This window comes from Rhincodon typus, chromosome 24 (genome assembly GCF_021869965.1).
Source record: "Rhincodon typus isolate 14 chromosome 24, sRhiTyp1.1, whole genome shotgun sequence".
Classification (NCBI taxonomy): domain Eukaryota; kingdom Metazoa; phylum Chordata; class Chondrichthyes; order Orectolobiformes; family Rhincodontidae; genus Rhincodon; species Rhincodon typus.
In genome coordinates this window covers 6,625,563-6,682,996 of record NC_063355.1, presented here as the reverse complement: position 1 = coordinate 6,682,996, position 57,434 = coordinate 6,625,563, and the positions used below count along the sequence as shown (strand labels likewise).

General features: G+C 40.5%; 1 protein-coding gene across 1 annotated transcript; it reads left to right on the top strand.

Moving 5' to 3' along the window:
• Window positions 1–40,231: 40,231 nt before the first annotated feature.
• On the top strand, window positions 40,232–41,878 carry LOC109923415 (transcription factor HES-5-like). Its single transcript, XM_020523439.2, has 4 exons — window positions 40,232–40,340; window positions 40,450–40,630; window positions 40,937–41,186; window positions 41,565–41,878. The coding sequence occupies exons 1-4, from the start codon at window positions 40,266–40,268 to the stop codon at window positions 41,689–41,691; spliced, it is 633 nt and encodes a 210-aa protein (XP_020379028.2). The 5' UTR covers window positions 40,232–40,265; the 3' UTR covers window positions 41,692–41,878.
• The last annotated feature ends 15,556 nt before the right edge of the window (window positions 41,879–57,434 follow it).

Genomic DNA, 57,434 nt, shown 5'->3' with positions numbered 1-57,434 from the left:
AGGCCCGAAACGTCAGCCTCTCTGCTCCTATGATGCTGCTTGGCCTGCTGTGTTCATCCAGCCCTGCACCTTGTTGTCTCGGATTCTCCAGCATCTGCAGTTCCTACTATCTCTAAATGTGAAGTATTCACTTGTTAACATTAATAGCAAAGCAGAATATTTATAACCGTTGTGAAAAATCGAAATATTGATGTCCAGAGAGGCTTTGGTGTAATAGAGGAATACATAAAGTTAGTAAACAGGCACAGGAAACAATTTGCTAAGTAAGGTGATTAGAGAGTAAGAATAAATCAATCTCAGTCCAATTCTGAGAGTGGCCTGTGGGATTGGGGGAGGGATGCGGGGTGATGATTCCTGCACACTTGAAATATGGTGCGCAGTTTAGGCTTCATATTTAAGGAAGGATATACTTGCATTGCAGTTGGCGCAGGGAAGGGTCATTTGATAATTTCCGGGGGGCACAGAGTTGTCCTGTAATGTGAGCCTGAGTATATTGCGACCATATTCCCTAGAGTTCTATAGAATGAAAATCAATTTCGTTGTAACATAGAATATTCTGAAGGGCGTTGAGCGGCTAGACACTGAAAAGGCGAAGTGCCTCATCCTTCAAAGTGTTTGTTCAAAGTGAAACAAGTGACTTAATTTGTCATCAAAATCGCCTTGTAAAGAATGAAGATTAAATCGCTACCAAGCATTTGCAAGAAAGTGGTGCTGATTTGTTGCATTTTAAAATATTAAACTTGTACTACTTCATTGATTGTTTGCACGGTAATATAGAATTGTGGACAATTGACAAATGATAGCAGTTTATGTGCAACAGGAGTGGGATTATATTCTAAAATGTAGGAAAGCCCTCAGAATCCGGTCTGGGATGTGGGACTGTGGTTTCAGTATCTCTGCATTGGGAATTCGCACCCCAGCTGTGTGAATACAATCAAATGAAGAGCGCGCTGTCGGTTAAAGCTCTGCTCATTGTTTTCCAGCTAATCAATAGAAAAACAAACCTGCGGGAATATTCGCAGTAAACCTTCAGAGCAAGTCGCTGGCCCGATTAGAAGTGAAATGATCCGGAACTCACGCTGGCGCCCCAGAATTGGATGAATGCTTCGCTTCACTCAAAATGGAATTCAAAGGCCACCAATTCCATGTCAACCCGCCAAAATCCCAGCCAATCGGAGTCCTCTTGGTATTTCGTTTCAGTTTCAAGGAGCTCTGAATGTTATTGTACAGTGCTGAGTGTGAAGTCACGTGAGAGATGCCTCTTGGGAATGGGAACAGTTACTTGCCACTCGGTTACTGGTGACCAATTACCAAACTGATGTGTTTAAAAGTCTTGGATTCAGTTCCAAGCTTCTAAAAAAAAGCCAGCATATGCCACCTACATTCCCCACCCCAACCCCCAATCAGCTAAGTATCCACTCCCAAACCGTGCCATCCTGGCTGAGTACCTGGTTTGCCGAGTGGAACACGAGACATTCTGTGCCAGTGACCATCCGGAGACAACAAAATGAAGATAAAAATCTTGATGACTGCTCATATTTTATTAAAAATAAACATTTAAACATGAACATTTAAACATTCAACTCTTAAGTATAGAATCATTGAATTATATCATACCGAAGAGGCCATTCGGCCCATCAAGTTTCTACCGCCATATTTGGAGTCTGTTGAAAACAGACCATAGATTCATATACAAACCCTGTCAAAATACCATTGTCATTGAGTGACAGTATTGAACACGTCAGCAGGAGTTCTTCTGTGCAGTGAAACTGTCGTAGAATCATAGAATCCCAACATTGCAGAAAGAGATGATTTCGCTCATCGAATGTACATCCACCTTCAGAAGAGCACCCACCCAAACCAGACTAGAGAAGATAGTGGGGTACTTATCTAAGAAATGAAACAAATATCAGAAGAAGCACTTTTCAGTGGAAGAGTTATTATTATTCACTCTTCAACACTTTGAAGTCCATGCCAATCCCTTTTGCAGAAAAAGAAACATTAAAATGCAGCAACTATTATCGCTTAGCTTTAATAGGGAAAGCTAAGACTCAAAATTCCAGATGTTACTGATGGATCTCATTAACTCAACCATTTAATGCACAGAAAAAGTCACATTGCTGGAAAGATCACAAGCCTGATGATATGAATTATTAAAAATGTGTTTATCCTTGAACAGTTTGAGAATTTACAGGAAAATGACAAAAACATGTTTGAATCATGAATAAGGAATGAGTGAGGGTAGTTAAATATAATTTTCTGCTGTTCTATTTTATAGCTCATACTTGATGATGAAATACATTTAACAACGATGGTTCATTTCAATGATGGAGGCATGTAAGGATCCACATATTTTTCCTTTTTGCACTATGTACTGGAATTGAAGTCAGGCTCTGTCTTATAACTGACTTACAAATAAGAACTTTGCAATTGGAAAGGCCAGGTGATGCAGGCTGTTTTGTTTTGGCTGTGCAAGATAATGTTGCTCTTGGAGGTGGAGATTGTGACATTATTGTTCTAGGGTAACACAGGAGATTTTTGATGTATGGTATGACTCACTGATGACATTACTTGGATTGACTGAGCTGCAGTTTGCTCCAGACTGATCGGATCAGTGCAGCGAGAATCATCCAAAGCGAACAAGCAGAAAACATAGTGAAGAGATTAAAAAAGAGAAAGCATCCCGACACACCTGATCAAATTGAACATGACCTGAACATCACCATGACTGTTTGTCATCATTGCTACAATCGGAGGGCCTGTGAGAGAGGACTTAGCCAACTCTTGTCAACTGAAATATTATTCTTCGGAATTTTGTTTTTCCTGACTATATTTTTCCACCCATAATGTTTGTGTCAATACATGTTTTGTTTTGTCTGTTTTATTCGTGAATGCATGTGTCTGTACGTGTGTGTAGTAGGCTTTTAATCGGGTAGAGTTTAACTACTTTTGCCCTGCCATCTGTTAAACAATAAGTGTGTTCCAATAGAGTAATATTTCTGTTAGTGAAAGAAAAATTTGAATTGCTTTGGTCGTGAATAACAGTCAATTAGAACATTGATCAGCTTGGTGGTTTGAAGGGTTAATCCTCTGTCTCAATTTTAAAACATTGGAGTTCGATTATCGGCACATTCTTCCCACTTTGGTCATAAATGAATCATGGCAAACAGAAATATGTGCAACATTCCAAGTGCGGATTTCCCATGTTTTTTTTTTAATGGCAAGAGTATTACATTATTTTTGTCCAATATGTTTCTACTATTTCATAGTAAATTCCCTTTTGCACTCACTAGTACCAAATAATAATGGTATCGATTCCACTTAATGTCGAACAGATGACGAACTCTCTTTCATTATCTGCATATTCTCTTATCGCTCATTAACTAGTAGCCACTTCCTGATTTATTTTCCCCACTTTAAATTTCCCTGTATTGAATTTCATCTGGTGTACGACTACGCAATTACAAGATACATTCAAATTCACCGCTGGATTAATCTACTCAACTTTGGAATCTACCTTCTAGCGTTCAGTTACAAATATCACCATCTTTTTCTTGAATCCTTGCTACAAATCATGAAAGATATTAAATAAAATTTGTCCTCAAGAGAACTTCATTGGACACCTAAAGGAGGTTGGTTTGCTCAGTTAGCTTGCGATGCAGACTGATGCTAATATTTCAATTTCCGCACAGGCTGAGGTTACCTCAAAGTCCCAACTTCTTAACCTCTCCCCTCGGTGCCTCGGGAAAACAGCCAACATAATCAATGATCCATCCCACCCCGGTTACACTCACTTCCATCCTCTTCCGTCGGGCAATAGGTACAAATATGTGAAAACACTACCAACAGATTCAAGAAGTTTCTTCCCCGCTGGAAAGGACCTCTCAGATATTAGAGTTGATGTTTCTCTGCACCTTCTCTGTAGTTGTAACACTATATTCCACATTCTGTTCTATAACCGTGATGTACTTATGTAAGGTATGATTTGTCTGGTTAGCACTAAAAACAATACTTTACACTATATATTGGTACATGTGAAAATAATAAATCAAATCAAATTAAATCAAATATGGATTGTAAATAGCTGGAGCCCAAAGCTGCAGTAGTCCTGCTCTTTCATTAGAGAGATAGGACTGGTTGAGGTTTATCCTGATCCTTATGGACAATGGTACAAGTCACAGCCAATCAATGTTAGAATGATCCATTTAGTGCTGCTCTCCGCCAATTCTCAATCCATATCAGTGTGTTACCTCCAATGCAATGTAATCTAATTTTGTTTACTAACGTTTCTTCTGAAGTTCAAATACATCATGTATATTACCCTTCTCTTTTATCTCTTGATTTCCAAGAATCTTTGGGAAGATCTTTGTGTCTTCTGCAATGAAGACAGACATAAAATACATGCTCAATGCTTCTGCTATTTCTTTATTTCCCATTCTTAATTCAGCATACTCACATTTTAAGGGGCCAATTGACTCCCATTGTAGTTCTTCTCATTTAAAATACTTGTAGGAACACTTACATTTTAATCTTTCTAACTGGCTAACTCTCATATACTAATTTATCCCTTTGGCCAATGTTGCAGGTAAATCACCACAAGCTATCTTTAATTTAGCTACTTATTAAGAAATCTCATGGACATTCAAGTACTGAAACAATGATTTAAACTTTATTGCATGTAGCAACGAAAATAAGACACCTCAAGCAAGCAAGTTAAGCCTCACAACCCAACTTGGCTATTTTCCGATTAATGGTGGCATTTAGCTATGATTCCAACCAGAAGTGTTTGTCTCTGGCGTCCAGAGTTTGATCCTTGTGCAGTGTTGTTCTTCAAAGTTCTGCTATTGAAGGATTCTGGTAGTGGATTCTTATACAAATTTTCATCCTTCAGGTCTATGATGTGATATTATTGATAATTCTTTGGATTCTTTCATCCAAATTATTGCCAGTCTGCAGCATGCCTTCTTATCAGAAGTAGCTTCTTTGCTACATTTGGCCTTGACTGTTGGAAAATATTGTTTTCCTATGATAAACTCCTTAAATTCTTCAGCAGGACTCTCCTTATCTTTGTGGCATGAGCCATCCAGTTATCAGGAAGGTGCCAAAGCAATTTTGTTTATGTAGCCTCAACTTCTTCTTTTCTCAGGCATGGCTAATTGTTTTCAATCTGCTATGTAACCACTTGTCTTTGTCCGTTAATAGATTATTCCAGACAGAGTTATTGCTGATCCTTTTGTGTGTAACAGTTTATCTTTGTTGATTCTTTCAATCCATGAGTAGTTATTAAAGTTCTGAAGCTTATAATATCACACCATTCATCTTCACTTATTTCTAAGATCTGTCCAAGCTTCAAACTTCCTGTTAATCTTCATAGTATATTACGCTTTTTCTTAGTTTAATACTTTCTTTAACTTCCTTAGTTAGCCACAGATGGGCATCCTTCCTTCTCAGTGGAATATATCTTACTTGACACTTGTGAAATACTTCCTTAAATGTCTGCCACCGTTTTTCTACTTTATTTTCCCAGTTCACTTTTGCCAACTCTGTCCTCATTTCAACGTAATTGCCATTATTTAGGTTTAAGATACCAGTCTTAAGCCCAGGGCATCCAATGGTTGGCCTGTGATTTGCTATGTTGTATTATACACTGATAAGATAGTGGATGACCATAAAAAGAAGGAATCAGAACAACTGTTAAGATAACGAGCATCCGTCTGCTCAATACACCTTATCAGTTTCCACACATTATCATCTCGTGCAAAATAAACTTTCAGTTAATCAAAATGACTGAATTCACATGAAGAGATTATATGGTGTTGTGAAACTGAGTATAGCATCCTGCACCACAGAAATGCCTGCAAGGCATGCACATGCTTGTACGCACTCAGTTAGCTCAGTTATGGCTACTAGCACTGAGATGTGGTTTTCTATTACTAAGAATCTATTCTTAATGAAGTCTTAACAATGCATTTGGAAGAGCATAGTATGATTAGAACAATTTTAAAAGTGATACCAGCTCAGAGTCAGAAGGATAGAGGTTCAAATCCCACCAATCCCAGAGGTGTTATAGCTTGTCCATATAGTTTGAGTGTAAAAATTTTTAGGGCAAATTACCAGGTAAATGAAATGGTGCAGTCGCCCCTCAACCCTGTTGAGCTGACTCTCTTGAGTTAAAATGCCAGTACACAAGCTTAAACCAACTGATTTATGGTTAATTTAAAGAGGTGATCACTGTTTTCATCACTACATATTGATGTATTTGACTTCAGAAGGTATTTTAGTTTGAACCAGTTTTAAAAATAGCTATTTATTGGGAGAGTGGACAAATATTTCTAGTGTTATTTGCCCATGTATCTTTATTCCATCGGTGAGTGATCCAACCTTTTTATTTGAAATGCATCATTTATCAATCGGTAAGCAACTTAGCAAAATATATTTTGTTTTGATACTGAAATGAAAAGTGTACTCTAGCTTTAATGAATGCTCCTGCCATTAGTTATTTGATGTCCTTTCTGTGTGAAGTAAGAATACATAAATATGAAGATACTTCCAGCATTTGTTTTGTGTACAGCTAGATTCACTACTTTTAAGCAACAACTTGCATTTATATAGATTTTAACATATTAAAAGGAATGTTATCAATCAAATTCGATACCAAGTTCCATGAAATATATGAGCAGATGATTGAAGACTTAGTAACTGATATTGGATTATAGTTTCTATTGTTTTTTGAGCATTTGCCTATGTTCCCTTGAAGCTTTAGATTGAATGTATTGTGCTTTTCACATAGAGTCATAGAGCTGTACAGCATGGAAACAGACCTTTCAGTCCAACTCATCCATGCTGAACAGATATCATAAATTAATCTAGTGCCATTTGGTGGCATTTAAACCCTACCTATTCATATACGAATCCAGATGCCTTATTAATGTCATTATTGTACCAGCCTCCACCACTTCCTCTTGCAGCTCATTCCATACATGCACCACCAACTGTGTGAAAAAAATTGCCCCTTGGCTCCTTTTTAAATCTTTCCCCTCTCACCTTAAACCTATGCTCTCTAGTTTTGGATTCTCCCACCCCAGGGGAACAGACTTTGATTATTCACTCTTCCATGCCCCTCATGATTTTATAAACCTCTATAAGGTCAACCTTCTGCCTCTGATGGTCCAGGGACAATAGCCCCAGCCTATTCAGACACTTCATATAGCTCAAGCCCTCAAGCCTGGTAACATCCTTGTAAATCTTTTCTGAACCCTTTAAAGTTTCGCAACATCCTTCCTATATCAGGGAGACCAGAATTGCATGCAGTATTCCAGAAGTGGCCTGACCAATGTCCTGTACAACCACAACATGACCTCCCAACTCCTATACTCAATATACTGACCAATAAATGCTAGCATACCAGATTACCAAAAGTTATTTCATATTAGAAAACAACAATGTCATTTTGCTGAATACATTGTAAGTTCTAAAGAAGCATAACTTCTCAAAGTATTATCTAATCTGGAGTGCTTCAAACAATGTGGAAATATTTCAAATACAACAAGTTTTCACCATTAACATTAATGAATTTATTTTGCAATTAGCAATCATGATAGAAGTGTTCCAAAGATTGATCATGCCTGTTATGTGGTTGTTTAATAACCAACTGTTTATCTCTTCTGCAGGCTCTGAAGACTCCCATTGTTTAAGTAAAATTTAATGTTGAAGCCTGATATAATGGACTGTTTTACATGCAATAATATGCTTAATTTCTTCTAAAGAAACATGGATAGGCTATATATGTAATAGATGAATCTGCAGCCTTACAAGGGGAACAGTAGTGAAAAGGTTTATTTTTCACAATGCTAGCTATTGTAATTATTAACATTAAAGGAACTTGAGTATGAACTTTGTGTCTGTACAGCAGTCAAAATTCCAATGTACACAAATATTTTAGAATAACATCTGGATTAGAGAGTTTGAGGTATAGGGAGAGACTGGATATGCTGGGACATTTTTCCCTGAGGTTCAGGAGGTTGAGGGATGACCTTATAGAGGTTTATAAAATCATGAGGGGCATAGATAAGGTGAATAGCAAAGGTCTTTTTCCTAGCAGAGGGAAATTCAAAATTAGAGTGCATAGTTTTAAGGTGAGAAGGGTAAGTTTTAAAAGGGACCTGAGGGCAACTTTCCACCCACAGGGTAGTGCAAATATGGAATGAACTTCCACTGGAAATAAATGCAAGTATAGTTACAACATTTAAAAGGTACATGAACAGGGCTAGTCAGAAATCACATGACACCAGGTTATGGTCCAACAGGTTTATTTCTCACAGGCTTTCAGAGCGCTGGTCCTTCATCAGGTGAAGTGGAGGGAAGCACACAGGCACATAATATATAGGCAGAGAGATAATGGCAAGGTAATTACAGATAATTAAGAGTGTCAAGAAATAAGTACAAATAATGTGATTGGAGAGTCGACAGGTTGAATAATAAGTCTTTGGAAGTGATCAAAAATGTCAAACAGTGTTATTAAAGTGTCAACAGCTGAATAACAAGTAAAGGGATGACCTATGAAACGATTAATTAAGGTAGAGAGATAATTACAAATAATCAAAAGTAAGATGGTGCTAGGGACAAACCAAATGGCTGGAATAACATGAGAAGGTATGTGTCACCATTTGGTCTATCCCTAGCACCATCTTATTTTGATTATTTGTAATTATCTTAGCAGGTCAGGCATCATCTGTGGAGAGAAAGCAAAGTTAATGTTTTGGGTCCAGGGACCATTCTTCAGAACTGATTGTAGCTGGGAAAAGGTTGATATTTATGCTAACAATGGTGTGGCAGAAAGGAGTGGAGTAAACGATAGTTGGAGCTGAGGGAGAGTGAAAAACCATTGGGTACTCAAAGGAATTGGTAAAGGTCCACCTGAGAGAATGAATAGCTGCTAATGGGGATTATTAATGACTGGTAATGGATTGTTTGTGGTAGTAACCCATTTGATCACAAGGCCTAGCGTATAGTGGTTGGGGTAGGGATATGGGAGAAGGTCCTGAAGCCGTAAAATTATTGAACTCAATATTGAGTCCAGAAGGTTACAGAGAAACCAAGTGGAAAATGAAATGCTGTTCTTCCAAATTTTGCTGAGTTTCACTGGAGTACTGTAGCAAGCCCGAGACAGAGATTTTGGTTAGAGAACCAGAGCTCAGGGACCTTTTTGCAGACAGAATGTAGATGTTCTGTAAAGCAGTCACCCAGTCTGTGATTCTCCTCCCCAGTGTAGAGGAGACCACATTGTGAGCAGTGAATGCAGTAGACTTGTTTGAGTGAAGTGCAGGTAAATTGCTGCTTTACCTGGAACATGTGTCTGGGGCCTTGGATATTGAGGAGGGAGGATGTAAATAGGCAGGTGTTATGCCTGCGATTGCAAGGGAAAGTGCCATAAGACTGTGGGGACATGTTGGGAATGGAGGAGGAGAGGACCAAGGTGTCCTGAAGGGAATAGTCGATATTTCAGAGGCCTACTTGTCAAAGTTGCATCACTGGAAAAGACAGAGAAACTGGGAGAATGGAACAGAGTCTTTACAGGAAGCAGGGTGTGAGGATGTATGATTAAGACAACTGTGGGAGTCGCTGGGTTTGTAGTGGATATTGGTGGCCAGCCTATCCCCAGAAATACAAATAGAGATATCAAGAAAAGGAAGGAAGAAGTCAGAGATGAAGCAAGTGAAATTGAGAGTGGAATAAAAGTTGAAGCAAAATAGACAAACTATTCCAATACCCTACCCCATACCTTACTTCCTGCAAACATGTGATGTCCCCCTGTATAGGATGGGCTGAAAGGCTAAAAGTTAATGATGATACTCGACAGCTGCATGAGAATAATCAATTGTACAGGATGGTCTGAAGGGCTAAAATTGTTGATGATACTTAACAAACTGCATGACCTTGAATGAGTTCTGTGAACATTCATTTACAAGCCAAAGATGACACTTGCAGCTTGTTTACCCATCCTGTGTTTTCTGTACTAGCCAGCAGTTTAGTCTTCTGTATCTGCTTTCTTTGTGCTGGCTGTTTGTTACACTGGGTAAGAGAGAGAGAGAGAGAGTTTCATTCCAAGGCACAAGACTTCACCTCAGACCGGGATCGTGAATGGTGCCAGGGGCAAGCTCAGCCTCCAGGCCAGCCATTGATCAAGGGGTCCCGATGGCCAGAAGGGCGTAAGGCTGACTGTGTTTTTCCTCTCTTTTTTATTCTTTTTATTTACTTAATAAATGTTACATTCTTTTTTCATCATTTATCATTACTTAATAAATGTTGGTATTTAAGCAAATTGCTGTTGTTGCGCCTTCTCTTAACTACATTTAACCGAATCTGAAAAGAACTGTTTGGATACATTCTGTGATCCAAGACACTCTTGGTGATGAGGATGCGATTCAGGAAAATGTGTAAAAGAGGAGAAAAGCAACCTGATGCTCTGATGATCTTCCATATTCCAGGGTGGAATGTGGCAGACTCTGGATTCAGGTCTGTAGCCAACACAATAGCAGAATTAGGACTCATGAAAGGATATTAGCACAGTTAGAACTCACGAAAGGATGGGGGACAGTTATAACTTGAAAAAGAGATAACCTCAGGCCAAGTTTCTGCACTGTACATGTGCACTGAATCTTGTAGAAGTGTTAACTCTTTGTGGTCTGGCTTGATTGTACCTTGTTTGTTGGTTGCTAAATGTCATCTTGTACAATTTGTGTCTTTTTGTTCCCTGGAGCTTGAGATCTGGGAATACTTTGAAATTTTAGTTTGCATTTTAGGAATGTCTGGTGATTTGAAAGTGTGTTGTGTGCCTGTATCAATGTGGGACATGTATTTAATGTAATATCCTTTTAAGAAACCATCAGTGGTTGTGTAAAGCATAAATCTGCGAAATGTTGAGTCAAGAATTTGGTTTGTAAAGCTTGGTAAAAAATTGCCATTTGGAATTGGCTCTGTGTTGTCTTTGGACTTGGGTAAATTTTAATTCCAGAAATTATCATGTTTGGAATTTCATTTTCAGGTCAAATTAAACTTCCAAATACAGTTTTAATAAGAGTGAATCTTTAATTCCCAATGATAAGGTTGACTTATTGTTAATATCCAAGTGATAGGGACATTGGAATGTTGAAAATGCAACTCTCTGTGGGTGAGGAGTTTAGGAAAAGCAAATTTGACAGAGGGGTGGGCTTTTCCTTCCTTCAAGGAGGAGGAGAGACAGATGACATAATTATGTGCAGTAGCTTATACCCCACCCCCTTTTTGAATCCATAGCAAATTAATACTAATTAACCCATTCTGCTTGACGTGGAATGAATGGAGCTTGTTTTTTTGTAGAAATTGGAGACATTGAAGGCTGAACCCATTTGAACGACTTCAACGTTGCAATACAATGATGGTTGAGACACCCTCAACACAAAAAGTGGAAGTACTGTGGAAATATTAATTGTAGTGAGTGTCGGGAATCTCAAAACCATTGATCCTGGGTACACTTAAGCACATCATGACAAAAACTATGTTAACATTCACATGCCTGGTTTTCTAAAACATATAAATGGAATAGTTACCTAAAAATTTAAAGGGATTTTGGGAAATGATAAAGTGCATGCACACATTCTCAATGGTTTCAATGCATTAAAATGGTTGGTAATTTCAAGAGAGTAAACAGAATATTGAATTAAGATAAATTTACAGAGATATGTCAAGTGTCTAGAATGAGTCATCAAGTAACTCTAAAAAAAGTGGTAACGTGTGGAGCTGGAGGAACACAGCAGGCCAGGCAGCATCAGAGGAGCAGGAATGTTGACGTTTTGCATCTGGACCCTTCTTCAGAAATGGGGCCTGCCTGGCCTGCTGTGTTCCTCCAGCTCCATATTGTGCTATCTCTGACTCCGGCATCTGCAGTTCTTACTAACACTTTAAAAAAGTGGGACATCTTAGAGAGAGAACAAACAAAGAACGTTGTGCCTGAATCAAACAGAAATATTTAACTTTTGTTTTAAAATATTATAAGATTATGTTCCATGGACTACAAATCTCTGGAATTAGATATGGTGATAATAGGTAAGTTGTAAAATTGGATGAGATAAAGTAATTAAGGGTGGAGACTGGTGGCAGAAGGCAAAAAAAGTAGATAATGGGTTGAAGCGGCAATTCAGGTTACAGCAGTGAAAAGGAGGTTTAGATGAGAGCATGAAACTGATAGCTTTGTCTTGGTGATATTTGTGTCCTTGTCTTTCCTTTTTAGAGAACTGATTTGGTGGTCAAGCCAGTACCCATGGCATTGGGACCATACGTGGAGAGATATGTAAAACTCCAGAGATCATTTGACAAGATCATGTGGGAGTCAAGAATGCATGACATGGTCTTGGGACACTCATGTAAATGTGCAAAACTGACTGTTACCTCAAAGGTAACAAACATGAGAAGGTAAAAAGCATGCACTGAAGAACGGGTCTCAGACATGTACACCTACTTGACAAATGGATTAGTGTGGCTTGGAAGATCTCAAAAACATAGTTTAAACAATAAGACACTGACACAAAATCCGTAGAGTAACTGATTTCAAAATAATGAAAATAGTATTAGTGAAAGGGATGTAAAAAGGATTACAATCAAAATAAAAAGTGTGATTGGTTGTTATGGCAAAATGTTACAGAAATGAAAGAATACAGATTCTGGGAGGAGTAATGGTGGGCTGAGTTAAAGGGCCCATTGGATGATATACAGATATCCCATCTTGAGCATTTGTATGACTAACCCAGTCGGTGAAACTATAATGTGTTAGGGCAGTTAGTGTATGTGAAAAAAGGCTGAGCTAAGACTCATGTGGTGTAGGAGTCTGTGGTAAGGGAACCCTGGGAAAAATAAAAAGCGGGAAGCATAAGTTGAAGGTAAAGCCTGATGAACTTTAGGGCTGTATTGTTTGATACCATGTATATTGTAGCTCAAAAGGGGACACCTGCATTTGAAGGTAGTTACCACTCAATGACACAACCATTTATAAAATTGGCAAGGAGAGAAACATATTGAAGAAGCATTCTCAAGACAGATACAGATGAAGAGAGCTGAAGAAATTTTGAGTCCATGTATGATGTTATTTTACAGTTGTTGAGTAAGTGATCTGTGGCTTGGGGAACTGGAGGATAAAAAAAAACAAATTAAGGAAACTGAATCTGGAATATACTGAATTTTAGAGCAAATTATACAAATGGATTAACTGAAAAAAATGTAGGCAATATTCTGGTCGCCTCAGTCAGGTGGCACAAATTGTTGGTTCCACCACAGCCTTGACTGTACGTCAGGGGTGGGATATATATTTAAGAGTTGGTCCCCAAAGGCCACTGCAATCATTACTTTGATGATATATTCTATTGTTGTATTCTTAGAATTAAAGCTAGTTATTTCGTTGTAGTTTTAATCTTCTAGTGTAGGTTACATACTCATATCATATGTTCTTGTGCGTTTGTCACTGATTTGTGTCTGCATATGCCATTGTAACATGTGCTGTCAAATATCATCAGCAGTGGAATGTATAGGATGGGCCGAAGGGCTAAAAGTTAAAGATGACATTTGACAGCTGCATGAGAATATAAATCGTATGGGATGGGCTGAAGGGCTAAAATTGCTGATGACACTCGACAAGCTGCATGACCTTGAATGCGTCCTGTGAACATTAGTTTATGAGCCAAAGATGACACCTGCAGCTTGTTTTCCCATCCTGTGTTTTCAGTGCCAGCCAGCAGTTTTGTCTTTGAGATAGTAGGAACTGCAGATGCTGGAGAATCTGAGATAACAAGGTATAGAGCTGGATAAACACAGCAGGCCAAGCAGCATCAGAGGAGCAGGAAGGCTGATGTTTCGGGCCTAGACCCTTCTTCAGAAAGTGTGCTGGCTGTTTGTTACACTGCATTAGAGAGAGAGAGCGTTTCATTCCAAGGCGCGGGTCTTTACCTCAGACCGGGATCGTGAACTGTGCCAGAAACAAGCTCAGCCTCCAGGACAGCTGTTGATCGAGGTGTCCCCAATGGCCAGAAGGGTGTGTGGCTTATCGTTTTTCTTCCCTCTTCTTCGTTCCTTTCATTTACTTTATAAATATTCCTTTTTTTTTCATCTTTTATTATCACTCAATAAATGTTGGTACTTAAGCAAATTGCTATTTTCGAGCTTTCTCATAAAAACATTTATCTGAATCTGAAAAGAACCGCTTGGATACACTCTGTGATCCAAAACACCCACAAGAATCAGTTCTAGAACCTTTTCTTTTAATCTGATTTGGATATTGGATATTGAATACAGAATGAAATAAAAGAGGATATTTACTAGAATGGCTCCTGAGATGGGAGCTGGGGGAAAACAGAGGAAGTGAGTTCCAAGGTTAGGTTGGAGAAGGTGAGACTGTTCTGTTTGGAGCATGATAGCCTGGGGATATTTTATACAGATGTACAATATTAAGACGGCTTTAGAGAGGATAGGCAGAGGAATGTTGCTCCCATTTAACTATTTAAGAATATTAAGATGGCTTTAGAGAGGATAGGCAGAGGAATGTTGCTCCCATTTAACTATTTAAGAACTTAGGAATAAAGATTTAAGGTTTTGCGCAATAGATGCGGGCAAGTAAAGATGAACCTTTATCTGGACAACAACAAGTTATCACCTGGAACCTGTGAGGGTGATGGAAGCAGGGGCAATGAGTTTTTGAAATGAAATTGGATGGCCACTTGAAAGAAATATGCTTGCTAAGAGGTTAGAATGGGAAAATAGCACCAACTGGACTTTTCTGTTGAAAGCCGACTGGCTGAATGAACACCTTCCATGCATTAATGATGCTGTGAATTTGACACTGGTGAGTTGGCTGCTGAAGATTATACAAAAAATATAATGCTCTGACAAACAAAAGTACAAAATTTGCCCCGACCCTAAAAATGTAAGACTTCAAAAAATGATCAAACTCCTTCATGTACGTGCCATTTCCCCATAGAAACAACGTGTGGAAATACTAAAGTTGCAATCTGCCACTAAGTGCTCCACAATGGACAACATTGTGAACATCACCCAACTTCAGACCATCACATGACATTGTCTCTTCCTCAGTTTATCTGTTTCTGTACTGTCAATGCTTTTGTTGCAAGTAGACAACCTTCTGCATTCTACCCTTTGATAAACTGAGGCATTTCTGAAGAAGGGTCTAGGCCCAAAACGTCAGCTTTCCTGCTCCTCTGATGCTGCTTGGCCTGCTGTGTTCATCCAGCTCTACACCTTGTTATCTCAATCAAAAAGGCTACTGCCTGTGTCTTCAATCACATCAAATCTGGTTCAATCATCCATCCTGTGGCTTGACAATTTCCTTTGGCTCCTGGTTAGGCAATACCTCAAACTCATAACTCCTGTCCTTGTTTTCAAATCCTTCCAGGGCTTAAACATGCCTCTGACCTAACTGCTCTCTTTCAAAACAGTACCTTAAATATTTCCAAATTGACTACTCCACCATTGGCAGTCATTCCTTCAGCTTCAGAGGCCCTGCTCTCTAAAATGTTCTCCCTAAGCCTCTCTCCATCTCCACCTTAGACCAAGCATTTGTCCACCTGTTCCAATATCCCATTGTATGTGTCAATAGCAACATTTGTTTAAGAATAATCTATGAAGCATCCTTGGGTCATTCTGCTATATTAAAGGGCATATTAAATTGCAAGTTGTTTTTGTTAAAATAAAAAGAATGTTAGCTGTTGCATTTATATTATGTTTACTACTAGAAAATGTAAAAATAATGTCTAATATTTTGTAATTCAATTGGCTAATATCTTGACATAGGTAAAAAGGTTTTACTGATCTTTCATGAGATGTCAATGTTGCTGGCATGTTCAGCATTTATTGTCAATTCCAAAGTGCCTTTGAGAAAGTGGTTGTGAGCCACTTTCTTCAACCATTGCAGTCTATGTGGTCCAGGTATTCAATCAGGAAGTGAATTTAGGATGTCGTTGAAGGAACAATGTAGGAATGACAATATTGCATCAAATCAAGATGGTGTGTGGTTTTGAGGAAATCTTGCAAGTTGTGGCATTCCTATGCATCTGCATCTTTACAGCTATCAGAGATCATGCATTAGAAGCATGCTGTCAAAGGAGCCTTGACGTGGTGTACATGGCACTCACTGCTGCTACTGAAATGGGTGAATGATAATATGGTTGACAGGGTGCCAATCAAGTGGGCTGCCTTGTCCTAAATGATGTCAAGTGTTACTGGAGCTACACTCATCCAGGCAAGGGCAAAGTATCCCATCACATGCCTGACTTGTGCATTGTAAATGGCGTACAGGATCTGGGGGTTCAGGAGATGAGTCACTCACTGCAAATGTTACAGTCTATGACCAGTTCTTCTAGACATAGTATTTATATCATAGGTCCAGTTCAGTTTCCATTAATGTTAACCACCAGAATATTGATACAGAGATAATCAGTGATGGTAATACCTTTGAACAGCAAGGGAAGACGGTTTGACTTTCTCATTGCCCGGAACTTGTTTAACACATATGTTATGTTCACTTATCAGCCCCAGTCTGAAAATAGCAATGAACGTTGTATCATTATCAACGATCATCCAACACTCTGACTTTACGTTGGAGGGAAGATCATTGATGAAGCAGGTGAAGATGGTTGGGCCTAGGACACTACCTTGATGAACTGCCAGAGAGGTATCGTGAGATTGTGATGATTGACATCCAACAACTACAATCCTCTCCTTTTGTGCTTGGTATTGACTCCAACAAATAGAAGGTGATTACCAATATTCTTTGACCTCAATTTTGTAAGCTGCATTATTCTACTATGCTCAGTTCTCAGAGAGGACTTTGACATGAACCGATGTCTAAAAATAACTTCTTTCAGAGCAGTTTTTAAATCAATGATAAAGTATGACAACACTATCCATGTTACTCCAATTAGAATATTCAGACTTGAGACAAGTATTGGAAAGCACCTAAAATATGTATAACTGCACCAGCCACAGAAAAGATTCAGCAACAACTCTGCAAGTATTTCCTATGGCATTAAATATCACTGGTCCGATTCTCCAAACTGTTTGACGGTTCAAGGTGAAATGAGGCCCTGGACTGAACTGTGACATTCCAACATGACAACACTGGTGTCAAATCAATACTCACACAGAATGATAGCATAGTCTGTCTCCTTTGCATGTTTCCAGCATGTTATTAACTGCACAAAACCTCCCTATCAAGATCCCTTCCAGTGTGTTTCTCATCGTGAATGCGTGTATGCATCTAAGGCCCTATTCTGAGCATTAAAAGGTTACATTGACATAGAAATGGTGCTACATTGTTTAGTCTCTCCTATTATTCCTCACTGATGTCCATAGAGTTGAACATTGGGTGCATTGTATAATAGGTAAAAAATTCTATTCTGTGTGCTTTGCACTTTTGCCATGTTCTACTTAACATTTTGACTCTGGGTACCATAAGTCAAACTTGCCCAGGTGCTAAACCAGGCTAAGGCTGGTTTCTGGACTAATTCTATGACAGCTCTCTATTATGGTCTTATGACCAACATATGTAGACTCATTGCACTCATATCCACAGCAAGTGTGCCATGTACTTGCTGGATATGGCAGCAGGTCTCACAATGACTTAAAAACCAAGGGAGAGAACACACAGGATCATGGATATTACACAGGAGACCCCAGCGGAAGAGGCCCAGAAGAAGGACATCCTACATCAATGAGAAGAAAAAATACCAACTCGGATTCAAAGTTACATCCAACTCATTAACAAGAAACCAGATGATTTGATTTGATTTCTTTATGTCACATGTGCCTAGGTACAGAGAAATGTTTTGTTTTGCATGTAGGACAGGAAGTTCATAGCATGATTGAACAGAGCAAGGAATAAAAAGTTACAGATGCAACGAAGATGCACAAGGAGCGAGATCAACATTAGATTTGGAATTTGAGAAGTCCATTTAGAAGTCTAATAATAGCGGGGAAGAAGCTGTTCTTGAACCTGTTGGTGCATGTGTTTAAGCTTTTGTATCTTCTCCCTGACGGAAGAGGTGGGAAGAGACTATACCAGGGTGGGACGAGTCTTTGATGATGTTGGCTGCCTTTCCATGGCATTGAGAAGTGTAGATGGAGTCTGAGCTGTGTTCACAACTTTCTGTAGTTTCTTATGGTCCTGGGTAAAGCAGTTGCCATACCAAACCATGATGATCCAGATAGAATACTCTCTATGGTCCATCTGTAAAAGTTGGGGAGGGTCATTATGGACATGCTAAATTTCCTTAGCCTACTGAGGAAGAAGAGATGTTGCGTGCCTTCTTGACTGTCGCATCAACAACGATAGGACAGATTGTTGATGATCATCCCTCCTAGGAACTTGACACCTACGACCACCTCCACCTCAGCTCCATTGATGTAGATAGGGGTGTGCCCTCCCCCTTGCTTCCTGAGGTTGATGATTAGCTCTTCAGTTCTGCCGACATTGAGGGACAGATTTGCACCACGTCAACAAGCACTTGTTCTCTTTGTATTTGGCCACACAATCATGAGCATACAGGGAATACAGCAGGGGGCTGAGTACGCATCCTTGTGGGGTATTGGTGTTGGGGATTGTCATGTAGGAGGTGCTGTTGCCTATCTTCACTGATTACTGACTATTCCTGACAAAGGCTTCAGCTGCTTTAACAAGGTTATGAGCTGAGTCTACCCACCTATTTAGCTAAATCTCACTTTAAGGAAGTTTACGAAAGGAAATAAGATATTAAACAATGATGAGGAATGTACATGTATTTCTTACATTTGTATGAAATGAGATCGTAATTTGGATAATGAGATGCTTACATGATGAAATTGATAATTAAGCTACTGAGTTTTTCTATCTTTTTCAGAAATATTTTACCTAATGTAGAGCATACTCTCCTTGTATTCATTTGAATAAATGATTTTAAACCTTTGCTCAGACTCCTTGACCGATAATCAGAAGTTATGACAATAAACCATAGCTAGCTGAAACGTATGCTGCCTGAACCCTATTATTTGACCATAAATGCTTCCACGCTTTTAAGCACCATTTAATAATGCTCCCAATCTGCAGGTGTGCGTTCTGTTATCATTGAATCTTCCCGAGTGTGGATTACCTGTGACCCTAACCCACTCTATATCTGCTACTGGCTGAACATCAGCTGTACTTGTGCTATGGGCTCTGACTGATCTTTCTTCATCAACGTCTTCAGCCTCAAAAGTAATCACTTAGTCTGCTGCAGGTATGGGAATTTCATTTTGAACCTGGTTGAAGCAAGTATTTGAATCTGCTGAAGATATTTTCTAATCAACCTGTTATAAACCGGAGGTTGAATCCCCTTCTGAGAACTAAAACTGAAACACCCAAAGAGGAGCACCTTGCCCCATAATCTGTAAAAAGAGTGTGTAAAGTGGTGTAACCTGCGTTTCAGCAACTTCTAGTAGTTAAATAAAATAAATCCCTGACACTCACTTTAAAATCAACAAGTAACGATTTATGTATTTAACTCTAACAGTGAAGAAATTAACTAAACTATTAACAAACTGAATAAATTGTTTCTAACTACTAACTATTCCCGAATAAAGCAAGTTTCTAATTGTATGCTGTTCCAATAAATACAGTACCACTTATATATAAAAAAGATTTTAGTCTCTTGTAATTACACTTAGGTTATATGTCTTCTGGAATGTTCTGTGCCTTCTCTGTCAATTCTTCTGTGAGGAATATTAACTAGTTGTGCCATTGATACCATTTTTATTTAGATGGTACTTTCTCTAAGACATGGAGGAGGCTGTGAAAGCCAGCGATTCTCTCTTGAGAGCTGAGGGCCATTAGCTCTGGTGGATGGCAGCTAGCTCTGGGGTCTTTGTCCAACTGCCCCATTCTTTTTATATCCTTGATGACATATCAATATTTCTTACAATAGGATTGGCCCAATGTTGTCAAAACCGTCAGAATTAAATTTATTAGATTTTTGGTATCTAGTTATCTGTTTCAAATTGATTGGCTAAATTCAAAAGCCTGTTGTCTTGGTAAAAACTGCTGCTTGGCCTGCTAACTGTATGGCCCTTACATACAAATGTTTCAATTCAGGTGCTCTCTGTGTACTTACGAACTTTCAAGCTGCTGTTCACAGACATCCATTTTAAATCTCTAAGCACAGAAAAAGCACATGATGTTTATAAGGACCACACAATCCGTTACCCCCTAGTGTTTTACAAACACCAAATTCTAACTTCCTGCCTCCCGATCCACAAGTACTCTGCCCAACTTCACAGCTATGCAATGACACATCACTGGAGAAGGCAGGACTTGAACCCAGGCCTTCTGACTCAGAGGTAGGAACAATACCACTGCATCAGTGGAGCTCCTCAATCACAATGCAATAGTGATGAAATTTCTGATTTAAGCTGGAGAAGTCTTGATGCTTACTATTCTGGAGACCCAATTCTGGGTCGTCATACCACTGTGTGTAAGCACTTTTTCTCAACTTACTCGAAAACAAATTCAAAAATAAGTGCAGATTCTATATCAAAGCTAAAACACACGAAATTGGGTGGTAGTTTTGGTGTTTTACAATCATTACCCCTGAGGGGATGTGTACCCAATAAGTAATTCCCCTCTCCTCAATGACCCCTAGGGGGAGACAGACTCCAGAAAATGGAATCCACTTTGATCTCTAGCTAAAGGAGGAAGATCAGGCAAGAACGTCTTCTTCTTCTCAATTGTCTAAATCCTTTTTTTTTGTATAGCTAGGTTGTAATTTCTGGAGGTATAAAGATCCCGGAGAATCTTCTCAGGAAATATTACCCCCACCATGAGGTGAAGTGGAGTTGTGTTCACTGAGTGTTTGATCCAAAAGATTAAATGAAACTAATAAAGTTTTTAAGACTGCATCAATTTGTTTTAAACTAGCAAGCAATCTGATGGTTACACAGAGTATAAATCATAGGGCTAAATAAATCCTGCAAAGAATGAGTAATTAGTTCTTACTTCTCAGAGAGAATTCTGGCATTTCAGGGGTGGGAGAGAATTACCTGGACATTATGTTTCAGGAGGCAGTCACACCCTTTAGATTAAGTACAGTAGTCAGGACAGGATGGTGTGACTATGAGAGAGGCAGGTAGAGGGTTCCAGAAGATGGTGCTCATGGAGCCTCAGCCTTTGAGATTTTCTAACAGGTTTGAGATTCTTGCTCCCGATGTGGATGAGAGTGGGAGCTGCAAGGAGGATGAGAAAACTGACCATAGCACAGCGGTACAGGGAGCCATTCAAGAGGGAGAGAAGAGAAATGTAGATGTAATTGGGAATATTATAGTTGGGGAATAGACACTGTTCTCTATGATCAGGATTGAGAGTCTTGAAGGCTGTGTTACCTGGCTGGTGCCATGGTTCGGAATATCTCATGGTGTGAGAGGAGAAAAATCCAGTTATCATGGTCTACGTAGGTACTAATGGTATAGGTAGAAAGAGGACTCAGGTTCTACTGAGGTAATATGAGCAGCTAGGGGATAAATTATAAAGCAGAGCCACAAATCTCCAAATTATTACCTGAGCCATGAGCTAATTGGCACAAGGTCAACAAGATTAAAGAGGTAAGTGTGTGGCTCAAAGATTGGTGTGGGAGAAACAGGTTCAAATTCATGAAACATTGCCACCAGTACTGGGCAAGAAGAGACCTGTTCCGATAGAATGGGCTCCACTGCAATCACACTGGGTCCAGGATGCTGGTGAGTTGCATAACTAGGGCTGTGAATAGGGCTTCAAATTAATTTGTGCAGTGTGGAAGGTTCAAATATATGGAAAATTATGGAATAAATTAAATGGGGGAGGGCTCAACAGAGGTTATTCATTTTTACAGAACCTGTAATAGGACAGAGAGTATGGAAAGGCTGAGGAATCTAAATTTCAGGCACAGCAAATAAGGGGCCAACTGTGAGTGGGGTGGCAGTCAATGCAGGACTCAGGGTGTTGCACTTAAATACACTAAGTAAATGGAACAAGGTAAATGAACGTGTGTCGCAGATTGAAATCACCAGGTATGATGTTGTGGGTATCACAGAGGCATGGCTGCAAAGGGATCAGGGCTGGGAACTGAATTGATTGAATTGTGCATTTATTGTCACATGTATTTGTTAAATGTATTTGTTACAAATACAGTGAAAAATGTTGTATAATGTCACCACTCTCCAGCACCAAATTAAAACAGAAATAAACCAGACATAGAGTGCAAAAGTAGAAAAATAAAGAAATGAAAGTTCAACATTAAAGTCCTTCTTAAGTACATAGCCTTGGGATTGGATTTGGTCTCTTCCACTCTACATGGAGCATTTGTCCAGCCTTCACCATGCTGCTGCTGCAGTACAGTCACCATTCTTTGGTGCTATCTTGCCACTACCAATACCACTGATGCCATGAATCTGCGCTGGGCTGATCTTGGAAATACAGACACTGCTAAAGCTGGCGGATCCTGCACGGGGCACTGGGCCGAAACTCGCCTCCCTCTGCTGCCACTGAGGACACAAACCCAACTCCCTCTGCTGCCACTGCAAACACAAACTCAACTCCCTCTGCTGCCACTGCGAACAGAAACTCAACTTCCTCTACCACCCCAGGGAAAACAATTTTGCCTCCAATGCGTTGGACACCCTGATGCCATCCAAGCTCTCTTGTTTAGGTCTGAAGACATTCTGGTCTCCTTTAAATCTTCAATGGGTTCAGACTGCATTCATACAGTGACCACCGTTTCCCCACCAAAGGATGTACATTCCTATTGAAAAGACAAGTTGATGGGCAGAGGGAGCAGGGTTGCCTTGTTCGTGAGAAATGAAATTAAATCAATAGCAAGAAGTGATATACAGTCAGAAGGTGTAGAATCCGTGTGGGTAGAATTGAGAAACCGCAAAGGAGAAAAGACCCAAATAGGAGTTGTATACCAGCCCCCTGGCAGTAGTCAGGATGTAGGGCAGAAAATAAATCAGAACATTGAAAAGACATGTAAGAAAGGCACGATTACAATAATCATGGGGGACTTCAATATGGATTGGGAAAATCAGGTTGGTAGCAGATCCCAAGAAAAATAATTTGTGGAATGCCTACAAAATGTTCTTGGGCAGCTTGTGTTCAAACACAATAGGGAATAAGAAATTCTGGATTTGCTGATGTGTAATGATGTAGACTTGATTAGGGAAATTCAATTAAGGTGAAGGAACCCCGGGGTGGGTGGAACTGAGGTGTGCAGCATTGACCATAATATGATAGAATTCTCCCTGCAGTTTGAGAGGAAGAAGCTGGAATCAGATGTAATGGTATTACAATTGTAGAAAGGTAACTATAAAAACATGAGGAGGAAGTGGCCAGAGTTGATTGGAAGGGGAGTCTTACAGGCAAGATGGTGGAGCAGCATCCTAAGGAAGAAGAAGCATACTAAGGGGTGGACAAGGCAACCGTGGCTGACAAAGGGAGTTAGGGAGAGCATTATAGCAAAAGAAAAAATATACCATGTGGTGAAGATTAGTGGGAAGCCTTTAAATACTAGCCATGGACAACTGAAAAAGCAATAAAGGAGAAGAAGATGAAATATAAGGGTAAGCTGGCTAATAATTTAAGATTGCAAGAACTTGTTTAAATATATAAAAGGTAAGAGAGAGAGAGGCAAGAAAGGACTTTGGACCACTGGAAAATGAGGCTGGAGATGTAGTAATGGGGAACAAAGAAATGGCGAAGGAACTGAATAGGCACTATGCATGAGTCTTCACAAGGGAAGACCCCAGTAGAATACCAGAACTTCAAGAGAGTCAGGGGCAGAGGTGACTGTAGTGGCAGCCATCAAAGAGAAGGTGCTGGAGAAGTGTAAGGTCTGAAAATGGATAAATCACCCAGACTGGATGGACTACACCCCAGGTTTCTGAATGACAGAGCTGAGGAGATTGTGGAGGCATTAGTAGTGATCTTTCAGGCACCACTGGAGTCAGGGTGGGTTTCAGAGGAATGGAAAAATGGTTAATGTAACACCGCTGGTTAAGATGGGAGGGAGACAGAAGATAGGAAAATTATAGGCCAGTTAGTCTGAACTCAGTCATTGATATGATTTTAGAGCCCATTTATTAAGGATGAGATTGTGCAACACTTGGAAGTGCATGGTAAAATAGAGCTGAGTCAACACAGTTCATCAAGGAGAAGTTGTCACTGATAAATCTACTAGAATACTTTGAGGAGGTAACAAGCAAGTTAGACAAAGGAGGGCCAGTATTTCATGCAAAAAGATTTTTTCTTAAAATTAGGTCTTTTGCTTTAGTTACTAGTGGGACTTGGGCTTTGCTGGCTGGTCAGCATTTATTGCCCATCCATAGTTGCCTATATAATCCAAGAAATATGTTTGAGAAACTTTTTGGACAATAATGGAGAGCATCTAATTCATCTTGTGACAAGAAAGGTAAGCTAATGGAGCAAACAAGTAGGAACATTGTTGAACTATGAATGCAAGAACTAAATATAATGTAACAATGGAAGTTTTGATGCCAGTGGTTGTTCTGGTTGATGTTATGTGTATGAACTTCCACATTGTGCCACATATGACCTTGTTAGCAAAATTGAAGTCAAATCGATCAAAAGGGCAGCATTGTCATCAAATGACTAAAAGACAAAATGCAGAGAATAGTAGTGATTAGTTCTAGTTCAGACCACAGAATTGTATATAGTAGAAATTTGCAGAGATTTGTGTTAGGATCATTGTTCTTTTTAATCTACATTATTGACCTAGATTTAGATATCGATCACATTATCTCAATGATTGCAGAAAGGCCCAGTTTCAAAAATGTAGTAAGCACTGTGCAGAATATAGACACACTAGAGAAATAGCCAGGTAGTTGACATGAAATTTAACACAGAAGTGTGAAGTACTACAGCTTTGTCAGAAGAATGCAGAAAAGTTATATAAATTAAGTGGCACAATTATAAATGAAGGTCTAGAACAGATAAACTTGGAGGCATAGATACACAAATCTTTGAAAGCAACAGCACATGTTTCAAGCATCTTATATATTCAGGGCCCTTGGTTTAATAAACAGAGATAGTGAACAGAAAGTAAGGAAGTTATCTTAACCTTTTTAAAATCATTGATGAGACAAAATTTAGTTTTCAACTTTGGCAATCACACTTCAGGAATGATAACAAGGTTGTGAACAAGCCAACCTTTAGTTATGCGGGAGACTAGAGAAACAGGGAGATTTTCTTCTAAGAATAGTGAAGGTTAACAGAAATTTCATAGGTGTTCAAAATCATGAAGCATTTTGATGCATTAATAAGAAAAACCTATTTCCAAATGCAACTTTGAAATGATCTGTAATACATTGCATAAAAGAGTAATCAAAGCAGAATTGGTGTTAACCTTTGAAGAGAATTCTATAAATACATGACACGCAGTGAGGGGAAATGCAACAACCTACATAACTCTTTTACGGAGCTGGCGCAGGAATCATTGCAAAAGTGTCTTTCAGTGTTGTATCATTTCATTTTTCTTTGATTCATTGCCAATTGTTGTTCCTTGACAGGATGATATGCATTAGTGAAAGTTAGTCAAGAATTTCCTCGTGGGTTCTCTCAGAGACTGCCACAGAGACTCTTGGCAAGAAATCAGCCTTGCCTCATCATGAGAATGGCTTTTACGTAACAGAGTTGGTGTGAGCCTCCAAGTCAGATTGTATTAGCGTCAAAGTTCATTCTATGGGCTTGAACCCACAATTTGTATGTGGGGGATAGAAACTATTTGATCACACACTGAACCGTAGCACTGCCTGCTTTGCCAGGTGGAGTGAAAGATTGTAACAGCACTAACCAATGAGCAGGTGATGAAGACTCCACAAATATCGCTACCGCTTTCCTCAATGATGGAGGAACGCAGAACATCAGTCCAAAAGATAATGCTAAAACATTTCTATCTACCCTCAACCAGAAGTGCCAAGTGAATGATCTAACATGAACTTCTCCTGGGGTCCCCAGTAATTTGATTTGCAAATGGTTGAAGACATTTAATACTGCAAAGGCCTTGCCAACATTCTGGTGATAGTGATGAAGATTTGTGCTCCTAGCTGTGCACTTAGTGAACTGTTTCAGTACAATTACAGCACCAGCATCTATGATGAAAATTGCCTGAATATGTCCTGTGCACAAAAGCAGAATAAATCTAACCTGGCCAATTACCACCCTATTAGTGGCTCATTGATCTATTATTAAGTGACACTTGCAAAGTAATAATCGGCTCGCTGAAGCTCAGATTAGGTTCCATTATCACCATTCAGCTCCTGACCTCACACGAACATTGATCCAAATATGGACAAAAGAGCTGAATTCCAGAGGTTAGCTTCGAGTGACAGACCTTGACATCAAAACTGCATTGACCAAGTGAGGCACTAAGGAACGCCATCAAAACTGTAGTCAATGGGAATCAAGGGGAAATCTCTCTGCTGTTTGGAGTCAGATCTGGCATAAAAGAAGATGGTTTTGGTTGTTAGAGGGCAATCGTCTCAGCCCAAGGACATCTCTGCAGGAGTTCCTCAGGGTAGTGTCCTAGGCCTAACCATCTTCTGCTGCTTCAACAAATGACCTTCCCTCCATCGTTTGAGCAGAAATGAGAATGTTTGCAAAGTTCAGCATTGTTTCTTAGAAACTGAAGCAGTCTGTATCCATATGGAACAGGACTTGGACAACATCCAATCCTAATAAGTGCAACTAATATTCATACCACACAAGTGCTTGCAACAATCATCTCCAATGAAAGGAAATCTAACCTTCTCTCATTCACTTTCAATGGCATTACCATTGTTGAATCCCCTAATGTCAAACTTCTGCATGTCACCATTGACCAGAATGTAAACTTGACCAGCAATGTGGCTACAAAAGCAGGTCAGAGGTTAGGAATTCAATGGTGAATTCACCTCCTGTCTCCCCAAAGTCTTTAGGTGAAGAATGAAGTCAGAGGACAAAACTGCTTTGAAATTTATAAAAGATTAGATACAGCACTGTAGACAATGCCAGCAACATGAATAATAATTATTAAGAAACCGTCTATGCTGTTTAGGCTTCTCTTTTTAAATATCTTCCAATGATTCAGTCAAAGTATCCAAACTAACATGAACATCTAGGATAGAGGCAAACTGGTTTTAAATTTTCTATTCGGACAAGTGCATTTCAGATATGCATTTGCAATGCTAAGGTATACAAGCCTATGGGCTAAATGCTGGAAAATGGGATTATAACAATTAGATGGTGTTTTTGACTGGCACTGATAGAATTGGTGAATGGACCTTTTTCTGTTCTGTGGATATTTATGACTCTATGACGCTAAGTGAAATCCCTACTTTTGGTATAATAGGATGCTTGATCTTAAAAAATAAATAAAACAACAGAAGAAAATAACAAGAGTCAAACAAAAATCCAGAGTGTACAGGACTCTTTGGGCACTGGGAAAAGAGAGTCAGACTATTCCAGTATATTAGAACCTTCCAGAAATCACATCCATGCATTTACAAGTCCTGCAGTCAATAACCGTGTACATTCATAGAGAGCCCTTCAGCTGTTCAAGTCTTTAAAAACCACATTAGTTTCATTTGAAGACTGGTTACTGTTTGTATATTGTTAAAGGCTGTAATCAAAGTCACAGAGTCATAGAGTCATCCAACATGGAAATAGACCCTTCAATCCAATTCATCCATGCTGACTGTGTGCCCAAACTATATTAGTCCCACTTGGCATCGAAGACTGTGCCCAGTATGTGGAAAGAATGTGTTGCTTTTTTCTGGGCAAATGACATTGGGGCAGATGAAAAGCAACAAGTAATTCTCTTGACAGCTTGTGGATCCGCAGCTTTTTTTCGGTTATTAGGAGCCTAACATTTCCTAAGGTACGAGATGATAAAACCTTTCAAGAGTTTACAGATTTCGCTAAGGAATATTTCAACCTCAAAGCTCCTCTGTTTCTGAGACACTAATGGTTTTACTCAGCATTTCGAGAACTAGGGGAATCCATATCAGAGTTTTTGACAAGGTTAAGATGACTGGCAGAGGCATGAGATTTTGGTTTAACCCTAAGTGAGTTGCTGATAGACTGTTTGGGATGTGGGATCAATGTTGTGACCACACAAAAGTACCTACTAGCTGAAGCCCAACTGGACTTCAAACAGGTGCTACAATTGGCTTTGTCATTAGAAAATGCAAAAAGTCTAGCTTATGAGTTGCAGAGTATTCCAACTTAAATGGACACCCTCGCCAGGCTGACAGAGCTTGGGGGCACCACTTGATTGAAGGCAATTGCGTAGCCTCACTCAGGCCATATCCTGAACAGAGGGACTATAGGTCACCCCACAGCAAAACCCCTAAACAAAGTCAAGCCTCGGCCAAACAGTTAAAGTTTTCTGGAGGATCCGGCAGGCCATTGCAATTGCTGTCTGTATTCAGACACGAGACGGCAAAGATGTCTCACTAGGCCTGAATTGTGTAAGAGAACTCATAAGCTGATATTCAGGAATGCACACGCTGGAAAGTCCACCTACATGCTGGATTGAAACAGTTAAATTGCTTAGTAACAGAAATCAGAACCAATCAAAATAAATATCTGGTTAAAAGATCACCAGGTTCTAATGGAAGTTGATACTGGTGAGGCTGTATCTATGATTGTGGAACCAATCTTTACCAAACTTCACTCTGGACTCCAACCCTTAAGTTTGCACAAGACCTCAGCGAGGCTGAGAAGCTATACTGGGGCTCTTCTTTGGAGTAAGGGTACAACTTTGGTTCTGGTCTCTTATGAGAAGCAGCTGGTTCAGTTACCACCGATTGTAGTAAAAGGCTCGAGCCCAACCTTGCTGGGACGAAATTGGTTGAGAAAGATTCAACTTGATTGGCTCACCATTTTTTGATTAGAAAATGGCTGCCTGAGTGAAATCCTAATTAAATACCTGGAAGTTTTTCAGGAAGCCCTAGGGACTATCAAAGGAGGCAAGGCCACCTTATATGTTGACCAGGAAGAAATTCCATGATTCTCAAGGCCTGCCCAGTACCATTTGCCTTACATGGAAAAGTAGAGGCAGAATTGTGGAGGCTGTAAAGCGAGGGAATCATCAAACCAGTTCAGTTTATGCAATGGACAGCACTGATCATACTGATTGTGAAGCTCATTGTGGGCTTTGTGAGGATTTTAAACAAATGGTAAACAGCTTTTCACAGCTGGATAAATATACAATCCTTCACATAGAGGCCTTATCTGCAAAAGTGTCCTTCACAAAACTGCACATGAGCCATGCATACCTGCAACTGCAGTTAGATGAGGATTCCCAGAAATATGCTACAAATAATACCCATAAAGGTTTGTACGAATATACACGACTGCCTTTTTGGGTATCATCAGCTTGTGCCATTTTTTAGTGGATGATGGACAACATTTTACAAAGTCTACTCCAGGTTGCCATTTATCTAGATGACATGCTGGATGACTGGGTTATATCCTTTGGAAGTTAAAGCGAGGGTAATCAAAGACAAACTAGTTCCCACGTCTGTACCAGAGCTTAGGTATTTCCTTGCACTGATGGGCCAGCCTTGGAAATGGTCTCGTAGCCAAGAGGCATCCTTTAGGGAAGTGAAGAAGCAGCTATCGTCACCTAAGGTGTTGGCACATCATGATCCAAAATAAGATGCGATGCTGACATGCAATGCCTCCTTGTACAGTATCAGGGTAGTGTTGGCTCACTGGTGACCCAGTGGAGAAGAACACCCGATAGCATATACTTACTGGATTTTGGCTGATGCTGAATGAAAATATACCCAGATACAGAAGGAATATTTGGTGCTCACCTTTGGTGCACAAATGTTACACCGATACCTCCACCACAAACCCATGCTAGGATTACTCAAAGAGGACAGTGACATGCCACCCATAGCTTCTGCTTGAAATCGTTGGTGGACTCTTACTCTGAGTGCATACAATTCCAAGTTGGAACACAGTCCGGGAGGCAGAGTGGCAAATGTGGATGCCGTGAGCTGCCTCCCACTGGCAGATGTACCACCAGTGGTGTTGCCAATAGAAGAGCCTGTTCTGCTTGGCTGAACTCCACCAGGGTCATCCAGGGGTTTCCAAAATGAAGATGTTGGTGAGAAGTTATGTCTGGTTGCCAGGATTGGATGGCGAATAGCCTGGTAAACCCTGGACTCGGTTACACATCAGCTACCCCAGACCTTTCATGGGCTCCATTTTCTTAGTCCTTGTGGAAGCCCATTCAAAGTGGTTGGAAGTGCACAGAGTTCATTCGTCAAACATGGAAATGATGATTCAAAAGCTGCAAGCATCTTTTGCAATACACGGACTCCCGGAAGTGTTTACAGACAATGAGCCATCATTTACCAGCAGGGAATTTGAGTATTTCCTAAAGTTGAATGGCATTTGACATGCAAGGACAGCTCCATACCATCCATTGTCCAGTGGTCTGGCAGAAAGAGTAATCAAACTTTGAAGGCAGGCTTAAAGAAACAGACTCTGCTAAGCGAGAGGCAGCTTCCTTCAGGGGACAAAATTTGGTGTCGAGACCATGGGAATGGCCCTGCATGGGTAAGAGGTATGTTCAACGTGAGGTCAGGTCCCGTGATGTACAAAGTTCAGGTAGGAGAGGCAGTCCTGAACAAGCACATGGACCAAGTGAAAGCTGCAACCTTGCAAACGGGGCAGGAGCAAAACATAGCCGACTCCTCAGAACATTCAGCGAGGCTATTGGAACCCGTCGGCTCTCCACTTCTGGCTAGCATCAAAGAAACATCTGAGAATGAGATGGACATGGCAGATGTCGCAGTCTCAGCGCAGTTACTGCCTGAAGAAGTTGAATTTCTTCCGAGACATTCCGGGTGCGAGAGGTAGGCTACAGTCAAGTACACGCCACCAGTATCCAAGGCAAAGACAGATAAACCATATGTGGTACGAAAGCGCCCCAGAAGAAGCTACAGGAAAATGAACAGGCCTACATCCCAGGACTTAAGAGGGGGAGGGAATGTGGTATTTGGAACAATGTCAGCCAGGTGGACCTCATTGAATATAAGTTCCCTGATTAGGGCTGTTAATCTGGTCCAATCAGGGAGTCCTGGCTGACAGATAGAAACAGGAATGTCAGGTTTCTGTTCACTCTAGGAGCTGGCTCTGAACTAGCTGGATCAGTGTCATGTACTTTGCACATGTAAATAAAGGGTGACATGGTGAGGGGACACTGACCTTCATGGAATTATTCCAGGAACAATTCTCAGATTCTGTGAAAACAGCTCAGAAGATGAGTTCATAAGCTTGTTTTCACCAGCTTCTTAAAGCAGCACATTTTAGTGGCAACTGGAGATTATGTAGTTCTAGACATGGTAATGAGGAACAAGACAGTGTTAATAAACATTCAAAGCAAAGGTGCCTCTAAGTAGCAGTGAACATAGCATGATTGAATTTCACATTCAAGATTGAGCTAAGAACTTAGGTAATGGCAATTACGAGGATAGAGCTGGCTAGAGTGAGCTGGGGAACTAGTTTCAGCCATTTGTTGGTAGAGTTGCAGTAATATTAAAAAAGAAAAATTTAGTAACACTCAATAAATAATGTTCCAGTGAAAAAGATTGTCCAGACAATATTTCCCTAAGTAGCAAATATCCAGACAATCTACTTAGGTGGCATTTTATGCTGAATAAATTCAGGCCAGAACATTGGATGGTGGCCAGTGGTGGGGGGGGGGGGGGGGGGGGGCGGGGGGGGGTGGGGGGGGAGGCGAGAGAGAGGAGGTGGAGAGGTGGAGGGGCAATCTTTCTTAATCTGCTTTCAATGGTGCCCAGGGATTGTTTTACTTCCACCAGAACAATAGGCGGTGCTTTGCTTCTCCAACTTCAGCACTCAAATCATGTAGCTTTCCCTCTAGACCACACTGCATCCGCTTTAGGTGCTGTACCCTCATGGCGGAGTTAAATCAAGAAAACCTATTCTAAATATTCTAAAAATATTCTAAAATATGTGCAAACCCATACATTGTTAAATCTCAAACAAAAACAGAAATTACTGGAGAAACTCAACAGGTCTGGCAGCATCTGTGATAAGAAAGCGGAGTTAACATTTTGGGTCTAGTGATCCTTATCAGATTTCCAGAACCTACAGTTCTTTGGGGTATTTTTATACTTAAAGCTCTGTTCTATTGAATAGATCTGGTTATACAATCTGGATATTTATCAACCTTATTAAGATGGCATAATGTGATATTAATACGTAGGTATGCATACAATCTGCAAGTGTATTGAATCTATGTGTGAAATCTGCAAGGGTTTAAATGATATGAAACCACAGCATGAGTGAAGAATATTTTGATGCATAGACCGTTACATGTTTGCAACCTACACTTATGTAAAATTAAATTCAAATTGTTCCATCTACAAAGCTTTCAAATACATAAAAGCTGCATGTTTTCCAAGCAGAATGCATGTATCTAAAACTGTGTGGAACTGCTTGTGTGTGTGTGTGTGTCTAGCAGCCATGCCAGAGCAAAGCAGACAAGGCTCCACCCCAGCCCAAAGTCTCCCAGCAAGTGAGGAGCAGGTCCCAGGCTCAATCCCATGGTACAGACTCGCAGGTTGAGCCAAGGCTCCAGGTCTGCAGCTAGGCCCAGTCAAATGATGGCAGAGGCAGTGACAGCAATGAGTTTGTCCCAGTGCAGGACCCAGAAGCATCGGCAGCAGCTGCATTGGCAAGGTTGGCCCAGCATAAACTCATGGCAGCAGCAGCTTTGGTACAGGTGAAATGGCATCTGGAAAATGGTGACTCTGTTCCAGTGGTGCCGGTGTGGCAAAGCGTGGCTGCGTGTTGTCAGTTTAGCAGCAGGGACTCAAGGCATCGGAGTGGAGGAGACCGGATCCAGGCCCATGGCTGCACCAGAAGCGGGAACTATTCCAATGACCACCTAACGTTCTTGAGATGAACTTTATTGTTTTACTTTTCTGATTCTGTGTTCTGTGTTCTGGTTTACTTTTTGTGTTTTAAGACGGCAACAGAGAATGGTCACACTGAGCAACACTTTGTTCTGTATTTGCAATAAATACATGTGATGAAATCAAATCAAATGTGTGTGTGTGTCTGTGTATGTTATAGATATATTGAACCCATATAGGTGGAAAATCATATTGAAATTAAGGTATTTATACAAACATTAAGTTTATGAAGCTTAAAAAGTCTGTATTTGGCAATGGCTCGCATGTATAAAATCAAAATATTAACAAGGCAAAAACTTCGTTCACTGCATTAAATCTGCATCTGCAAAAGTTGCCATATATAAAAATCTCACCTTTGAAATAATTTATATTTGCATGTTCATATAGGCTGCACATTTTAGAATGTATATGTCCAAATATATATATTATAATACAATATATTATACTGAATTAAGCTTGCACATATACATAATTTTATTTGCAAATCCTGTATATTAATGGGATCATACAACAAAGAACAAACAAAGAACAAAGAACATTACAGCACAGGAACACGCCCTTTGGTCCACCAAGCCTGCACCGACACATGATGCCTTTATAAACTAATAACCTTTTGGATCTATGCAGTCCATATCCCTCCATTCCCTTTCTGTTCATATATCTGTCAAGATGCCTCTTAGATTTTGCTATTGTATCTGCCTCCACTAACTCCTCTGGCAGAACATTTTAAGTAAAAATCTTACCTCTCATATCTCCTTTAAACTTACTCCCTTTTAACTTAAACCAATGTCTCCTAACAATTGACATTTCTACCCTGGAATAAAGGACACTGACTATCCAATCCATGCCTCTTGTAATTTTGTAAACTTCTATCAGGTCACTCCTTATCTTTCGATGTTCAAGTGAAAATAAACCTAATTGTCCACTCTCTCCTCAAAACTAATACCCTCCAAACCAGGCAACATCCTGGTAAATCATTTCTGAATGGTCTCCAAAGCCTCCACATCCTTCTGGTAGTGTGGCGGCCAGAACTGTACACAATATTCCAAATGTGGCCAAACTAAAATTCTGTACGGTGGAAACATGACTTGTCAATTTTTATATTGTATGCCCTGACTGACGAAGGCAAGCATGCCATGTGCTCTCTTGATCACCTTATCTACTTGTGTTGTCACTTTCAGGAACTGTACACCTAGATCCCTCTGTATATTGACATTACTAAGGGTTCTGCCAGGTACTGTATACTTCCTTCCTGTGCTAGATCTCCCAAAATGCATCGCATTACTTTTATCCAGATTGAATTCCATCTGCCATTTCTCCACTCAAATCTTCAGCCTATCTATGTCCTGCTGTATCCTCTGGCAATCTGCCCCAATATCTGCAGCTCTCACAATCTTTGTGTCATCCTCAAACTTACTAATCATGCCATCTGCATTCTTGTCCAAATCATTTATATATGCTACAAACAATAAGGATCCCTGTGGAACACCATTTGTAATAGATCTTCAGTCAGAAGCTCACCCTTCTGCCATTACTCTCTGTGTTCTATGACTAAGCCAGTTCTGTATCCATCTTACCAGCTCACCACAGATCCCATGTGACTTACTTTTCCTATCAGCCTGCCATGAAGGACCTTGTCAAAGGCCTTGCTAAAGACCATACAGACAACATCTATTGCCATGCCCTCGTCAATCTTCTCCTTGGTAGTGGAGTTTAAAACTAGAGGGCATAGGTTTAAGGTGAGAGGGGAAAAATTTAAAAAGGGCCTAAGGGGCAACTTTTTCATTCAGAGAGTGATGCGTGTATGGAATGAGCTGCTAAAGGAAGTGGTCGAGGCTGGTACAATTGCCACATTTAAAAGGCATCTGGATGGGTATATGAATAGGAAGGGTTTAAAGGGATAAGGGCCAACTGCTGGCAAATGGGACTATCTGGTCAGCATGGACGAGTTGGACTGAAGGGTCTGTTTCCATGCTGTACAGCTCTCTGACTCTATGACTCATCATCTTTGTCACTTCCTCAGAAAATTCAATCACATTTGTGAGACATGACCTTCCCCGCATAGAGCCATACTGCCTATCGCTAATAAGTCTACATTTTTCCAAATGTGAGTAAATCCTTTCCCTAAGAATCTTCTCCAATAATTTCCCTACACCATACAAAAGGCTCACAGGCGTGTAATTTCCCACATTATCCCTGTTGCCCTTACAAAGGGACAATATTGGCTATTCTCCAATCCTCTGGGAGCTCTCCTGTGACTACTAAGGATACAACGATTTCATACAAGGCCCCAACAATTTCCTCACCTACCTCCATCAGCATTCTGGGATAGATCTCATAAGCTCCCGGGACCTGTCAACCTTAATTCTTTTCAAAACACCTAACACTTCTTCCTTTTTTTTTGTATTGATATATCCTGGAATATCAACATATCCTTGTCAAGACTCACAATGCCCTTCTCTTTGGCGAATACTGATGAAAAGTTTTCATTAAGGACTTCGCCCACTTCCTCTTGCTCCATGCATAAATTCCCTAATTTGTCTTTGACTGGACCCACCCTTTCCCTAGCTAACCTCTTGCTCCTTATTTAAGTATAAAATGCCTTGGGATTTTTCATAACTGTGTTTAACAAAGACATTTCACAACCCCTTTTAGCCGTCCTAATTCCTTGTTTGAGCTCTTCCCTGTTATTTTTGTATTCTTTGAGGGCTCTGGCTGTCTTCATTTTCCCAAACCTTACATATTTCTCCTTTTTTTTCTTTTTGACGAAGACCTCAATTTCTCCTGTCATCCACGGCTCCCAAATCTTGCCATCCTTATCCTTCATTTTCACAGGAACATGCTGCCCCGAACTCTAATCAGCTGGCCTCTAAAAGATTTCCAGATGTGGACTTACCCTCAAACAGCTACTCCCAATCTACATTCCCCGGTGCCTGCCTAATATTGTGGAAGTTGACCTTCCCCCAATTTGCTACTCTCACCGAGGGCTACCCTTATCCATAAGTAACTTAAAATTTACTGAATTATGTTTACTCTTCCTGAAATGCTCCCCCACTGAAATTTCAATCACCTGGCTGGGCTATTCCCCAATATCAGGTCTAGTATGACCCCTTCCTAAATTGGATTATTTACATATTGTTTCGAAAAACTGTTCTGCACACACCTAACAAATTCTCCCATCTCCCACTCAAGCCATATGTGGATTAAACATTTTTTAAAAATCTACACATTGCATCTGCATTAACTGTGATTGAATACAGGAATTGGGATGTCATGCTGTGCCTGTACTGGAGATTAGTTAGGCCATTTTTGGAATACTGAGTTCAGTTCTGGTCTCCCTGCTATAGAAAGGATGTTGCTGGGTTGAAGGGTTTGAGCTACAGAGAGAGGCTGTAGAGCCTGGGGCTATTTTCCCTGCAGGTAGGAGGCTGAGGTTATAAATATTTATAAAACCTTGAGCAGTATGGATAGGGTAAATAGCTAAGGTCTTTTTCCCAGGATAGGGGAATCCAAAACTAGAAAGCTTAAGTTGAAGATAACAGTGGGAAGATATAGAAGGGACCTAACTGGCAACCTAACTTTTTCATACAGGGCGGCGCGTGTATGGAATAAGCTACCAGAGGAAGTGATGGAGGCTGATACAATTACAACATTTAAAAGTCATCTGGATGGATACATGAATAGGAAGGGTTTTGAGGGATATGAGCCAAATACTGGCAAATAGATTCATTTAGCATATCTGATCGGCGCGGATGACTTGGACCAAAGGGTCGGTTTCCGTGCTGTACAATTCTATGACATATAAATGTACTTGTAATAAGCGCTTTATTTATAACTCCTGCACAGCTGTGAAGTCAGGTTGAAACCTCTGTGGAGTTGAGTGTACTATGTCCGTAGCGAACTTTGTTTTAGATTATTTGGAAAGATTACGCAAAACTGCTCTTTTATAAATAAAAATCAATTTTCAAGGGCTGTCGCCAGTTCGCAGTCCACACACCACCTGCGTGTACATCGCTAGGACATAAGGCTTCATAACCTGAATTGCTTTAGTCTCTGAAATAAAATCAATGTCTCCATTGAGCTGCAATTTTACGTGTCCAGCAGCTTTCTGAATGTCCTAGCTAATGCTTATTAAAGCGTGTGGTACCAGTAAACAGGGATGGTGTTTTGGGGGGTGGGGGTGGGGGTGGGGTGCTATTATCTGACGCGGTTTAAGAAGCACGCTTCGCCTCCAGAATGCATGCAGATGTTGCTGGCAGTTTCCCACGTGTCTAGAAGAAAGACCAGTTTAGTAGCGGTCACAAGCCTGACCTGACCACACAAAGCAAATGGACTAATTGGCCGCGCTTGCGTCTTCGCTTCCTCCATTCTCTTCAAAAAGCAGCAATATGGACTAGCGCTTGCCACGCTAATCCCAGTTTCTAGAGCACACATATTAAAATAGGAACCAACTCCTCATCGTATCTTGAGCTTTATTTTTGTTCCTCTCCCATAGATCCATTAGCTACCAGTAAAGGCATATTGCTAATCATTTGGAATGTTAACTGTAGTTTTGGGCTCCTGTACCAGGACCCAGGCAGATTTCAGTCAACCGAGTCTGTAACTGCCCAAGAATGGAGATCAGAATTTCTAATCAGCCTGTTCAGAAATATTACTACATATCTCTGCAACAGGTGGGAATTGAAGCCAGGCCTTCTGGCTCAGAGGTAGGGACACTATCACTATCACTATCACTGCGCTACAAGAGCCCGAGTAACTCGCTGTATTCACCTGCAAAGATTAAATAGCAGTCGGAGGATAGCTTTTGATTAATTCCCATTTTAACACGTTCCCCACTAGTAAACGAGTGCTTTCTTCACCCTCCTTGCTACGTTCAGCAGCTGTCCTCCCGAGTGTCGATTTCTGGTTGATTCCCAGCAGTGTCGGATTATCATAACAACCTCTCTATTTACAAAACACGTGAAAAGACTGCGGACGTTGGAAATCTGAAACAAATACAGAAAGCGCTGGAAATACTCCGCAGATCCGGCAGCATCTCTGGAGAAAGAAAGAGAGTTAACCTTTTCGGGCCGATGACATTTCATAGGGGTTAATTTTTATTTATTTTTAAGGAAGAAACGTGGTACCAAAATAATGAAGCCCCCGCCCGAACGAGCTGATATTGTGATTCCCCTGAGAAAATGCAGCCATGTAACTTTCAGATTTTTTTGTAATCTAACAGCCCTAAATGTATCGAAATTGTGATTAGTGCTAGCGTGTGATTTACATAGAATTCGACTTTTGATGCAGGTGAACAAAGCCAAGTTTTTAACTTCCGCATAAACTCTGGGTCGTGCAGGTGTTTCCTCTATTCCTGAGTGAGACGAACAAGCTGAACTCACGGTGGATTGATCTGATCCAAGATTTTTTTTCCGCAGCGCTGAGATCTCTGATACTGCCCCTTTCCCACGTGTTAAAAAACAAAGAGGACGCGTGCAGCTGGTGCCTTTCAACAGAGACTTGGCTCACATCATTTATTCGGGCATTAAGCACTGAACAGTTGGTGAAATGGATCTGAAATGCTAACAGAATGTTGTACATATAGACTCCCACGTCTGAACAGGTCATCTATTTTCCCTGTCTCTCACAAGCACGAGCACATATATGTTCATCAGTCATACACAGAGCTACACAGATAAAAACATTAAGCAATTATTAGGTATAACAGTCAGCTATTCATTTTACTTAAATCCCTCTGATTCAGTATGAGCTCCAACAAATATTTCGGTAGTAAAATATTTTTGAAAAACGTTAATGACATAAGATTAAATGTATAGCAATCTGCTTCTAAGGTGCAACAATGGAGGTCATGTGTCTTTGGTCATAATATTTTGGTAATTGATTTGTAATACACTCCATGGCTGACCACATGATCATCTCTACCTTTATCTTTTGATATTTTGAACTGATATATTTCTCCAGCCTTAATTCAGCTGGGTATGATATGTCATCTATCGCACCACTCTATTAACTTTTTGTCATTTAGAGGAGCTATAGTGAAGTTTCATGGGAAACGGCAAGCATCTAATCTTGCAGCAGGGGGCGCTCTCCTGCGGTTTAGATTATGTCACCGTGAAGAGGTTTTATTCTGCTGAACTAAAAGTGGCGTAGCTGATCAATGATGCTGACAGTTGGTACCTAAAATGGAAATAATAACCTTCTTCATCTCCATCAACACATAACAAATTCCATGCATTTGCAAACAGAGCAATATCGATTTGCTGTGATTCACTGTGTTTGCTTGCGTTCTTTCCTTGCTCATGGGGGACAAATCTTACCTGAGGAAGTTAATTTATAAGTCCCTCGTTTGAAACTTAAAAAACCTATATGTTCTAAAATCCTTAGGGGTTTTGAAGCAGCTTATCAGCATTGACTGCGCTAATGTTAAATTGAGAAATGCAAATATATTTGGATTAATAATAAAGTGAAGGACCTGATCAAAGAGAACGGCTGTAAGTTTGTAAATTGATTGCCTTTCTGACTTATTGCAAAATATATTACAACGATTCTGATTTCCAAAAAATTCTAGCAGTGGAACTAAAAAGAGGAGAGGAGGCTGGAAAGAAATGTTAGCGAAATGTTAGAAATTGGAAACGGAAAATGTATTAATTTGAAATCTATTTTTTAATGTGAACCGTCACTTCTTAAAACAGACAGTAAGCTCACACCAATTAGATTTTAGAAACGTGCAATTAACAGTAGGGGACAAAATGAGCGTCCTCCACATGCTAACATCTGTGATCTCACAGGTTTTATTCTTCAAAGTAAAAAGGGTGGGGGAGGAGGAGATTATTTTAAAATGGACCAGCGGTGTACGAACAGGCATACTTTCTGTCACAGAATCCCCTCTATAACAATGACAGGAGGATCTTTCCCAGGGTCCTATAACCTCAGATGAGAGTAATTTCCTCTGACTTACTGTGTCATACTTGCCGTCCAGATGGTCCTCAGAGACTCTTGTAGACAAAGGGTTGAAAACGGCCTTAATTCAGCATTTAGAAAGAAAAGCTTCTGCTATTGTGGCTCCTTCGCTTTCGATTGGCTGCCGACTGTGGGAAACACCAAGAGAAACAGGCACACGCTCTCTTATGGACAGGAGGGTGGATAAATAGAGAGGCTAGACCCCTTCCCTCAACAGCATCTCTCCAGCCGATCCCAGTCTCACTACTAACTGCGGTGCAGTCTGCTCCGAAAGAATGGCTCCTAAAACCTCTGGTGTCATCCCAAAGGAATATTCCGAGGAAAAGATCACACGAAAGGAAAAGTACAAGGTAAGTAAGTCTCCGCGCTTTTTAAAACGGGAAAGATTCTGGTTTTATTTTTTTAACGTCTGCGTTCTACATTAAAAGCTGTTGTTAATTTGCTCCTTTTTTTTCCCAGTTGATGAAGCCAATTATAGAAAAAAAGCGCCGAGATCGCATCAACAGCAGCATTGGGCAACTCAAGGCTTTATTGAGGGAAGAATTTCAGAATCAGGAACCCAACATGAAAATGGAGAAAGCTGACATCTTGGAGATGACCGTGAATTACCTGAGACTTCATAACCAGAGAATGTTCACAGGTATCTATCTCTGTGTGTTTGTCTGCTGACTAACTAAACTCTGTTGATAGCTTACTCAGAGATCGTAAGAACAGCAGATGCTGGAGTCAGAGATAACACAGTGTGGAGCTGGAGGAACGCAGCAGGCCAGGCAGCAGCGGAGGAGCAGGAATGTTGAAGTTCCCCGAAACGTCAGCTTTCCTGTTCCTCTGATGCTGCCTGGCCTGCTGCGTTCCTCCAGCTCCACACTGTGTTATCTCTGTTGATAGCTTGTTGTCATTCCCCAATAATATCCTTCTAAACCAGTTTGTTTGCTTCTACCTACAGTGACCTACAGCAAGAGCCTCGCCCAGAATTTTAAAGAAGGCTATTCGCGCTGTCTGCAGGAGATTCAGCATTTCAGCTTCTCCCCGGAGGGCAAGAAAGACATGCAGGACAAACTTGTGAACCATTTGCACAGGGCTCAGGAGCCGGCTAAGGGCCCGTGTTACCCGCTTCCTCCCATGCATCTTCCTGTCTGTCAACCGGCCATCAAGCAAGAACTGAAAACCAGCGTTACAACGCTCTGGAGGCCCTGGTAGGATAGAGGTGAAAGACCCGTGGACTTTTGCAACAAGGAAGGGAAAGTTACACTCATGAAACGCTAGGGTTGTACCCTGGCGTGAAATAGTATTCCACAATGGAAGAACTGTCATTAATGCTCTTCTTTCAAGAAAATTGGAATTATTTTAATATATGAACTATTTTCATTTAATTTTAAAATGTGACATTCAGGGTATGAAGTATTCTGCAACATTTGTAGGTGACTATTATCATACCTAAACTGGCAGCTAACTCGGTCATTGCGCTGACTTTTATATGTAGGCAGTGCTATCCGAGCTATTCTTTTATAAAGAAATGTCAGTGATGTGTTGAGTAGTCTTCTTACTGAGGACTGTCTGTATCTTTTTAAAAGGATGTGCCTTGAGTGTATGCTTATATATCAGTATGCAGACGAGTGTCATAGAGTGCCTTGCATTATAGTGAGTTTTTCAATATTTAGAGATAAATCGATTCAATTTTTCCTTGTGTATCGTCGGTGACAAGTATTTCGTTCTGTTCCGTTTCATAATGTTCCCTGTATATGACAGGAATTCACTGTTTGTATTATCTCCTGCATATTAATGCAAATTCTTCCTTGGCTACTATCTAAATGCCCCTGCATTGTAGCAATCCTGAATCTGAATCAAGCCTCACCCTCAATCCCAGATTTCACTATATATTGCATTGTAACAATGCTGACCTAAATATACTCCTGTAACAATAGTTCTAGTTGTAAATATATCCTATCTGTACTAATGGTGAATCCATGCACAGGTTATAATCACAATTCAAGTTGTTCAAATTGTTATTTCATTGTAACAATGCTAATTCTAAATAAATGATTGTATTGACAATTCCACCTTTGTATCTAAGCAAATGTATATTGAGGGGTCCATTATATATTTGTAATTGGCAATATACCTCTTGCCACTAAAAGACAAAGCAGCTGAGATATGCTTGTAAGACCTTTTTTAAAATTCAGAATTCCCACAACTAACTCCAGTCATATTTATGTCTGTATATTATACTGGTTTATTTAAGTAATTTCTCAGTTTTTATTGTTTAAATGAACACCATTTGTGTATTTTGATGACTGTCTATATTCTGTCGACATCACTGATTGGAGGATTGAGCCAGTGCTCAGCTGCCAATTCTGGCCAATATTTTGACTTCAAGGATTAGCATGCATTCCCAGTTATGGCACATACCTTACTCTCTGTCTCGCATTTTCTCTCCAATTTTCAAACTGGCGACAGCACAATCTCATTGGAACACTTGCTGTAATTTCTTCATTATTAGCACATCATTTTATTCCAACAAGCAAGGGACTGTGGTAATGCAGTGGTAATATTCCTACCTCTAAACCAGAAGGCACAGGTTGAAGTTTCACTGGCTTTTTAGTGCTGTGAGCTAACAGATCTGAACAGGCTGACTGCCATATCAATTACAACAAGCAAATTCATATTAAAAAATTATTAATTAATTAATTCTGAATTGAGGCAAAATATGTATCACGTTCATGAGTTAACCTTTTAATGTTTGGCTTGACATGTACATATTTGCCACATTAAGGGGAGCAAGACCTGGATTTGATGGATAGTGAAGAAAAGACAAATGTGGAAACTTGATAGGAACTCAAATATACCCTTCCTGGTTTCACTCAAACTCTATTCAGTTTTGTACAGTTAAATTGGTCCTGCAGAGTTTGACAGTAGGGAATGTGTTTGGCTTTGGTGGAGTGGGAAGGGGCAACTGGTTAGAAAAAACATAACTTGATAAGGCTAAGAGAATGATTCTACATAGTTGATGGACTGAAAATGTGCACTTGGAAATGTATACCCATAACAAACATAATAAAGTAGGAGCAGAAGTAGACCATTCAGCCCCTCAAACCTACTCCACCATTCAATAAGGTCATGGTTGATCTGTTTGTGTTTTGAATTTCACATTTCCATTATCCTTGATTCCCTTGCCTAAGAGAAGTTATCCACCTCTGTCTTTAGAATATTTGAAGACACTGCCTCCTTCTGGGGCAGAGAGTTCCAAAGTCCCATAACACTCTGAGAGAAAATAATTCTGCTCATCTCTGTCCTAAAAGGGTGTGAATGTAGAATCGCAGATTTTGAGAGAGGGGGTCCTAACAGAAATGGCACAGGGCTAGTAATTCAGAGGGCCAGGCTAATTTGCCAAGGGCATGTGTTCAAATCCCATCATGTTAGTAATGATGACAATGAAACTATCTTCAATTGCTGTTTCAAAAAAAATATATCTTGTTCGCTAATGTCACGTAAAGAGTCAAATCCACTATTGTTACCTGGTCTGGCCCAAATGCGACTCCAGACTCACAGGAATGTGTTTGGCTCTTATTTGCCCTTTGCAATAGTAAATCAAGTCACTTAGTTCAAGGGCATTTAGGAATTGTAAGCAAATGTTTGCCTCACCGTATGAAAGAGGTTTAAAAATGAGAAGTTTACAGTTGAATATAGGCGCCATTTATAGGTGTGTCAATAAGGGGAGAACAAATCATACAGTCATGCAGCATGGAAACAGACCTTTTGGTTCAACCCATCCATGCTGACCAAGTTTCCCAAGCTAAACTAGACCCACTTCTGAAGTGAAAGCAGAAAGCCTCCTTTACCCAGAACACATTGCAGCATCACCATTAACAGGAAGCAGGCAGCAAGCATAAGTGGGTACTTCTGAGGTTGAAAAGTTGAAATCAATGGAATGTCACAGGGATCAGTGCAGGACCTCAACTATTTACAATTTATAAAATGTGGGGGCAGTGATAGTGAACTATATTGTGGATTGCTTCATATTGTGGGTGAACTGGGATCAAAGTAATTGTTCCTAGTTCAATGTGCAATGTTATCTGATCCTTTTGATTGGACACACCATTTATAATTATTCACAGCTATCCAATTTAACAACTTCCATTGACTGACATCCATCCTAAGGGTCTGGAGGATAACTAATTCTAAAATATTTTAATCATATCAATGTAAGACTTCCCATCGTAAAAAAAAGTTACAGAAATTAAGCTGCCTTGATTTGCAGAAGAATAAGGTAAGTGACCAGACTTATTTTTTAAAGATCAACAAATTTCATAACAAATGCTATTTACAATAATGTTCATTCTATTTCTGGAATTTAATCTATTCTGGGATGATAAGCAAAGTTGTTTTGACAAGTCTCTCTATGGTTTCCAAAAGGATGGGGCTAACAATTTATAAATCATCATTCAGACTAACGTTCCAGAGACATGTCTTCAATTCCACAATAGTAGGAAGATAAATCAGTAATGAAACAGAAAATTTGAATGACTATCTGGCATTAACCTGGACACTAAACATGACAAATGTACAATAAATGTGTCAGCATGCAAAGTCATCCTCACTGTATGTGAGGAAGCGTGGCAAAATTAGACAATACGGTCCCAGTAGTCCTCAAATATAAGCCTTAAATAGTCATACTTATCAAATCAAGGCTTACATTCAATATACCAAATATTTCCACCATTATCACTACATGTGTCTTTTCCCACTGCCATAATATAACTGCTGGTGTTCCTCAGGATACTATCTTGGTTTTATTATTGACTTTCCTTCCAACATAAGGTCAGAAGTGAAAATGTTTGCTGATGATTTTACAGAGTTTTGTATCATTGCAGCCCCTCAGTTACTGAAGCTTGTCACCTACAGGTAGCAGAATGTGATGGAATACTCTCCACTTTTCTAGTTAAGTATAGCTTCATCAATGCTCAAGATTCTTGATATCTTCCAATGCAAATCAGCCCACTTTTTCAGAATCTCATCAGCACCTAAATATCCACGCACCTCACCATGCTGCATACTGACATTAGTGTGTACCATATACACTGGAACTGCAGCACCCCTTTGACAACACCTTTCAAGCTCACAATCTCTGCCACCTATAAAAGACAAGCTAGACAGATCCATGCCAACATTACTAGGGATGTTGCCTTTCCAAAGTACACACCATCCTGACTTGGAACTATATGCCTCTATCCTTCACCTTCACTGGATCAAAATCCTGTAATTTTCTCCCTAACAACACTAGATCTACCAACACCAGAATACTGTCACCAATACCTTCTCAAGAATAAGGAAAAACAAGTTAATAAATGACAAATAACAGTGAAACCTAGGGGTTCAGGTATATAGTTTTTTGAAGTTTGCATCACAGGTGGTTATCATATCATATCATAAGGTGGTTAAGGAGGCATTTAGCATGCTTGCCTTCATTGTTGTCTACTGTGAAGACTGATGCAAAGTATTTCTCCAACACTTCTGCCATTTCCTGGTTCACCATTATTATTCCCTCAGCTTCATTCTCTAAGAGGCTTATGTTCAGTGTGGCCTTTTGTTTCCTTTTTTTATGTTTAAAGAGCTCTTATTGTCTGTTTTTACATTATTTACAGGTTTGCATCTTAATTTGTTTCCTCCCTCTTTATTATTTTAATGATCTTCTAATGTTGTCTTTTAAAACTTTCTTAATCCTCTGGTTTGTCACTATTCTTTGATACATTGTCTGTTTTATCTTTCAGTCTGATACTATCCTTAACTTCGATCGTTAACCATGATTAGTTTATCCTCTTCATCATTGGGATATAGCTTTGCTGAGGGTCATAAACTATTTTCTAAAACATCTGCCATTGTTTCTACAAAACTCCTTTTCCAGTCTATTCCAACTAACTCATTTCTCATTGCTGTGTAATTGCCCTTTCTTAATTTTAGCAGGGTTGTTTCCAATCCGCTTTTCTCCCTATCAAATGAATGCTAAATTCTGCCATGTTATGGTCGCTTTTATTGAGCTTATCCTTTATTCTGACTTATACTTCTTTATCAAATCTGCCTCATTACACATCACCATATTTAAAATAGCTTGGTCCCCGCTCACCTTAAACCTGGGTTCAGAAAAGATTTACAAGGACATTGCCAGGGTTGAAGGCTTTGAGCTATAGGGAGAGGCTGAATAGGCTGGGGATATTTTCTCTGGAGTGTCAGAGGCTAAGGGGTGATTTATAAATAGAGATTTATAAAATCATGATGGACATGAATAAGGTGAATAGGACTTTTTTTTCCCAGGGTAGAAGAGTCCAAAACTAGAGGGCATAGTTTTAAGATGAGAGGGGAAGGATTTAATAGGGACCTACAGGACAATTTTTTCACACAGAGGGTGATGCATATATGGAATCAGCTGCCAGAGGAAGTAGTGGAGGTGAGTACAATTACAATATTTAAAAGGCATCTGTATGAGTACATGAATAGGAAGGGTTTAGAGGGATATGGGACAAATGCTGGCAAATGGGACTGGATTAATTTAGGATATCTGGTTGGCATGGATGAGTTGGACCAAAGGGATGGCTTCCATGCTGTATGACCCTTTCTTTCCCAATCTGGATATCATTATCAAAATAGTCAACCTACAATGACACAATATCCTTTTGCATGTTACTATATAGATTTCCCTGTCAATCTTTTTGAAGCCTTCTCTACAGCCAGAAGTACTCATTTTGCCAGTACACTGATCCCAGCACAGTTCAAGTGAAGCCCGTCCAACTGAAACAGATCCCTGGTTCCAGCGCTCCATGAACTAAAATGTATCATTCCCACACCAGTCCTTAAGCCACACATTTAAATCATTGATTTTATTTCTGCTATGCCAGTTAGACTGTGGTTCCAATAGCAATCTTAAGATTATTACTTTGGAGGTTCTACTTTATAGTTCCTAATTTTTCAAAAACCTTCCGTAGCAGTGCCTTTCCATTCCCATCAATGTCATTCCTATCAGTGTGGTTGACGACAACTGGAACTCTCCCCTCCCATTCCAAGTTTCTCTCCTGAAGTGTTATCCTTAACCCTGGCAACAGTTAAGCAACCGAGTCTTCATGACTCATGCTCATGGCTACAGACAACATTATCCAACCTGCTAATTATACTGCCCTCTCCCATTACTATGGTCCTGTTTCCATCCCCCACTTGAATCGTTCCCTGTACTATGGTGCTGTGGTCAATTCTGTTGTCCTCTTTGCAATTCCCCACTCTCATCCACACAACTTATAAGAATCTCATTACTTTTGGATAATTACAGGCTCAGAGGCTCCTTGAGGGCTAACCTCGAGTTCCCATACCTGCATCACCCAAAATCACATCCTCCTGTCATTGATCACAGACCAAGATTGAAATGACTAACCTAACGGGTGAGTTCACCTTTTGAGTAAAGTGTCCAGGAAACTCTAGACCAATTAACTTGATACCTGTCATGGGACGGTGTTAGAATAGATCATTAAAGCGATTATATCTGCACACGTAGAAAAGCTCAAGGGAAGAATTGGCATAGTTCCTTAAAGGGGAATTATGTTTATTCAATGTATTGGAGCTCTTTGAGGATAACATGGGTTGTGGATAGAGATGAACCTGTAAACATATATACTTAGATTTTCAGAAGGCATTTGACAAGGTGCCACATCAAAGGTTTCTTTTTCCACAGGATGTGTGTATCGCTGGCTAGGACAGTATTTATTGCGCATTCCTAATTGCCCTGAATTTAGTTAAGAGGTAACCAAGTTGCTGCAGGCCAGGAGTCACATGTAGACCAGACCAGGCCAGATAAGGAAGACTGTTTCCTTCCCTAAAGAGTATTAGATTTACTTAATTTTAGGTTTAGATTAATTTAATATTGTCACTTGTACCTAGGTACAGTGAAACATGGATAATGTCACCATGTTCCAGCATCACCTTGGATTACAGAACAAATTACTGAATACATTAATATTAAATTTATATTACTAAAACTGAAACAACTTCAAAAGTCCATTTTTCCTTCTCCGTAGACTTCATCCTCTCTGCTCTTCCAGTCGCTGCCATCTGACATCATCCGTGGTGTCCCGCAATGTGCTCCTTTTCTGCCGGTAAGTGATTAGTGAACCGAATGGATTTTTCCAACGATTGGCAACAGTTTCATTGTCATCACTAGACTCTTAATTCCAGATTTTTATTGAATTCAAATTCTGAAATCTGCCATTTTGTGATGGTAGAATTCAAACCCGGATCCCAGGAACATTAATTGGGTCTCTAAATAAAATCTAATGATAACACCGCTAGACCATAGCCTCCCCAAGCAGAAAATAAAAGCTCATGATATAATGGATAGCATATTGGCATGGATAAAAGATTGGTTGGCTGGTTGGCAGAAAAAAAAAGGATGCATAAATGAATCTTTTTTCTAAAAAACAAAAGAACTGCAGATGCTGTAAATCAGAAACAAAACTAGATAATGCTGGAAAAGCTCAGCAGGTCCGGCAGCATCTGTGGAGAGAAATCAGAGTTCACGTTTCAGGTTGAGTGACCCTTCCTAGGGACCATTCTCAGGAAGGGCCACTCAACCTGAAACATTAACTGATTTCTCTCCACAGATGCCATCAGACCTGCTAAACTTTTCCAGCAATTTCTACTTGTATCAATGAGTCTTTTGCTGTTTGGCAAGATGTGATGCGTGCAGTCGTGCAGGGGGCATGCTTGGGCCACAACATTTTGCAAATTACAACAATGAGGGGAGTAAAGGCATGCTGACTAAATTCACAGATGACAACAGGTAGGTTGGAAAATACGTGAAGAAAACACAAGCAAGTTACAGGTGAATATAGACTGGTTGGGTGAATAGGTAAAACTCTGGCAGATGGCATATAATGTGGGGAAATTTTAAACTGCTTGCTTTGGCAGAAGGAATAAAGTAGCAATGTATTATTTAAACAGAGAACAACTACCAAATTCTGAAATGCAGAGGGATTTAAATGCAAGAGTCACAAAATCTTAGTAAGCAGGTTCAACACATAATCAAGAATGATAATAAGATACTATCATTGCAAGAAGAATTAAACATAAAAGTAGGGATGTCAATCTTTAGTTATACAGGGCATTTGTGAGACCACATCTCGAATATTGCGCACTCTCTTGGTCTCCTTGTTTAAAGTAGGATGTTAATGTATTGAAGGCAGTTTAGATGAAGTTTACTAAATTGATATCTGGAATGAATAGGCTATCTGATAAGCATAGCTTGCACAGCCTTGGCTTGTTTTCACTGGAGTTTAGAAGAGCAAGGAGTGACTTGATTGAAGTATATAAGAATGAATGGACTTGAAAATGTGAATTTGGAAATGAAGATTTCTCTTGTAGGTTAGACCAGAATGAGAGGTCCTAAAATTAGCGCTTACCCTCTAAAGGCACGATTTCTCTTTTCTCTCTCAGAACATTGTGTGACTTTGGAACTCTGCCTCAGGAGATAGTTGATGTAGGGAAATTGAATATTTTTAAGACAAAGGTGGATTGATCTTTATTATGCAGGGGAATTAATAGTTATCAGGAAAGATGGGAATGTGGAATTTGAAACACAAACAAATCAACCATGAATGTCTGAACAGGTTCAAGGGGCTGAATGGTTTATGTCTGCCTCTTCCCTTAAGGTTGTCTGCAGAGTTTCCTGCTTGATATTTGCCGCTGGCCAGAATCCTCACCCAGATTAAACTATAGAAAAAATGTGGTGATGTACATCAGAAATATTTACCCTGTAATCCATTTACATGTTGGCCTCAGTGATTTGTCTTCATATGAATGATAGAAGAGAATACATTCACCATTCAGCTCTTCAAATCACAATCTTGTTTTCAAGGAGTTCATGGCTCACCTGCCTTGACTTCACATCATTTAGTATCTTTGGTTAGCAGAAGTCTCTCCGTCTCAGATTAAAAAGTATAAATTCAGCTAACACTTATTATTTTTGAGAGAGAAAGCTTAAAGTTTCTAGTAGACTATGATGATAGAAGTCTTTCTTAATATCCCCCTGAATGATCTGGCTTGACTTTGGAAGTGAGGTCCTTTTATCCTAGACTCAAGTAACAGTGGAAAAATATTCTCCCTATCTATTGAAACAATTCCTTTAAGATCTTTAAAAATCAATCAAATTATTCCTTAACCTTTCCCCTAGTTTATTTAACCTTAACCCAGTCACCCTGGAAACATTTCAGTAATTCCAGGCTTCATTCGTTCCAAGGTCACTACATCCTTTGTAAGGTGTGGTGCCCAGAATTTTATACTATACATCAGATGTACTCTAACAGGAGCTTTTGATAACTGTAACAAAACTTCATCACTTTTATAAGATAACAAGGTGTAGAGCTGGATGAACACAGCAGGCCAAGCAGCATCAGAGGAGCAGGAATGCTGACATTTCAGGCCTAGACCCTACTCCAGAAAAAAGAAGAGTCTAGGCCCGAAACGTCAGCTTTCCTGCTCCTCTGATGCTGCTTGGGCTGCTGTGTTCATCCAGCTCTACACCTTGTCATGTCAGATTCTCCAGCATCTGCAGTTCCTACTACCTCTTCATCATCTTTATGATGAGATAGCAAGAACTGCAAATGCTGGAGTCAGGGATAACACAGTTTAGAGCTGGAGGAACACAGCAGGCCAGGCAGCATCAGAGGAGTAGGAAAGTTAACATTTCAGGTCAGGACTCTTCTTCAGAAATGGGGAGGGGGAGGGGTTCTCAGAAATAAATAGAGAGGAGGGGTGGTGCTGGAGAAGGTAGGTGGGATGGTGATAGGTGAGTGCAGGTAGGGAGTGGTGGGGATTGGTCAGTGAGGTGGGAAGGGCAGATAGGTGGGAGAGAAGATGGACAGGTTACATAGAACATACAACATAGAACAGTACAGCACAGTACAGGCCCTTCGGCCCACGATGTTGTGCCGAACTTTTACCCTAAACCTAAGGTCTATCTAACTTCCACCCCTACCTTCATCCATATGCCTATCTAATAGCTGCTTAAATGCCCCTAATGAGGCCGACTCCACTACCCTCTCCAGCAATGTATTCCACACCCCTACCACTACCTGAGTAAAGAACTTAACTCTGACATCTCCCCTATACCTACCTCCACTCACTTTAAAACTATGCCCCCTTGTAATAGCTACCTCCAACCTAGGAAAAAGTCTCTGGCTCTCCACTCTATCTATACCTCTGATCATTTTGTACACCTCTATCAAGTCACCTCTCATCCTTCGTCGTTCTAAAGAGAAAAGCCCTAGCTCGCTCAACCTTTCCTCGTAAGACCTTCCCTCCATTCCAGGCAACATCCTGGTAAATCTCCTCTGCACTTTTTCCAACGCTTCCACATCTTTCCTGTAATGAGGCGACCAGAACCGGACACAATACTCCAGATGTGGCTGAACCAGGCTTTTGTATAGCTGGAGCATAACTTCATGGCTCTTGAACTCAATCCCTCTATTAATGAAAGCTTACACACCATACGCCTTCTTAACAACTCTATCCACCTGGGTGGCAGCTTTCAGGGAACTGTGGGCATGAACCCCAAGATCCCTCTGCTCCTCCACACTGCCAAGAAACTTTTCGTTAACCCTATATTTTGCTTTCAAATTTGTCCTTCCAAAATGAATCACCTCACACTTTTCAGGGTTAAACTCCATCTGGCACTTCTCAGCCCAGCTCTGCATCCTATCAATGTCCCTTTCTAACCTAGAACAGCCCTCCACACTGTCCACAACTCAACCCACCTTCGTATCGTCTGCAAACTCACTAATCCACCCTTCTACACCTACATCCAAATCATTTACAAAAATCACAAATAGAAGAGGACCCAGGACAAATCCTTGTGTTACACCATTCGTAACTGAGCACCATGATGAATATTTTCCATCCACTACCACCCTTTGTCTTCTAAGGGTCAGCCAATTCTGAATCCAATCTGCCACATTTCCCCCCATCCAATGCCTCCTTACTTTCTGCATGCGCCTACCATGGGGAACCTTATCAAACGCCTTACTTAAATCCATGTATACCACATCCACTGCTCTACCTTCATCCACGTGTTTGGTCACCTCTTCGAAGAATTCAACAAGGTTTGTGAGGCATGATCTACCTCTCACAAATCCATGCTGACTATCATGAATCAAACTGTGCCTATCCAAGTGATCATAAATCCTATCTTTCAGAGCCCTTTCCAATAATTTGCCCACCACTGATGTAAGACAAACTGGCCTGTAATTTCTGGGGTTATCCCTATTCCCTTTCTTGAACAAGGAAATGACGTTTGCCACTCTCCAATCTTCTGGCACTGTACCCATGGACAGTGAGGATGAAAAGATCATCGCCAAAGGCCCTGCGATCTCTTCCTTTGCTTCCCATAGAATCCTTGGGTAAATCCCATCAGGCCCGGGGGACTTATCTATCTTCAAGTTCCTCAAAATTCCTAGTACATCTTCCTTACTAACATCCACCTCCTCTAGCGTACCAGCCTGTTTCACACTGTCCTCCCTTACAACTAGGTCCCTCTCAGTTGTGAATACCGAAGAAAAGTATTCATTAAGGACCTCTCCCAGCTCTTTAGGCTCAATGCACAAATTCCCTTTACAATCCTTGATTGGCCCTACCCTTTCTCTGGTCATTCTCTTATTCCTCACTTATGTGTAAAAAGCCTCGGGGTTTTCCTTGATCCTATCTGCCAAGGTTTTCTCTTGCCCCCTTATAGCTCTCCTAAGCCCCTTCTTCAGCTCCTTCCTGGCTAACTTGTATCCCTCTAGAGCCTTTTCCGATCCTTGTTTCCTAAACCTTATATAAGCACCCTTCTTCCTTTTAACTAGTCATTCGACCTCTCTTGACAACCAAGGCTCCCTCACTCGACCGCATCTTCCCTGCCTGCTCAGGACAAACATATTGAGCACATGCAGTATGCATTCCTTAAACAATCTCCACATTTCTATAGTGCTCTTCCCTGACAGCATCTGTTCCCATTTTATGTTACACAGGTTGTGTCAGGTCAAGGATGTGGGGATGAGAGAGAGGGTTGGACATGGGATGAGGCCAGGCGTGGGGAGATTTTGAAACTGGTGAAATCTATGTTTGGACTGTAGTCTCCCAAGGCAGAATATGAGATGCTGCTCCTCCAGTTTGCGGGTGGTGTCATTGTGACATTGGAGGAGGCCCAGGATGGACATGTCACCAAGGGAGTGGGAGGGGGAGTTAAAATGGTTCACAACCAGAAGGTGTTGTCATTTGTCGGGTACAGAGGGCAGATGCTGTACAAAATGGTCCACTGCTCCCGATGTGGCCTCCTCTACATCGGTGAGACCATGTGAAGACTCAAAGACCACTTTGTAGAGCATCTGCGCTCTGCACACAACAAATGACAACACCTTCTGGCAGTGAACCATTTTAACTCCCCCTCCCTCTCCCACTCCCTGGGTGACATGTCCATCCTGGGCCTCCTCTAGTGTCACAATGAAGCTACCCACAAACTGGAGGAGCAGCACCTCATATTCTGTCTCCAGAGCCTACAGCCTGATGGACTAAACATGGAATTCACCAGCTTTAAAATCTCCCCACCACCAGCCTCATCCCATATCCAACCCTCCCTCTCATCCCCACCTCCTTGACCTGACACAACCTGTCCATCTTTTTTCCCACCTATCTGCTCCTCCCACTTCACTGACCAATCCCCACCATTCCCTACCTGCACTCACCTATCACCATCCCACCTACCTTCCCCAGTCCCACCCCTCCTCTTTATTTATTTCTGAGCTCCCTTCCCCTTCCCCATTTCTGAAGAAGGGTCCCAATCTGAAATGTCAACTTTCCTGCTCCTCTGATGCTGCCTGGCCTGCTGTGTTCCTCCAGCTCCACACTTTGTCATCTTCATCATCTTTATGTTTAGTCTCTGGACACTAAACTATCATTTTATTAAGCTATTTGTTCACTGCAATTGCATTCCACTGATCTATGCCCTTTGATCTGTAAATTTACGTGGATTTCCACTGAGAAAATAAATAAATCTATCAAAAATAGATATCTAATGCTTACCTGCATAGAAACCCAACAGTTGCAGATTTGATCCTTCACATAATGACTAATTTTAAGTTCCTCGAATTTTTTATGCCAACAGTTGAGTAATGGGGAAACACTTATGTTTTCTCAACAACCTGTTCAGAGATATTATTCCAAACCTCTAGAGCAGGTTGGACTTGAACGAAATACACTTGGTCCAGACTTAGGGACACTACTATTGCACCACCAGAGCCCCTGTATGAGTCACTGTTGTGTCATGTCAAAATTAAATATCATGAATAGTTAAGGTCCAAGCACTGATCATTGTGGGACTTTCAAACCCTTCCAACTCTAGTACATTCAAGCTCTTGCCTTCAAATGTTTAATTAATCTCATATTCAGGTCAATCCTTTTCTTTTGATTCATGAACTTTCAAATGAACTTACAGTTTTTTAAATGGAACTCTATCAAATGCTTTCTGAAACACTATATGAACAGCCTGTATAGTCTTGGCCCTGCCCATTACTTTAAATCATTAAATTAATTAAGTATGATGTACTTTTTCCAAATCCATGTAGTCTTTCTCAAACCAGCTCAAAATTATCTAAGTGCTTTCTTGGTCATAGATTCCAACAGCATTTCCACAACAGATGTTAGACTAATAAGTCTTTTTTGTTCTCTTTGCTGTATCTTTTTTGCCTTTCTTTAATGGACTGGGAACCATCCCAGTGGGAAACAATGTGTTGCCAACAGCATGGGTTCAGTTCACACAACTGCTGAGGTTATAGTGAAGGCCTCTATTTTGCAACCTCTCCCCTCGCCTGTGTAATGGTGACTCTTGGGTTAAACTGTCACCAGTTGTTTCTCTCTAATGAGCGAACAGCCCTTTGACAACTTTACCTTTACCTTTTTTTTAATCTAGAGGTATCAATGTTTTTCCAAGAGTGGTTTCTACACTGGGTGTATCTGTATCCTGTATAGCATCTGCACCAAACAGAAGTTATCAAAGTGGAATTGCGTGTATCCACATTACGTTGCGACAGCTCCTCCTTTATATATTGGAAAGTTATTAGCATTTGAAAATATAATTCCTCAATTCAATTTCAGCAGATTAAACAGAATTTTCTTTTATACTTAATTATCTTTCTGTCTGTTTCTTTCAACTCGGGGAAGACTTTTGTATATTTCCTGATTGGTTTGTTCAGAGATATCATTTCAGGCCTCTGGAGCAAGTAGGACTTGAAGCTGGTCCTTAGGGACATTACCACTGCACCATGAGATCCCTTAGGGATGGGGAGGGATGTTGTTTGTCCTTTGATTTCCTTGAATGGTTTTGTTTATTTTAAATAAATTTTCTAATCAATCTGTTCAGAGATGTTATTACACATCCCTGGAGTAAGTAAGGCTTTGAACCCGGGCCTCCTGAATTTGCGCCTTGATTGCGCCACAAGTAACCTCAGTGGGGACTTTTGAATAACATACCTTAACTGTTTATACCTTAACTGTGCTGCAGATGCTATCTGGGGTTCGAGTTCCTCCCGGTTTACAGGCCGCTAGTTTGAAAGCGGACATGAGGCGGCTGCCGCAGCCCCTTTCCCACTTGTCTCAAATTAGTCGCGGTCGGATCTAACAGCTGTTGGCACAATAACACTGCACCCAGTCTGGTGCCATTGCAAAGAGCTGACAATCGGAACGTGGGAACCGCTACTATGTACTCCCGAAATTTCCAAAGTCTTTGGCCAGGATTACTTCCTACATAAATAGCGACCAAAATCCATCAAAGATATTGTTTTTTAAAAAAAATCGAACGAAGTAATATTACCAGAAATCAGTTGTCAATATACAATTGCTTGAACATTATCTGGCCCAGCCATAGTAGATTGTATGGGAATAGAGGATGAATGGACTGCAAAGACCAAGTGATGAAAGTGGCAGTGGCTAATGCCACATCCTTGTAAGGACATTTCTCCGTGAAGTCACCAAATGACCTCCCAAATGGATGTGGAGGCATAGCTACCTGCAAGGATTAGGCTCCAATCCATCAATATCAGCGAAGGGAACATGGTGCTCCAGGACCTCCGTCCCCTGTTTTCAGTTGTGTTGCTTGAGTTGATGCTGAAAGATTCCCACATAACACTGGAACAAACAGGTCAGAGGCGCAGCCATCACCAACACGACAGAGCAAATCCCCTGAACTTTCATAAAGAGGCTTCACTGAGGAGCACGTCCAACTAGTTCAGTTCTGGTTAAGGCTTGGACATGCAAGATTTTCAGAAGAGCAGGGTAATCGCAATTAATATCACCAATAGAAGGATACGTTACAAATGTGCGCGGTGAAACACAACCTTTCGGCGTTTCAATACTTGCTGATAAATGATATTCCTGTGTGGGTGTATGTAGGATGACAGAATCTCTACATTGATGAAACGGGCCATTCGGCCCATCGAGTATATGGTGACCCTCCGAAGAGCATTCCACCCAGAGCCACCCACCACCACCCTATCCCCGTAACCCTGCATTTCGCATGGCTAATCCCGCTTTCCTACACATCCCTGGACACTATGGGCAATTTAGCACGGCAAATCCACCTAACCTGTACATCTTTGGAGTGTGGGAGGAAACCGGAGCACGCTGAGGAAACTCGCACAGACACGGGGAGAGTGTGCAAACTCCGCATAGACAATCGGACGAATCGAACCCGCGTCCCTGGCGGGGTGAGGCACCAGTGTTAGCCAGCGAGCCACCGTCCGATAAAACTGCACAACCGTGACAGAAATGATTACAATTTTGTCTAAAACCAAAACAGAAATTGCTAGAGAAGCTCAGCAGCTCTGGCAGCATCTTGTGGGGAGGAATCAGAGTTAACGTTTCAGCTCCTTCTTCCGAACTTCATCATGACTCAGAACAATTTTGTCTGTGTTACTAATCAAGATCTCTTGTGACATGGCGGACTCGGAGGCCCGGGTTCAAGTCTAGAGGTGTGTATTAACATCTCTGAACAGAGGATTGGAAAATATCTGCATCAAGAAACCAAAAATGGACTTGATAGCGGGGGATGGGGTGGTGGTGATGATGAAATGCAAAACTCCAATAAAACGGTGTCACAATCGATGTGAATACAACGTCCTTATCCGGAACAGCTTAATAAATAGCAATCAAAATATGGACTATATTCTTTATCTAGATATTAGAACAGGAGAAACAAGTCTCTACAAAATGGTAAAGAGATAACAAGGTTAGAGCTGGATGAACACAGCAGGCCAGGCAGCATCAGAGGAGCAGGAAAGCTGACGTTTCGAGTCTGGACCCTTCTTCTGAAGAAGGGTCCAGACCCGAAACATTAGCTTTCCTTCTCCCCTGATGCTGCTTGGCCTGCTGTGTTCATCCAG

Coding starts and splice junctions, on each gene's coding strand:
- LOC109923415 (XM_020523439.2), top strand. CDS start 40,266: ATGGCTCCTAAAACCTCTGGTGTCATCCCAAAGGAATATTCCGAGGAA. Junction 40,341..40,449: donor CACGAAAGGAAAAGTACAAG/GTAAGTAAGTCT, acceptor TTTTTTTCCCAG/TTGATGAAGCCAATTATAGA. Junction 41,187..41,564: donor ACAACGCTCTGGAGGCCCTG/GTAGGATAGAGG, acceptor TCTTTTTAAAAG/GATGTGCCTTGAGTGTATGC.